The sequence below is a fragment of the Benincasa hispida genome, chromosome 7 (genome assembly GCF_027475165.1).
Source record: "Benincasa hispida cultivar pf3 chromosome 7, pf3_genome.v1.1, whole genome shotgun sequence".
In the NCBI taxonomy this organism is placed as follows: domain Eukaryota; kingdom Viridiplantae; phylum Streptophyta; class Magnoliopsida; order Cucurbitales; family Cucurbitaceae; genus Benincasa; species Benincasa hispida.
In genome coordinates, this window is record NC_143484.1 from 61,026,263 (window position 1) to 61,098,351 (window position 72,089).

Here is a 72,089-nt window from a genome sequence, read left to right on the forward strand (position 1 = left end):
TATATTTCTGTGTCCATCGGATATAATCAATAATCAGTACAATGACCCTTCACAGATGCTCGTAAATACAGTTGGGTCAAATTACCGTTTTGCCCCTGCAGTTACATCTCACTCCTTAAGTACCACTGATTCCTCTAATGAACAATACAACATAGTCCAACTATGTGTGAGCATCTCTCAAGCCAAGAGAAGGTGTGTGGGCCACATCTTTCAAGCCCTAGAATCAGCCCTTAAGGGAGCCATCTATCTACTTACCCCTGCTTCGAAGAAGAAGTGAATTCCATCTTGTGCAGCTGAGTTCCCATCTCCCAAATCAGATGAATCCCCAAAATGGTAGGTTTGAATCGGTGACCTGGCCACTCGCACCCATACAAATCAAAGAACCGCCCTCAATGGAAGGAGTTCCCAAGACCCTTAGGATTGAGGTCATGTTACCTATGGTCATCCTAGTGAAGTGAAGTCTCTGTCATGAACGGTGTTATATAACGTGACAATAACACTTTGTGGTTAGGTCTTATAGAAACTCTTTGTATAGGATGCCCTCGCTCGCATGTCCCCAACACGAATGATTAGAATCAGACCATCTGTGACAAGTCACAACACTTGTGACCATAATAAAGCGGGTCGCGTCCGTAGCGTTACCAGGATAAGGTTTCCCTACTTTATCCATATACTACAGACCATTTTGGTTATCACTCAAGATATGATCCACTTATATGTCACCACATACATGCTTGAGTCACATACAGATAACCAGGGATTTTATGTTTATTGGTTTGTGGTAAAGTAAATAAACAAGTAAATGAGCAAAAATTCAAAATGTGAAGTAAATATCATATATTAACAAACTATTTACAAACTATAGAACACGAGACTTTAGGGCATCAACCCAACATGTCCGTTACGAGCTAGTAGGGGGACCTTGCAGACCGACAGATCATGGGCTCCAACGATCCAAGATTAATTGGCTAAACTCATTAGACCAAATTAATATTCATTCATTAACTAATGGGTTACTCCGATAAAGCCCATAGTTGCACTCCCCTTACTGTAGATATATTATGTCCACATGATTTAACCATAATTAGCAAGTCGACCCTTCACAGGTTGTTCGTAATAACGGCTGGGTCAAATATCTATTTTATCCCCGAGATTACGTCTTATTCCTCAAGTCCCTACTGATCCTCTAATGAACGACTGGTTTGTGATCCAATCACTAAACCAAACTCTCTCAGTCCAGTGAGAGGGTGAGGCCCCCTTTTCAAGACCTGGATTTAGTACTTAAGAGAACAACCTTTCATCTATCCCTAAATCGAGTAGGCGTTAACTCCGTATTTCACCCTATGTCCTCAACTATCTAACCGGTCTTACTCTTGAAATGGGAGGTTTATTGAGTCGGTGCTGTTGAGCCAAACCTTAACTATGCAAATTTAAGGACAATCCCGAATAAACATGAGCTCATAGTTAGCTCAGAATTAAGATCGAGTTACCTAGGTCATTTAGGTGAAATAGTCAGTCTTAAACAGTAAACAACGTTATAAAGTAAGAGTGACTTATTTCTTGGTCCTGATCTTATGCAAACTCATTGCATAGGACGCCCACACTCCTCATGTCATAACATGTACGAATTAGGATCACATCGTATGTAGCACTTTACAACTCTTTGTAACAACTACAGAGTAGGTCGCATCCAATGGTGTTGCTAAAATAAGGTACTCAACCTCATTCATATACCATAGATCATTTTGACTATTAACTCGAATCTGATCTACTCTTATGTCTCCACATAAAGTTCAAGTACTCATACAAAAGTAATGAGTCTTAGTTTATTGGATTTAGACTTTTATACAACTTATGAGATCAATAACAAGTATATTGATTATAGAAAATGTTTATCATTTTACAAACTGCGAGTTTTTAGGACATAAACCCCAACAATACTCAAAGTGAAATTTCTTTTCCTACCCCTTATTGTATATTTCTGTTTAGTAATATATTATTTCTATTGTTATTTTGTCGATTGAACCACATATCTTTAGGTTGTTTTCATAGTCAAAATGACAATTATGCACTTTTTATATAGTTTTCACATTCAATTCTGGCTTTGGGAGCCAAACTGATGTTAATTCACACTTTATGTCGGTAGATGAAATGATACCTTTACATGAAAAAGATCAAAGATGGAAGCTCAATTCCATGATGCTATAATACTCAAAACTTAATGAATTTTGTATTTTGTGAATGTTGTATAGTTAAAATTACATTTGATGTATTTATTGTATTATTGGATAATTTCTTTAGTTTCTAATGTAAATTAATTACCTAAATTTCAATAATGAAAGGAAATCATTCTATTTCATGCATACATTGTGAATTATTTCATGCGTCTATTTAAACAATAATTCTTCTCTCATTTATTTAATATAAATCATATTTATATCAATTCCTCCAATTAATATATCTAATACATCAAATCAATTACATCACATATAATTGAACCAATTTAGTTATATCATATATAATCAAATTTCCTCTTGTTAATTTGAACACTTCAAACAAACCAAAAAAACTGATTCTCAACTTGAATCCATTGAGTTACCAAGGGGACCTTATGGACTTGTAGTTTGAATCTCCAACGTTACGTGAATAATTAACTAAACTCTTTAGTTACGAGATCCATCATCCGTTAATTGTTGGTCACTCCACTAAAGACCAATAGCTACACTCTTCGCACTACAAATATTTCTATGTCCATATAACCAATCAACAATGCGATGATCCTTCAAAAATCGCTTGTAAGTATAGTTGGGCCAATTTATCGTTTTGCCCTTGTAGTTACATCTAACTCCTTAAGTACCATTGATTCCTCTAATGAATAATAAGTCATAGTCCAACTATGAGTGAGTTCTCTCTTCCAAATAGAGGGTGTGACCATTATGTTCAAGACCCGCAATTAGCTCTTAAGGGAGCAATTTATCTATTTACCCTTGTTTCGGGGAAGGAGTGAATTCCATCTTGTGTAGCTGAGTTCCTAGCTCCCCAATCAGACGAATCCCCAAAAAGGTAGGTTGTTGAGTTGTCAATTTGGTTACTTAGGCAAGAGTTCCCAACTCACTCATGATTAAGGTCATGTCACCTATGGTAATTTTAGTGAAATGTAAGTCTTAATTATCAACAACGTTATATAAAGAAACTAATCATCTTGTGGGCTAGTCTTATACAAACTCTTTGTATAGGATAACCCCGCTCGCATGTTTCTACGTGAGTGGTCAGGATCAGACCCTTTGTAGCATTTCAGAACACTTGTAACATCTACAAAGCGGGTCATATCCGTAGTGTCACCAAGATAAGGTATCCCTCCTTGATCCTTACACTACAGACCATTTAGGTTATTACTTAAGATATCATCTACTTGTATGTCTCACATACATTTTTAAGTACATGAAATAACTAAGGATCTTAGTTTATTGGATTTGAGTAAATGCATATTAAATAACATTTATTTTATTAATAAAAATGTGTACAAAATGTTTACAAACTACGAGACCACCAGGAGAATTAGGACACCAATCCCAACAAATATATTTGTAGTGCAAAGAGTGCTTGGTCTTTGTTGGAATTATCCGACAGTTAACAAATGGTAGATAATGTAATTAAAAATTTAATTAATTATTCATGTACCGTTGGAGCTTTAAGCTACAGGTCGATAAAGTTCCCTTAGTAGCTCAAAAAGATTTAGTTGAGAATCAATTTTTGGGTTAATTTGAACTGTTCAAATTAATAAGAGGAATTTAATTATATATGAGAACCAAAGGCATTCAACTTTTAACATAACCTTTATATTAAAACTATTGAAACCCTATATATGCATACTATATATTATAACAATTTTATAACATACTTCAATGCATGTAACATGCTTCCTATGATGGGATTTTTAATTCTACATGGCATACGTTATACATATACAAAAATATCTAATTATAACATACATCAAATGCATAAATAATTAAACTTAAAATTGATATGGTTTTTGGTTTTTGCATTTTAAAGAAAATAAAAGCCTAACTATCACATAAATTAAGAAAACTAGCTTCAAAATCTTCTGGACCGCTCGAGCCACTTGAACCGAGCAAAACTCATCGAGTATCAAAAAGCAACCAATATCGAGTATGTTAGTATGCATCGAGTATGATATCGAGCATCATCGTACATCAAATATTTCACAAAAATACCATCGAATAGATGTCATCGACAATCGAGTAAGGCATCTAGCATCGAGTATTAAGTATTTCATGAAATATCATCGAGTAAAAGCAATGATTACCATCGAGTATAGCATCGAGCATCGAGTATTTCATGAAATATCAACGAGTAAATGCATCGAGTACCATCATGCATCGAGTATTTCATAAAATTTTATTGAGAATGCCATCGAGTATCCCATCGAGCATCGAGTATCTGGCAGAAATTCGAATTTCCAGTTCCTGCTGCCTCGACCTTCTTCACTTATTTCTTCAATTACATCCTAATTGCAACTTTAATCACTCCAAACGAATTATAGACTCTTAAACACATAATAAGGCCCATCAAACAAGGGTCAGTTACAAGAGTTACAACATAATTGAAAAGATTCAAATGCCAAAACTCTGAAAAACTATATCAGTTCACCGTTTTCATACAATTCATGAAGAACACCCACCAAACTAAAATTAACAACAATTGAGTGCTTAAAATCATGCACTGATACCAATTGTTAGAGTATATTAATGTGCAGCGGAGGAAAACATAATCAATCAGCACTCTAATCATACTTAATTTGAGTTTAAAACATGCTTCAAAGTAACTTTTATAGAAGAGAATCAATTTTTGAACACAATACCTTTGAAGTATCCTCTTCAAGTCAAACTGAGTTCCACATGAAAGATCTTCAATCTTTAAGTAGACAATCACCAAGATCTTCTCTACTATTCTCTTGTAAGGATTGTGTGGTGGAAACACTAAATTGAGTTGTATGTATATGAGATTTGGATAGGGAGGTTTCTACCGAGTTTCTTTTAAAGCTCTTGTAAGCATGAATCATTATTCAACTCAGCGCTCCAATTTATAGAGCTTTCACTATGCAAATTCATGACTTGCATGAAGGGCAGCTTCTACTTCATGGAGAAAATGGAGATGTGAATAAGGAAATTCAATACATAGTGCAAATTCATTGGAAATCTCCACTTTGAAAAACAATTTTCAAAATATTTTTTCAAAAATGATTTCTAAAACCATTTTTATATTAAACTTATTTAGTTTCATTTATTAGTTTTATAATAATTAATTTTTAAATAAAACTAATCAATTAAACCTTTTTAATTTAATATCTATATATTAAATAAATAATAAATTAATTTTATTCAATTAATATTTAAATCGTATTTTAAACATTAATCGTTTCTCCAATTTCGTTTAATTTCGATAAAATTAAACATTTTAATTGTATAAAATACAATAAATAGAAACCCTAATTTAATTTGAACATTTCAAATCTCATCAATATTACTCAATTTACAAATCTAAATTACGAGCTAGTAGAGGTTCCTTATGGACCTATAGATCATGAGCTCCAACAACTTGTAATCAACTGGTTAAACTATTTATACCGAATTAATCACTATTCGTTAACTACTAAGGTATTCCACTATTGCTTAATAGTTGCACTCTCCTCACTGTAAATATATTTATATCCATTTTAACCATAATCGGTAAGTCAGTTCTTCACAGGTCGCTCGTAATTACAACTGGGTCAAAGATTACCGTTTTACCCCTGTAAACACATCTTGCTCTTTAAGCTCTCACTGATCCTCCATTGAACAATTGATTTATAGTTCAACTTATAAATCATAACCCTCACTTCTATGAGAGTGTGGGGCCCCGTTGTTCAAGACAAGGCATCAGCGCTTAAGAGAACAATGCATCTGCGAACCCTAAATCGGGTGGGTATGAATTCCATATTGCAAAGCTTTGTCCCCAACTATCTATCTGGTCTTATCCCCAAAATGGGAGGCTTATTGAGCAGTGTTGTTGGACTACTCTTATCCATACAGATCAAAGGACAAGCCCAAATAAACAGGAGTTCATAGCTAGCTCGGGATTAAGATCGAGTTATCCTAGGTTACTTTTAATATGAAATAGTCAGTTTTAATAAAATACGGTCGTTCTAAAGAAAAATGACTATTTCGAGATCTAGTCTTTATGCAAACACATTGTATAGGATGTCCCCACTCACATGTCTCTACATGAATGATTTGTGGATCACATCATTACTTATACAAAATGGGCCGCATTCAAAAGTGTTACCAGGATGAGATACCCAAATTTCATCCATATACCTATAGATCATTTAGGCTATATACTATTAACTTGATCCTATTTATGCCACCACATAGAGTTAAAGTATTCATACTATAGCCATGGATATGTTTATTGGATTTTCATAATAGAATGCAATATCAACAACTTTATCGAATAAGATACTTGATAATATTTTATTGATAAATAGAATGTTTAACATGAAATTTACGAACTGTGAGTTTTAAGACATTCCCAACACAAATTTAATTGAAAATTTACCAAGAAGAGAATGGTTGTTGTATTCGTTTGACGCAACAAATATTATTCTAATATGCCAAATTTCTCTTAGACCTGTCTTTTTTCTGAGGAAAGTCAAATTTTTTAGTACAACTGCCAAGAAAGAATTTTGAGGTTAGTCTTTTTGAAGATTTGGACTGATTGATAAGTGATATTTCTATGCATTAAGTTGAGTTCTGTTATAAATACCAAACTATTTGGCTCTTGATGCAACAGTAGAGGATGGTTGTTGAGATGGGTCAATGCTATCTGAATGCAATTGATTAACATTTGCAAGTGAATCAATTTTGTATATATCATCCAATTGCAAAAAGTTGGTAAACAAAAGTTGCAAAAGATTGAGTACTTGAGTTCAGTTTTGTGAGTTGATATTCATTAGAAGTGTATTTATTGCACATATTTTCTTTGGTTGGTTAAAACCATTCTAACTCTATATAAGTTTAAGTTGTTTGTTCTCACATGGTACCATATTGAGATGCCTTATTGTTTGTTCTCACGAGGTACCGTTATAACTCTATTGAGATACTATATTGATATGCCTTAATCACCTTTTTTATTTTAGGATTTTTCGGTACTCGATCTGTTAGACATATTTAAATAATAATATGTTTAATTAAAGTGTGAGCTATGTATGTGGATTAATAATTTATGTTATTTTATTAGATTTGGCTGATCTAATTAATTAAGGCCCTATATTCCTAATTGAGTATGGACTTAATGGGTAGAAGCCTATTCCTAGTTAATCAGGGTTTAATGGGAACAACTAGTATATAAAAAGACCTTAGGGCTATGGTCCCCAATATACCAAAACAATAAGTACTAGTCTTTCTTGAATCCCATCTAGAGAGATCCCACTAAGGGCATTCGGAGTTTTGGTTGAGGAAGACAATAGTCATCCATCATCATCTCAAAGCTATCATCAATTTTGCAATGGAATCCGGTATGTTATTCTTGACAATTTGACATGAATGATCCTAGGGTTTATCTATTCACTATAGATATTAAGAATTTATGCTAACAAGTGGTATTAGAGCATGAATTTCATGTTACATTGTTGGTTTATTCATTTTTCATTGGTATTGTGATTCAATTTTCGTTTTGGTTAAAGAATTTAAAGATTATTTTTGTTGTGGTATGAACACCACCTAAAAGCGAAATCCACAAATTGAATCATGTTATAAATTGTTTATATTTTGTCTTTTTTTTTTTTTTTTGTTCTTTTAGCAATTTGTTGTGATTAATAGTAAGCATGAACACAGATTGTGATTAAAAGAATTAAAAATAAAATAAAATATGCACAGATTGTGCATATTGTTGTATCGCCGGCAATTGCCAATTCTTTTTTTTTCTTTTTCCATGGCGACTAGTTTCTTTTAATGGAATTCGTTTCTTTCAATGGTGGCGGAAGCAAGGCTTCAACGCTAGTGGTCAACAAGCTAAGAAACTGGATGTCGATTGGAGAATCAAATCGGTCAATTGTCGATTGAAATTTTGCTAATATTGCTTATTTGATTTTGCCGGTGATTCTTGATCTTGATTATTGATAATTGAGTGAATGTAAATATAGCTTTTAAATTAATAAGGTTTGTGAATTTGAATCTAAAGTTTCACTAGTGATTTAAGTCAAGATTTGAATAATCATGTTGTAGATTCAAGACTAATTGATCATGCTATGATTTAAATTAAAATATGATTGATAATGTGGTAAATTTAAATTTAAATTTGATTGATATTTTGGTGAATTTAAATTTAAATTTGATTGATGATATTTAGCGATATTCACATGTTTTGTTGCTTTAATTGTATTATGTGTATGCAATTATTCAGTGAATATTGGTAAAGCCTATTTGACGTTCTTCCTCTTTTATTTTTGTACAATAATATTATTATATTATTGTGTCTTATATTTTAGATTGAGTTGGTCAAAATAATATATTACCAAAGTAGCCTCTGTTATCTAGATTAATTTAATTCTAAAATATAAGATATGCATATTCATGAATTTATGCGGATAATTATCGGTCCAAAGGAAGATAATTATTTGGTCAAATTGTGGATATGCATGTAGCAATGAGTGTGTGGCAATTATAAGGATTGCTCGTGTGAAAAATAGTCGGTCCAAAGAAAGATTATATTTTGACAGAGTTAATTGTTAGTACTTTGATTACTCCGTTGAGAGTACCATTTATAGTTGGTATTTTTGCCCAAAGGATGGACATCAATGTTGTGTTAGGTATCTTGTTAAAGGGGCCTACCACATATGTGAAATTATTTTGTTATGTTTTAATTGTGAGCATATGTTTTGTTGTTTATTGTTTCAGTTGGTCTTACTCAAATATCTAGAAATCTAAGTTCAATCCCTAAGTTGAATGGATCGAACTTCAAGATGTGGAAAGAAAGCCTAGAGATACTTCTTGGGTATATAGAGTTGGACCTTGCATTAAGGACCGATAAACCTACTTCTACTGAGGAACAGCCAAATACGGCTAATATAGAGAAGTGGGAACGGTCAAATCGCATGTGTCTGATGATCATTAGGCACTCCATTCCGGAGTCTTTTCGGGGCTCTATCACGGAAAGTGAAAATGTCAATAAATTCCTTGCTCAAATTAAGAAATATTTGTCTAAAAATGAGAAAGAGGAAGCAAGTAGTCTTTTAACTTCTTTAACTTCTATAAGGTATAAGGCAATGTTAACATAAGGGAGTACATTATGGAAATATCCAATCTCACAGATAAATTAAAGGCACTTGATATCGAGATAAATGAAAATTTACTTGTGCATCTGGTATTTATCTCTCTTCCTGTACAATTCACTCAGTTTAAGATAAGCTATAATACTCAGAAGGATAAATGAAGTATTCATGAGCTTATCTCACAATGTGTGCAAGAAGAAGATGGGATTAAAAAAGAAAGGACAGAAAGTGCTCATTTGGCAATACGCTTTCGTGATAAGAAGAAAAGGAGAATTGTGGATGCTGCAGAAGGGACATCTCACCAGAATAAAAACAAGAAACAAGCTACTGAACATCCTTGTTTTTTCTGCAAAAAGAAAGACCACTTCAAGAAAGATTATCTCAAATACGCCAAGTGGCGTGTAAAAAAGGGTAACCTTCTTACTTTGGTTTGTTTTGAAGTTAATTTAACTTCTGTACCTACAGATACTTGGCAGGTAGATTTTGGTGCTAGTACCCACATAAGTATATCAATGCAGGGTTGCCTGTGGAGCTGGTCGCCAAGTGATGCTGAAAGATTCATCTATGTGGGCGATGGCAAAGCAGTTCCAGTTGAAGTTATTGGAAATTTTAAATTACTTTTAAAAACTGGTTGTTATTTGGATCTGAATGAGACTCTTGTCGTACCGTCATTTAGACGAAATTTAGTTTCTATTTCCAGTTTGGACAAATTTGTTTTTTTTTTTGTTCTTTTGAAAATAATAAAATTAGTCTTTTTCAAGATTCTAAGCTTATTGGTACCGGTTCTTTAATTGATAATCTATATATGCTTGATTCTTTTGCTTCATTTAACAAGATTTTGTTATCTAATTCATGTGGTACAAAACATAAATTAAATGAGAATTCCGCTATGTTATGGCATAAGCGTTTAGGTCACATCTCTAAACAGAGAATTCAGAGACTTGTGTCAGATGGAATTCTTGATTCCCTTGATTTAAGTAACTTCAACGTTTGTGTGGAATGTATTAAGGAAAAACAGACAAACATAAGAAAATTAGGTGTCAATAGATGTTCAGACGCCGTATAACTAATACATACAGACATTTGTGGTCCATTCCCTACGGCCTCTTGGAATGGACAACAATATTTTATTACGTTCATAGATGACTATTCAAGATATGGGTACCTATATTTAATTCATGAGAAGTCTCAATCCTTGGACATTTTCAAATCTTTCAAAGCTAAAGTCGAACTTCATCTTGGAAAGAAAATTAAGGTTGTCAAATCTGATCGTGGTGGTGAATATTATGGTAGATATGATGGATCAAGTGAACAACGTCCAGGGCCCTTTGCCAAATACCTAAAGAAATGTAGAATCATCCCGCAATACACTATGTCGAGCAAACCCAGCATGAATAGTGTAGTGGAGAGGCGAAATAGAACACTTAAGGATATGATAAGAAGTAAGATTAGTCATTCTTCTCTACCAGAATCCCTCTAAGGTAAGGCACTATAGACTGCAGTATATATCCTTAATAGGGTACCTAGTAAAGCGGTAGTTAAAACCCCTTATGAGCTGTGGACAGGAAATAAGCCTAGTATTAGGCATCTTCACATCTAGGGTTGTCCAGCTGGGGCTAGGCCTTATAGGCCTAATGAAAGAAAATTGGACTCAAGAACTATTAGCTGCTATTTTGTTGGGTATTCTGAGCACTCTCGGGCTTTCAAGTTTTATGATCCCACTTTTAGATCATTGTTTGAAACAGGAAATGCTAGATTCCTTCAGGATATTGAGTTTGGGGGGGAAGATAACATAAGAAAAGTTGTCTTTGAAGAGGAATTGGTTTCTTTTCCTCATGTGATTATAAATGATGTTCAGGCTTCAATTCTTGACTTAATTATTGAACCAATTGAAGTCCCAGTTGTTGAACCTGAAGTTCAAACTCAACAACCTCAAGAAGTGCCATTAAGAAGATCTACTAGAGAGAGAAGAAGTGCAATTCCAAATGATTATATTGTGTTTCTTCAAGAACATCAGGATGATGTAGACGTAATGGAAGATGATCCAATCAACTTCCAACAAGCTTTACAAAGATTTAACTCTCAAAAGTGGATAAGTGCTATGGAAGAGGAAATAAAATCCATGAAAGACAATGATGTTTGGTACTTGTCGAGCTGCCATCAGGAGTGAAACCCATAGGTTGTAAATGGATATTTAAAACCAAAAGGGATTCACATGGCAATATCGAAAGATATAAGACTTCTCTTGTTGCAAAGGGTTTTACTCAAAAGGAAGGCATTGATTACAAAGAAACTTTCTCTCTGGTTTCCTCGAAAGACTCTTTTAGGGTAATCATGGCACTGTTAGCTCACTTTGATTTAGAGCTACACTAGATGGATGTAAAAACTGTGTTTCTTAATGGGAACATTGATGAGACGATTTATATGGTACAACAAGAAAACTTAGTGTCTGGTAATTCAAAGTCTACGGTGTGCAAATTAAAGAAATCCATCTACGGTCTCAAGCAAGCTTCTCGTCAATGGTATCACAAATTCCACGAAGTGATAACCTCATTTGGTTTTGAGGTGAACATTGTGGAAGATTGTGTATATCACAAGTTCAGTGGGAGTAAATCAATCTTTTTGCTGTTACATGTCAATGACATACTCATAACTAGTAAAGATTTAGGTTTATTGCATGATACTAAGAGATTTCTCAAAAGAAATTTTGAGATGAAGGATCTTGGTGATGCTTCTTTTGTATTAGAAATTGAAATACTGTGAGATCGTTCTCAAGGTATTTTGAGATTGTCACAACAGAACTACATTGAAAAGATCTTGAGTAGATTTGGCATGAAAGATTGTGCGCTGGGAGATACCTCGATTGCTAAAGGTGATAAATTTCATTTAGGTCAATGCCCCAAGACCACACTCGACTAAGGAGATGCAGAAGGTTCCCTATGCATCGGCCATTGGAAGTCTAATGTATGCCCAAGTATGTACGCGTCCAGATATTGCGTTCATAGTTGGAATGTTAGGCAGATATTTGAGTAACCCAGGGATGGATCATTGGAAAGCAGCCAAACGGGTTATGAGGTATTTACAGAAAACAAAAGATTATATGCTCACTTATCGAAGATCAAAATTTTTGGAGATCATTGGATATTCTGATTCTGATTATGCTGGATGTCAAGACATTTTGTGATCCACTTCAGGCTATATCTTCATGTTGGCTGGAGGAGCTGTATCCTGGAAAAGTGTTAAACAAACACTTATGGCTTCGTTTACCATGGCTGCGGAGTTTATAGCATGTTATGAGGCATTTTATCATGGAATATAGTTGCGAAATTTTGTCATTGGGCTACGGATAGTGGTTGGTATAGAAAGACCACTAAAATTATTTTGTGATAATAAGTCGGCAGTGATGTATTCCAACATCAATAGAAGCAATACGAAGTCAAAGCATGTAGACGTGAAGTTTCTGATTGTTAAAGAAAGAGTTCAAAATGGTCAAATTTCGATAGAACACATAGGAACAAACTCTATGGTGACAGATCCATTGACTAAAGGTTTACCACCTAAAGTTTTTCATGAGCATGTTGCTCACATGGGTGTTAGTCACTTTTCTGATTCCATGGTTTAGTGGGAGTTTGTTATTGAGAATGTTCCTCGACATTATTTTGTTTATTTTCTATATAGAATAAAGTTTATTGTTTATGTTCTATTATCTGAACTCGTTTATCATGCATGCAGTTTAGCATAAAGTTTTTTAGCATGATCTCATTAAGAAATTTGGACCAGTTGGGAACAGGCATGATTTAGATCACTTTGCATGTAGTTTCTATGCTATTCATCCATACTTGATCTATGTCATTGAATGTATTAGAATTGGTGATCAAGGAAGGTTTAGTTACAAGAGTAGTGACGAAAGTCGCATTGATTCCGTGCTAATACAGGAGATGGACCAGATTGAACTAAAGGGAAATTCTATTATTAAAATAACCTGTTTATGCACGCTTAAGGTTTATGTGATTTAATTATATCAGGTACACAAACATAACCCAAGTGGGAGATTGTTAAACATATTTAAATAATAATGTGTTTAATTAAAGTATGAGCTATGTATGTGGATTAATAATTTATCACATTGGGTTATTTTATTAGATTGGGCCCTATTATGTGATCTAATAATTAAGGCCCTAGATTCCTAATTGAGTATGAACTTAATGGGTAAAAGCCTATTCCTAGTTGATTAAGGTTTAATGGGAACCCTAATTGAACTAGTATATAAAGAGACCTTAGGGCTATAATCCCCAATATACCAAAACAATAAGCACTCGGTCTTTCTTGAATCCCATCTAGAGAGAGATCCCACTAAGGGCATTCGGAGTTTTGGTTGAGGAAGACCATATTCATCCATTATCATCTCGAAGCTATCATCAAATTTGCAATGGAATCCGGTATGTTATTCTTGACAATTTGACATGAATGATCCTAGAGTTTATCTATTCAATATAGATATTAAAAATTTATGCTAACATGATCATCCATGTTGGTTAAACCTACAATTGATGTTGAATATGGATTATTCTTGCAATAGAACTATTCTCACTAGTAAGGTATTTCTACCTTTGAGTTCTTTGGCTTCCTTATGAGTTGTCTTCTAATTCTGAGATGTTGATTTCTTATTCCCTTTGTAATTTTGGTTATGTCTTGATGTAAATTTGTGTGTGTGCGCGCGCGCGCGTGCGTGCGTGTGTAATATGTTTGTTGCTCATGGTAAGATGTTTGTCTTTAAATTGTATTCGTTTATGAGTTGGCTTCTTGATTGTTTTTTGTTATGTCTATTATATATGTTAGGTTCATCATGATTTTTATTATTGAAAAGGGTTGGTTTCTTTCAAGTTGAAGTAATTCTTAAAGTTCATGCTCAATTTGCCTCTAATACAACACACACAATTACGGTTCTGATGCCATTGTCAACTCATTTATTTAAGTTCACTTGAATAATTATTACTATTTGTTGCTTTATTACTATTCTAAATTTATCTAGTGTTTATGACATATTCTAAGTTAAATTTCTTTTCCTACCTCTTATTGTACATTTTTGTTTGGTAATATATTGCTTCTATTGTAATTTTATCAATTGAACCACATATCTTTAGATTGTTTTGAGGGTTAAAATGACAATTATGCACTTTTTATATAGTTTTGACATTCAATTTTGGCTTTGGGAGCCAAACTGATGTTAATTCACAGTTTATGTAGGTAGATGAAATGATACCTTTACATGGAAAAAATCAAAGATGGAAGCTCAATTTCATGATGCTATTATCCTCAAAACTTGATTAATTTTGTATTTTGTGAATGTTGTATGGTTAAAATTACATTTGATGTATTTAGTATATTATTGGATAATTTCTTTAGTTTCTAATGTAAATTGATTACTAAATTTCAATATGAAAGGAAGTCATTCTATTTAATGCATACATTGTGAATTATTTCACGTATCTATTTAACTTAAAACAAGTGCTTGTAATGTAAATGGACATATTTTCAATGTTGTTTGTTATAATATAAGATTAAAACTATATATATATGATATAATAGTCTTAAAAAAAGGTTTTCATATGTTAGATAAAGCATTAAGAAAGGACTATCATATAATAAATTAGATAACATCAAGAGCAAACTATTATATTAAAGATAGCTTTAATGACTAATGATATTGAATTTTCTCATAGCCATGTATACATGCTATATCTTCATACTCTATTATTACATTTATTATAGCTCTACAAAAAAGTTATAAAAAGTCCTAAACGTTTAATAACACAGGCTGTCAAAACATTCGAAAAAGACTATGACAGGTCTTTTATATCTTTTTCGTTAGCTATTGTATCCATTATTTCTTGTGGTGATCAATTTATTCATTTTTTTTTTACAGAAGATTATGCATTTATTAGATATGAAACTGAAACTTTAATGATCTATTATATTTTTTTAAAAATAATAAAATAAAATTACATTATAGAGTCATTATCAAAATATTGAATGATTAAAGATAAATTTGATCCAATTTAATATAAATATTACGAATTTAAACATAACTCTTCACGTAAAATTATGGTTTTGTTACTATTTATTGATGTACTATTATTGATAAATAAAAGTTGACTAATAATACTTGTAATATCACCTTATATAACTTAGGTTACGTTACGTCACTATAATGAAAAATGATGTAAATATAATACATTTTCGTTGATGAATCAATTATAATGGACTTTAATCGTAAAGATAATTAAATTACTTTTGAAAATACGTTACTAAATCATGTTGTAAACATAATTTGATTCCTATTGATGTTGTTTACTTAACCTTGTCATAAACATTTTGTTAGAAGAGTAATTTGATTCCTATTGATATTGTTTACTTAATCATTTTCCAACAAAATTATAGATTTTTTTGGATTTTTTTATCAACACCAACAAATACCATCCCAAATTTTGGATTTTATGTAGAAAATAAAATCCCCGTTTTTTTTTAAACTTTTTTTTATTGATACCAAAAAAAAAAATCCAAAAATTTAGATTTTTTTTGTTTTTAATTTTGTTTTTATCGATCTTGTTATCGAATAAATGCCATCCTAAAATTTTGGGTAATAAAATCTCATTTTTAAAAAAAAAAAAAAAAATTATCAAAAAATAACATCCTAAGATTTTGAATTTTTATTTATCGAGCAAATATCCTCTCAAAATATTGGATTTTTTTTTTTAATTTTAATTTTTATAGATATTGTTATAGGCCAAATAACATCTATATACATCGATAACATATTTTTTTGGGTTTTTTTTAATTGATACCGTATCGTTTTATCTAAAATAGTTTGAAGTTAACGTAGCCAATAAAATTCCAAAATTTTGGGTTTTATAATTTTCTTTTATCGACACTGTTAGCAATAAAATATCGATAACATGTTACCGTCTTACCGATAAAATGACTTTAATGGAAGTCTTGATCAAATATCGATAGTCATAACCCATAATGAATCTATTAAATAGTTAAAAAAATATATTTTTAAAATTGTAGTGGGTCCCACCTAGTTTTTAAATGTAGTCCGATTGATCACCTTTAAATCTTCAATCAAATTATAGTATTGATTATAAATTTTATGATAAGGCCCACATTTCATTACGATTACAAAATTTTAGTAAACAACTATAAACGTAACAAAATGAAACCCACTTTTTAAGTTAGAATCGACGAATTATGTTACAAGTACGGTGGACGTGGCCTTATTCTGTAAATGAAAATATATACAAAATATTTGTTAATTTATTTGCATGCAAGAGAGTACAGATTACAGAAGGGCGAGGAAGAGAGTTATAGGTGGGGCCGGGGAGACGTTGATATAACAACCATGACTTGATTGCACGTGACATGCGAACTGAGTTTTTGACTGATACCTTTGACTGGGAGGGTATTGGTCACGTGATCTTGACCAACGAGTGAAAATCTGAAAATAGACACGCCACCTCCCTCTCTCTCACACGCTTACAAACCAAAGCACCACCTCTTTTTTTTTTTTTTTTATTAATAATTATTTGTTTTTAAAACAAAAAATCATTTTACTAGTATTAGGTTTGAGGTCTAGTTTCAGTTGATCATCAGAATTTAAAATATTACACTTTCGATCAAAATATTTTGAGTTTAATTTCAATTAACCCACCAAATTTCAAAATGTTACAATTTTATATTTTATATCTGAGTTTTGTTCAATCTTATTTCTAGGATTTCAAAGTTTACACTTTTTATTAAATAATTTAAAATAATTATGAAGTTTATAAAAAAAAATCTTTTATTTTTTAAAAAATTAATTAATAGACATTAAAAATATTAAAAGTAAATATTTAATTAAAAATCGATGTTAAAAGTGATTAAAAAAAATTCAAAATACAAGAATAAAACTGCAACATTTTCAAACTTAAAAGAATAAATAGAAATCACATTAAAACTCAGAGATTGAATGAAAGTTATACTTAAGATACTAAAAACATATTTTTTACATTTTTTTTTTCTTTTTTAATAAATTCATTCGTGTTTCAAAACTACCTAAATCGAATCGTTTGACCTCAATATTGTAGTGGCCTCATCAAATATATATATATAAATATATATTTAAAAAAAAAAGAAAGTTGAAATGACATAAATATCCCTAAGTTAAGATGGGAAGTGACCAGTTGGGCGTGCAAGCAAGGGAGAAAACTGAAGGGTTGCTTGATGCTTCCCAGTTCATAGACAACAACGAGTCTGGCCTTTACGTGCATGGTAAGTCAACCCATTTCAATTTCATTCTTCCCCTCTTTACCCTCACCCAATTATATTCACCCACGTGTCTACAATATGGACACGCACACCCAATCATATCGTGACACGTAGGAGGAGGGAAAAAAAAAACAACAAAAATGGGTCTAAAGTGGAGATAAGGTTGAGGATGTGAAGTGGGTGGATTACAAAATACATTCATTTTCTCACACATAATTTTCCCTAACTATGCCTTTATATTGTATATTCTAAAGTTCATGAACTAGTTTAGTTAAAGTTCCAAAAAAACACCATCTACGAAACAATTAACAATTTATATTTTTTTTAAAAATCGAGACCCATTTTTTAACCTTAGAATTTTAATTATATTGGAGTAAATTTCACTTAATGGACAAAACTAATAAAATATAAAAAATATTTCAATGTGTATATTTTTTTTCCTTTGAAAATGAACGAGATGCATGAAGATGGGTGTAGCCTAAAATTATACATAAAATATTAAAAGTAAAATTTGGGTTATAAAAGTAAATGGATGAATTACTCGGATTTAGTATGGGTCCAAGTAGGCTCAAGCCTTTCTCAACTTTATGCTCTTTGTATATATAACTGACATAGTATTAAAACTATTAGATAGCCTAGTGGTAAACCTACCTTTTAGTTCCCTCTAGACCTAGGTTGAAATCCTATGTATTACATTATAAATATTTAATATTCCTATTTGTTTCATAGAATTCCACTTTTTAAAACTTATGATATTATTATACCAAGAACTTTAAAATCCAAGTGACATGAGTTTTTTAATACCCTTTGTAAAAGTGTTATTTTTATGTTTGGGAGATGAATAGTAAAAATACAACATAATTAATTAATAAATTAATATCAAGTATTCCTTACTATCAACTTTATTTAATTATTAAATATAAATATATTATCTAGACTTAATAAATTTCAATTAATATATTTACCGTTAATATTTATGCTATCTTAACTATTTAATATAAATTATTATGATTAATTATCAATATTCTAATTAATTAATAAATTAAATTATATTTAGTAATTAGTTTAATAAAAGCGTATTAATTAATTTTTTTATCTTATTAATTGATCTCTTGCATTTAATTAAATAATTATTTACTTTTAGTTTCTATATACAAATTATTGAACTTAACATCCATATATTAATTATGATGCACATCCAAACACAGACATTAATTATCCTACAATATTGAGATCCAAATGATCCCAAAGAGTCATCATATTGAACTAACATGTTGAAGGTATTACATCGAAAAAAATGAAAAGACGACTTTATAATCTTCCCAAGTGACTTGAGTTATACTTAGCAGCTATTTAATATAGTACCGTAATAAATAAGGTATAGTAGATAAGACAGAATAAAAGGTAGAAAAGAGATTATTAAAAAAAAGAAAAGAAAAAAAAAAAAAGGAAGGAAAGAAGAAGAAGCAATTAAGAAATTGGGATTAGTGAGAATTTAGCGTAAGGAATGGCATAAACATAAATGGGAATGAATGAGAGAATTGAGTGGGGAGTATAAGTTTTGTTGCTTAACGCATTTGGCAGCTTGGGAATTGGAGTTTGTATTTGATATTTGAGAGACGGCCAATGAGGGCAATGCCAAACGGCTTCGCCCTCGTAAGCTGTGCACCAATCTCAAATATAATGCCTTTCACTGCCCCATCCATCACTCTTTCTTGGCCCACGTTTGAGTCATTTTTAAGTCTTCATTTTAACTCTCTCTCTTCCATATTTATCTCCCTTCTTTCTTTCTATTCTTATTACTTTTTACCTTTAAATACTATTTTTATTCTTACATAACTTCCATTTTAGTTCCTACTCTTCACTTTCATCTCATATTCATATTTCATTTTCATTTTTACTTCATCTTTAAGGGACCAAAATTTTAACTTTTTTAAAATATAAACACTAAAATAAACCAAACTTAAAACTAAATGAGCCAAACTAGTATTTAAACCTTTATTTTACTTCAATATCAACATCCATTACAAATATAACAATCGGACCCAAAATATTAATAAATTTATAAATAAAGAAACACTTAAATCAAACTCTTGGCAAATATAATCATCAAACCTAAAGTATCAGCATATATTACATATTGCAAAAAAATTGTAGATATTAGCAAAATTTAAATCGAACTCTCGAAGTTTATCGGTGGTAGACTATCTCGCTATTAAGAGTTTATCACTGATAGATTTTGCTATATTTATATAATTCTTTAAAAATATTGTCATACATGTAAGTATTAGTTTTAAAAATACTACCAATTGCAATTAAAAAAATGATGCTATATACTTAATTATTAATTATAAATATTCTTAGACGGGAATTACCTTAATTATTAACTCCCTCTCTCACACATGCTGCCTTTATACTTTCCACGTACATTTTTGTTTTTTTTTTTATCTACGAAGATCTCTTCCTTCATTATTTTATTTATTATTTAACTTAGTACAGAGGTCAGGTCGGGTCAAAGTCAGCAGACAACTTTAAAAAAATCGAGAATTATTTTTTAAATTTAATTTTTCTTTTTTTGGATTTATGGGTTATTTGTTAGGCTAAATTTACGGGGGGGTCTATGGAGTTGTAATTGTCAGATCATACAAAAGTAGAAAGATTTAGAGAGGAGAAATTGCATCACTTCAGCTTAAAGAATGCAGCTAATTGGAGCAAACATACGTAAATAACAAGAAACTCCATGTTTTATAAACCAATTTAGCTCTATTTTATATATTACCACTACACACCTCTACCTTTTAAATTCTATTTCTATTCATTTTTGTCTTTTCCATGTCTATAGTTTCAAACTTTTTTTTTTTTTTTTAAATGTTTTGTATAGTTTATAGTTAATTAGCCACTTAATTTGTGGCCAAATTATTTCATCCTATGCCCTCTCTCGATATAAAATTATTTGAGAGAGGTTCTATCTATCTTAGTGTATTCCTTTAAATCGTAAAATAAAAAATATAAAAATATAATTTTTTTAAAAAAAAAAATTTATCGTATGACAACTTGTGATTGAACACACGATTAGACTGCATAAAAATGAGTACAACTAAAATACACTCAAGTATTTTTCAAATTGTTTCAAAAGAGTATTTGTTTTTTTATTTATTTACGTGGTTTATATTCTAACCACTCATGATTTTATAATTATTTTAAGTTTATTTATAAAAGTTTTTAGAGATATGAAAGTAATGTGTATAATTATATTTAATATACTTCAGTTATTGTTAAATCATCATGCTACTAATCTGAGAAATTTTAAGTTCATAAATTATGAATAAATTCGATCTTATACCAATAACTTAATCGATAAAAGTACATGCACTAAATAGTGTCAATCTATACATTGAATGTAGCTATATATATAATAGATCTCTTTGAATTTTTTCGACCATACTTATGACATCAAATGTTTTAAACATACACAAAAAGATAAATCATGTGATACCATGTTTTAGACATACATGTCTTTCAAAGTTCCCATCATATTGTAATTTGAATTTGGGTCTCAAATATTTATGTGTGACAGTGTCATACTAATACCAAACCCTCTTAAAGTCCTACCTACCCATAATCTAATATATACCAATGCAAATATGTCAAATGTGTTACGGTATATTGATTTTGCCAAGTTATTAAATAAACTCTTATAATGTCATTTTTTTTCTTCAATTAATTGATTATTTTCTTTCCAATTAATATTGAGTTTCACTTTTTGGGTATTCTACAAATTTTAAAACTCATAAGTGAGAGAGGATGTTAAAATGTTGATATAATTATATAAAGATTTAAATGTTATTTTGGTCTTGTACTTTTGGTTTTTTGTTCATCTTGGTCACTGTACTTTCAAAACATTCATCTTGGTCCCAATATTTTCAACTTTGGTTCATTTTAGTCCATGTACTTTTGAAATGTTCATGTTACTCCTTAAACATTAAACTTTTGTTCATTTTGGTCTCTATACTTTTAAAAATCAACAATTTTGGTCCATTCATTTTATTTTATATTTCATTTTTAAGGGATCAAAATGATTATTTTTTTAAAGTTCAAATATCAAAATGAACAAAAGCTAAAAGTCAATGAACAAAATGAATATTTTAAAAGTATATGGATAAAAATGAACAAAAAAAAGTAAAGTTGAAAGTATAAGAACCAAAACAAAAAGTATAGAGATCAAAGTAGTATTTAAATATTGTATTTATCATATTCTATTAGCTTAAGCTTTTGAATTGATGGGTAATTTAACACATATAGCTATTTGATAATTAACATGTATTCATTCCCTTGAAGACGGAGGAGTTTAAATACAGTTCATAAAAGTAATAGCTAGTTTTAATTAGATTTCTATGGGTTAAATATAGATGATAAAAGGAAATGAAAAAGAAAAATGAGTAGTGATGATCCAAAGCTATGATGAAGATTACAATGTGTGTTCACTTAGACAAAGAAGGAACCCATTATTTGTATTCCAATAATGCAAAGTTTTGATAAAAATTCTTCCAACTTACTCATACACAACTTTAGAACTTGGTTTCATTAATAATTGGGAAAAGATTTCTCAAATTGTCCCACATTATTTGGAACCAACAACATAAATAAACATAGGGAAAATCTAGTGGTAGTGGCATGTGGAAACATTATGAGTGTGTTGTGTGAACTAAATCAAATTTTGCTCTAACCAAAACGCACCGTTTTTCTTACATTATTTCAATTTCTGGGACTCCAATCCAATTCCAACCTCACAAATAAATAAAATAAACAAAATCCGACAATATAATATCTACTTTTTACCAGTACTTGCCCAAAGTCCAACCATGTAATCATTATCTTCATTTTCCCCAAATTTTCCGAAAAGAAAAATAATAATAATAATAATAAGAAAAAACCTAAAATCAAAACGCAGCCGTATCGTCGGTAATTGATGGGAGTTCAGTGAATGATGCTGGCCACTGCCTTTTCTTCGCTTGTTGACTCCGCAACTACTCGAAAAATATTAAATAAAAAAATTACAACCATATAATTCAAACTACTTACTATTTTTTCACACTAATAATTTGTCTGTAGATAGAGATAAAATTACTATAAATTCGTTCTACACGAACTTTCTTTTAAATCGTTCCTTTTCCTTCTATTTTATTTCTTGACCGTGTAAATAAATTTAAATGTGGGGAATTTTTTTTAAAAAAAACAATTATATGTATTATGAATTACAATTTAATGGTGTATATATTGAAAAAAAAAACAATTTACAAAAGATCCATAAATAGATTACATTCATAGATTTAGAAAAGATGATGTTTATCCAACCCTTGTAAAAGCTAATTTGAAAACCGAACCTTCCTTCACATTTACAAACAAAACATCCCAACAAGTTCATAGGTGTAAATTCTATGAAGTGTTTACATTACATCTAACAAAAACTTATTAAAAAACACAATGATTTTTCCGACATGTCATATACATACAAGAAAGCATCATTGAAAATTCGTACATCGTGGTAGATAAAATCGTACAATATTAAATTCCCTTTCACAAAAGAGAGCAACGAAATTAAAGAAAAAAATGTCTAAATTTGTATGAAAAAGTGAAAAATATCCATCTATACCTCTTAACGTTAAGGGTTGTATCAATCTAAATCTTATACTTTGTTAAGTTTATCATTTTACACTCTCTATTGTGATCCATTTGGAAAAACCTCATTTGAAACTTATAAAAATATCAATTGAACCTTTAAACTTTTATAAATGAATCAATATAGACTCTAAGACAAATTTCCCTTTAAAAATCGTTCATGTATGTATTTTAATCCTCCATTGTGTAAACCGACGTTTGAAGAAGTCTATACACCTTTGAGAATCAATGCATTGATGATTTTTAAAGGCCCCAATCATAATGAACAGTCTAAATTGACTAGTTTATGAAAATTTAGAAGTTTATTTGACTTAAATCATCAGTTTCGCACGATATTCATCAAATGAACTTTAGAAAATGGTGTAAATTGATACATTTATGAAATTTCATCGTTTATATTGATACAACTATACATTAGTTTAGGGTTTCGATTGATACAATCCTAAAATTTAGAAGTATAAATTGATATTTGTCCAAAAAAAAAAAAAAAAAAGATGGGAAACAAAGAATCACATGCATGCCTTTGCATTGCATGAAAAGAAGAGGAGTGGAAGTTCATGTGAATGCATACTTTTGAAGCAAAAGAAAAGAGGGAAAAAAAAACATAAAGGACATAAAAATGATGATGTCCTTTATAACAAATTACAACATTTTGGTTTTAGTAGAAAGTAATTAATTAAGAAGAATTTGGTTCCTTAAAAAGGACATAATTTCAGTGATCTGATCTACCTAACTTCATATTTTTGTTTGTTTGGTCGGTGATTTCTTGTGATTTTGGATTCAATTAACTCCAAAAATCTAATCATGCAATGCAATAGAATTTAAGTAAAAGATTTTGTGCTGATTAAGCCTTAAGATAGTTCATGTGGGTGTTATCATTTTGCCTTCAATTCTGAGATTACCACACAAGCATTATTTACTTGTTCCATCCCACTCTCTTTCATTATGATTTTCAATTGTTGATGGGCTGAGCTAGGATAATAAATAGGGCTGGCTAAATGGGGTTCCTAAAGCCCATTCCTTTTTGGGCTTACAATTCTAAATGGGCCTTGACCACAAAGTCTTGAAAATTTTCACAAGTACCCAAGTCCCAAACATTGCAACCGCTTTACCTCCCATCTATTTATCATTATTATTATTTTCTACAATGAGGGGAGGATGATTTGAGATTCCGTTTGGGATTGTTGTAGTTTTTAAATAATTATTGACAACGATATTTTTAGAAAAATCAGTTATGAAAGAAAGTAAAATAGTGTTTGATAAATTCTAATTTTAAATTAAAAAGTTAATTGCCATGTTTTTGTAAATTAATACTAAATTGATGTACTTTAGTCATATGAACCAAATTAGGGTTATTATTTCAATTGTTTTCCTGTGTATATTTAATTTATAATTTATTAAAGCTGAATATGATTTAAATTTAAATTTGTTTTATTTTATCTAAATTATTTGATAAAATTAAAAAAAAAACAATGGTTATAAAAAGTGAATCCCCCCCCCCCCCCCCTTTTTTTTATTTCTCCCTTTTATGTACATCAGCTTGTTGTTTCGTGAGTATAATACAAATTTCCTCATTAAATTTTGTGTGTTATATATCAAAAGTTTATGAGAATCAAATAAATAGTTCACCATATACCATATATCAAGGTTATTTTTGGAAAAAGAAAATACTGAACGAGTACCTAGCTAATAGAATACTCGGAAAACTCTGCATACTCTCAACACATTATAATTTTGTCAACATTAGTGTAGCTCAATTGGCATCATGTTTGTACTATCAACCTCAAGGTTAGAGATTCTGTTGGAACCGATTACCCTCCGACGATCAAGGTTTGTGTGCAGCGAACAGTCACGAATGGTAGTCGTCAGGAAAAAGTGGAATTTGCAAAACAATAACTTATTACAGGCTGAGTCGTGGATCTCGCTCTCTTTAAGACATTTCGCGATTTTACCTAAATGCGCAAGCAGTTCTACAAATGTGTCACGTCGTCTCCAGATAAAACAATCTATAATTTACAAAACTGTCTCGATCGGAGCTGCACTGGACCCGATCGGAAAACGACACCCTTCAGGATTGAGATGCATGAAAAACGGGAAAGGAAAATGGAAAGGAAGAAGTGCTTGAGAGAGAAAATCTGTGAAAAATGAAAATGAGAGTGAAGGCTAATGAAAGGACTCGCGCCTTTTATAGGCCTCGAAGATCTGTTGTGCGAAACTCACAAGGAGAGAATTGCGTAGAGCCATAGAACGTGCACACAAGACGCGGACGAAAGACTGGATTGTTGACGCGAGCGAAAGACTGAGACATTTTCTTTATTTTAAAATAATAAATGAAAAACTAAATAAATAATATAGTAATAATTTTTTTAATAAAAAAATAATCTCACACACATATGGGATGTCCACCATACCCACTCCTTCTAAAATATGGGTACCCTCGGGACCCAAACCCATAGCCCAAAGTAGGAATATAAGAAGGAGCTTCCTATTTAAAAAATAAGCAATCTAGGATTCTCAACCAAAGTTTTTTTTTTCTTCTTTTTCCTTAAAAACTTGAATTATCACTAATAAATTTGACTTTCCCATCCTTTCTTTAACACAATACCTTTGATAAAAAAATTTAAAAAAATATATATAACTAGAATAGTAAATTTGAAAGTACAAAATTGAGCATGTAGTTGATAAATTCTATCGACAAATTTGTAATCCGTATAAGTTGTTGGCAGTGGCACTTATTTGAAATGCCATATAAAAAACATGGCCAAAAAGAAAATTAAATTTTTTTAAAAAAAGCTATCAAATTGACAATAAGAACACAAAAACAAAAGTTTAAATCTTTGGAAGAATTCGAGCAGAAGATAGAGGCCCTTTTGGTTTTAAGGGTAGCATTTTAAAAACATGGCAAAAAGGTAGCTATCAAAACCATTTACTCCATATTGTGCTGAACACTCAATAGAAAGAACACTAAAAATAAGACTACATGAAATTTGAAACTCTTGGTTGGAATCAAATTATAGATTAAATTGTAAATTTAACCTCTAAAGTTTGGAAAAAAATTTAGAACATAGTTCCTTTAATTTTAAAACTTAGAATTTGATCTATATGATTTGATAAATTGATAACTTGTATTTATACAAGTTGTTGTCTCTTAAAGTTAGAATATTTAGAAGTAATGAATGATAAAAGCGTTAAGATCATAAGAAAATAGGGCAAAATTCATTTCCATGTGTTTAGTGAATTCAAACGAAGACCTTAAGTAATTTACATTATTAATGAGCTAAATGAAGGAATTGAATTCCTCAAGGAAGCGAGTGATTGCTTTAGGCCAATGAATTTCGTTTTGAAAAAACTCAAAACAGAGAAATAAAATAGAACTAAGATAAACGTTAAATGAACAATATGCTTAATAGATTCAAGGGAGAAATCAACAAACCTTTTAAGACCGTCTTCTATAGGTTCTTCTCTGCCGTATAAACTGTCACGAACTTCACGAACACTTGGTTTCCTCCTCAAACTGAACATACAGAGAACACCACCATTTGATCTTCCTCGCTATTCTTTGAATAAGAATCAAAGGAGGTGTGAGCTCTTCAATTTTGATAAGGATATAACATAATTTTGAGAGAGAGTTTTAGAGTTTTGCAGAGAATTTTTTAGTTCCAAAAAGTTATGTGTATTCTATTCTTACTCTCAAAACACTTTTTACGTTAAATGTGAGAGAGAAGGGGAAGTTATTTCTATATTACTTCTTACTCATACGTAAAGGGGGTTATTCTTAATATTATTAATTTAATAATATTATATCTACTTTAATATAATTAAATTAATAATATTAATTTATTTAAAATATATATTAAATCGTATTTAATATATGATTAAATAAATAAGATTAATTAATAATTAATTAATTAATTAACAAATTAAATACCACATATTTAATTTATTTTCAATCATATTCAAATAATATTCTCTCACATAGCCTATAATTTAATATGAATCTTATTCATATTAATTTTATCCTATAGTTATATATGAATCTTATTCATATAAATAATATTTGAATCTTAATCAAATATACATTTCGAAGGAACTTGTGAAGGCCTTGAGTGGAAATGTGGATCATCCCAATTTTTTGTTTTCACAAGATCGAACAAATACAAGAATAAAAATTATCCAAAAAAACTAAATTTACAGTATGCCAACACAGAAAAATGAAATAGGAAATTAGGGTTTAGAAAACTTTACCTTTGAAGATCAAGTTTCTTCACGAATTTCCCCTTCCAAATTGTCATGAACAAAAACGATCTCCCATGGTCACGTACTGTCACGAACTCAAAACCCTCGAATTATGGACACCACCACAAAGAAGCCTTCTGTATTCTCTTGGGATGAGAATCACAGGAGTGGTGAGCTCTGTTAATTTTGGTAGAGGGAAAGATTGAGAGGAGATGGAGAGTTTTTTTTTTTTTTTTTTTTTTTTTTTTTTTTTTTTTTTTTTTGGATTTTCTCAGAGAATCCTTGTGGATTCAATCTCTGTAATTTCTTCTGTGAAAAAAAAAAAGAAAGAAAATCACCAAAATCTCACGTTGCCTCTCACTCGTTATGTTAGTTGAGAGAGATCAGGGGAGGGAAATTTCCCTCCCTAAAATTCCAAATTGAAATTAATAAATTAATTTTAATTTAAAAATAAAACCATTATATACACACACATATATATATATAATAACTAACTTATATATATATATATATATAATTATATGTTATATCATCTATAGCATATAACTTATGGTTTAATATTGCATCATATACAATATAAACTATAGTTTTAATTCTCTCATCAATGGTATTTAATATAAATCTTATTTATATTAAATTCAATTATATGAATCCAATTCACATAATTGATATTTGAATCATATTCAAATATTTATTTCCTCTCAACTAACATTTATATTATAATGTATCAAATATATTGTAGTAATCATATCATATATAATTAAATTAAATTCATTATATCACATATAATTAAATCCCTCATTTAATTTAAACAATTCAAATTAATCCAAAATTAATTCTCATTAAATCTTTGTTGTGCTACAAAGGGACCTCATGGACCTGTAGATTAAAGCTCCGATAGTACTTGAATAATTAATTAAAATCTTTTAATTAAATCATTCAACATTCATTAACTGTCAGGCACTCCACTAAAAACCGACAATTGCACTCTTCACACTACAAATATACTTTTGTGTCCATTGGATATAACCAGTCAAAAGTGTGATGGCCTTTCACCAATTGCTCGTAAGTACAGCTAGGCCAAAATTACCGTTTTGCCCCTATAGTTACATCTAACTCCTTAAGTAACACCGATCCCTCTAATGAATAATAAGTCATAGTCTAACTATGGTTAAATCTCTATCTGGCCAAGAGAGGGTGTGGCGCCACATTGTTCAAGCTCCGAAATTAGTTCTTAATGAAGCAAATTATTTACTTACCCTGACATTGGGTAAGGAGTGAATTCCGTCTTGTGTAGCTGTGTTCCCAGCTCCCTAATCAGACAAATCCCCAAAATGGTAGGTTTATTGAGTCGACGATCTAGCCACTCTCACCCGTACAAATCAAAGGACCGTCTTCATAAGCACGAGTTCACAACTCACTCAGGATTCAGGTCATGTCACATATGGTCATCCTGGTGAAGTCTCTATTATAAACGGTGTTATATAATGAGACTAATCATTTTGTGGTCTTATCTTATACAAACCCCTTTGTATAAAATACCCCTGCTCACATGTCTTTATATGAATGATCAGGATCAGATCATCTATAGCACTTTACAACAATTGTTACATCTAAAAAGCTAGTCACACTCGTAATGTCACCAGGATAAGGTATCCAGCCTTATCCATCTACTATAGACCATTTAGATTATCACTTAAACATGATCCACCAATATGTCTCTACATACATGTTTAAGCTGTTGGGGATGATGTCCTAAAGTCTCGCGTCCTGTAGTTTGTAAACATAGTTTGTACGAATGCTTGTGATGTATATGATATTTACTTCACTTCTTGACTTTGCACATTGGATGTTTTATTTGCTTTACCACAAACCAATAAACTAAAATTCATGGTTTTCATTATGTAACTTAAGCAATTATATGGTGACATACAAGTGGATCATGTCTTAAGTGATAACCAAAATGGTCTCCAGTAAATGGATATAGGAGGGAAACCTTATCCTCGTAACGCTACGGATGCGGCCCGATTTGTGGAATAGTTACAAGTTACCACAGATGATCTGATCCTGATAACTCGTATGGGGATATGCGAGAGCGGGCGTCCTATATAGAGAGTTTGTAAGACCTGACCATGAAGTGTTAACGTTTCATTATATAACGTCGTTCATGACAGAAACTTCACTGATAACATGACCTCAATCCTGAGTGAGTTGGGAACTCCTGCCATTGAGGGCGATTCTTTGATTTGCATGGATGTGAGTGGACAGGTCAAAGATTCAAACCTACCACTTTGGGGATTCATCTGATTTGGAAACTAGGAACTTAGCTACACAAGATGGAATTCACTTCTTCCCCGAAATAAGGGTAAGTAAATAGATTGCTCCCTTAAAGACTGATCCCGAAGCTTGAACAATGTGATGCCACACACCTTCTCATGACTCGAGAGATGTTCATACATAGTAGGACTATGTTGTATTGTTCATTAGAGAGATCAGTGGTATTTAAGGAGTAAGATGTAACTACAGGGGGAAAACGGTAAATTAACCCAGCTTACGAGCATCTGTGAATGGTGATCATATTGATGATTGGTTATATTCGATGGACACGGAAATATATCTGTGGTAAGGAAAGTTCGGCCATCAGTTTTTAGTGGAATACCTGGCAGTTAATGGATGGTGGATCTCGTGACTAAAGAGTTTAGTCAACTATTCATGTATCGTTGGAGCTTCGAGCCATAGGTTCATAAGGTTCCCCTTGGTAGCTTGCATACAAGTTGAGAATCAGTTTTTGGGCCAGTTTAAAATGTTCAAATTGACAAAAGGGAATACGATTATATACGATATAATTGAGCTGGTTAATTATATATAATATGATTGACTAAATGTTTGAGATACATTAATTTGGAGGAAATTGGATATAAATATGATTTATATCAAATAGATGAGAAAATACTATAGTTAATATATGATATCAAACTATAGGTTGTGAATATAATGTGATTATATTTATTATTTTATTAATTGAACAGTTATGGGATAATTGTCCGGTGCTTTCTCTATAACCATACGTTAGTAGGAAGTTCAATTTGATTTTCGTAACTAAAGAATAAATTGAAAATTGTTATTATTTTTCAAAGATATCGAAAAGACACACTAAAATTTCTCACGGAGTGTTTTTCATTTGATCGCTTAGTATTTCAGAGCCTATATAATAGCGCCAGTTTACTAGACGATAGCTTACACTCGCGCACGCATATTCTAAACGATCGCTTAGCGCCTGAGCTTTACTAAACGATCGTATAAACTAGCTTTTCCTACACGATCGTGTACCTCGTCTAAACGATCAAGCATCTTGACTATATGATAGTCGTTGCCTTCTTCCACTTGCTTGATCATTGTATACGATCTGTTTTCCTCCTCCCCTCTACCAAATCCGATCAAAGCCTACTCTTTGGATTCTCACTTCGAGAATACTAAGGGCTCCAAGTGGTGGTGTCGTCCCCATCCTCCTACTGTACGAGTGAAGCCGTTCATGGTAGATGACCGGAGTGGTGCTTAACGATAGCCTACTGTTCTAGCAAGAGCGCAAGAAGGCCGTTCGTGGACAGAGCAAGATTTGATGTGAAGAGTGTCTTCAACTGGTAAGTTCCTCGTTCTCTTGTTTATTTATCTTAAAGCATGCCGGTGATTTAGTTGTTTAATGCATATTTGTATGTGTGAATGTAAATGTGGAAATTCTGTCACAATGTATTGGAAAGATCCACTTCTGCTCATAGGTATTCTTGTATAATAGTTCCTTCATAAGCTACAAAAGATAACCTTGGATGTTAGTTTATTGATTTGTGGGTTTAATGCTACTAAATGCCAAATAAAACATCTCATATTTTATTAAATAAACAAAATATTTGTACAATACAATTACAAAGTACAAGACCTTATGACATTTAGGGAATCAACCACAACAATATTCCACTTTTCCTAAAGCTAGTGGGGTGTACAATATAAAAGTCATACTAATATACAAGTACACAAAGCAATAAACTAAGGCATAACACGCGCATAGTACAAAATCTCCCATTTGCCCTAGATTAAATGTGGCCAGTTCCCTAGACCCAAATCTGTAGGTGACCCTCAAACACCTTAGACGTGAGGGCCTTTATAAATGAATCAATAACATTATGCTCCAAAGCGATCTATGAGTTTAAGTAAAGAACCAATCATTATTATTTTCTTATTATTATTTGCTTAAGTTTATGCTTGAAAATACCAATCATTCCATTTATCAAAAACCATCTATGAGTTTAAGTAAAGAACCATTATTGATTTTTTTTAATTTAATAAATCCACGTGTTCGACCTCAATCCATATCAAGACTACCTCTTATTAAGTTTATACTTGGGTTTCTCAAACTTGTGATTTTATCCCCAAATATTTGAACACAATTGAGCATACAACAAGTTTTTGGCGCCATAGTTGGGGATTGAATTAAATTTGAGTAATTTTATTTTGGTTTTTGGCTTTAATTTCACAGGAACACTTGATTTAAGGAGTAATGCAAGTTTTCATCGAAAATTAGCAAATAGTATATGAGCAACAGTACATCACTAGAGTTCGATATTGACCCTAAAATTGAACGGGCTTTTTGACATAGAGCTAGAGCTAACTGGCATAGGAGACGAAGAAATAGAAACATGGCTGACTAGAAAAACAACCCTGAAGCACCAAACCTAGCCAACAATGCCGATACATAGGCCAATCCCAATTACTAGTGCATGACCATAATAGACCAACAGAGAAGCATGTGTCACCGAACCTGTATGACTTCTCTAAAAAAATTATGCATCTAGATTTTGATGGGACTAGGTTTGAAATGAAGCCTGTGATGATTCACATGATCCAAGTTGTTGGTCAATTGGGTGGTGCAATAGGCGAAGACCCACACGCACACCTGAAGAGTTTCATGGAGATTTGCAACACCTTTCTGATTCCTGGAATCACAGTTGAAGGGATCAAGTTGTCACTTTTTCCATTTTCTCTTAGAGACAAGGCAAGATAGTGGGCTTATTCCCTTCAACAAGAGAACGCATGATAGAAAAGTTTATGAAAAAATATTTCCTGTCTACCGTGAATGCTAAACGTAGATGTGATATAGCCAACTTTGAACAAAAGGATATTGAGACGTTGAGTGACGCATGGGCTAGATTCAAGAGGCTTGTTAGGAATTATCCCTATAATGGCCAACCGGATTGTGTTCAAATGGAAATTTTTTACAGATGACAAAACAAGTCGTCACAATCAGCAGGTGACTTTGCAGGTGCGAGAGGTTTATTGGACACAATTTATATGGAAGATAAAACCATTTTGAATCAAGTATCAAGAAACAATGATGAATGGGTAGACGATGGATACATAACCAAATCTATTGAAAACTGAACAACAAATGTTGGAACAATAAAAATTGATGTCATTACTACCTTGTTAGCACAGATGGCTACTGTGACCAACGTGTTAAAAACCATAGCATTAAACCAAGTAAACACTAACAATATCAATCAAGTCAACACATTAAATCAAGTTGGAGAAGTTGGATATGTAGGATGCAGCGAGCCACATACCTATAATTTGTGTCCACATAACCCTCAATCAGTCTGCTTTATTCACAATAACCTTAAGCAAAACCTACAATTCGATATGGCAAAACATCTAAACTTTTTGTGAGGAGGAAATCAACATACAGACCCAACAGGAGGACAACGACAAGCAAATAAGGGCACTTCGCCAGGTTTTCATCAGTACATCATGGAAACCAGTAGACATAAAGTCTATCTTAGCAAGCGTCCAGTTCATCATATCTGTTGGAGGTTCTATTAAGTGAATATATACAGAAAAATGATGCATTGCTTCAAAGTCAAGCATCGTCAATTCAAAATTTAGAACTCCAAGTACGTAAAATTACAAAAGAACTGAAAAGAGTGCCCCATGGCACGTTACCAAGTAACACTAGGGTCCTCAGGCACTCTGGAAACAATGGCAAGAAGCGATGTTAGGCAGTGATGCTGCAAAATAGGAAAACGTTGTCCGCTAATGCATCAGAATTTGGAAACAAGAAAAATCAGTCAACATCACCTCGACCTAATCTTACTTCAGCTGATCATACAGCCAACCTTTTATCTAAAAATGACACGGATACATCGGCAAATAAAAGAGAATCATCGATGCAAAAGGAAAAAGAATGCCCAACAAAAAATGACGATGCAACAGGAGCACATGCGTCTAAGAATGAGGATAAGCAACCTTCATAAGAAGTTGAGCCAATAGTGCATCAATCACCACCATTCTCTTAGTTGTTGGAAAGAAAAAATGATGTAGGGCAGTTTCTCTGGTACAATCGTTAAAACAATTGCACATTAACATTCCCTTGGTGGAAACGTTAGAACAGATGTCGAGCTATATGAAGCTTTTGAAGGATATACTTTCAAGAAAGAGGTGACTAGGAAACTTGAGATAGTTGCCTTAACGCAGGAATGCAATGCGTTCTTCTAGGAAAACATCTCTGCTAAGATGAAAGATCTAGGAAGCTTCACATTGCCTTGTTGGATTGGAGGAATAGAAGTAGGTCAGCCTTATGCGACTTATGGCGAGCTAATGCCTCTTTTAGTATTCAAAAAGTTGGGAATTGGGGAAGCGAGGCCCACCACAGTCACCTTGAAGCTTGTGATCGATCCATAACACATCCAGAAGGAAAAATAGAGAATGTGTTGGTCCAAGTGGACAGATTCATATTTCCAGTCGATTTTATAATTTTGGACTATGAAGCTGATCAAGAAATACCAATAATTTTGGGTCGACCTTTCTTATCTATTGGACGAGCCTTGATTTATGTGCATGAAGGCAAACTAACTATCCGCGCAGATGATCAACAACTAAATTCAATGTGTTCGACGCATAGAAGTATTCAGACGAATTAGGATTTTGCTAGATGATTGAGGAAGTTGCATTTAATTGTGATTATGATGAAGATGACTCAGAAAGCTTAGCAATCGAGGAAGCCAGATGATTAAGGAAGTTGCGTTTAAATGATTTTTGTTCACTAATGAGTCAAATCTTATTGATTAGGTTCCATGAATGATATGTACATGTGTTTAACTATGCCAACAAAACATAGATAAAAAGAAAATTAATGATATCTTAAAGATGGGAATGACCATTAGTAATGAGAAGATAGATGCTCACCATTTTTGGACTTGTGTTTTTCGTCATTGTCGGCGTCAAGTTAATTCATGAAGCAGCTTAGTGGGTATTGCAAAAAGAAAGTTTTCTTAGCGAAGGAGATTTGGGCGGTCTATGCAAGCAAACAACCGTTGATGTGAGATGGGATTGTTGTTGACCAATTGAATGGTGACTTTTGAGTAGGTGACTTTCTTTATTCCTTTACCTTTTCTTGTTGGTTGTTTTTTTTGTTCTTCATTATAAAAAAAATGGTCAATAAAACGATAATCTTTTACAATTAATCAATAATTTTCAAAACTAAGAACCGAATGGAAAATTGACTTATAATTGAGGACGATGTTGTATGCTTTAGCTATTTACTTTTAACATATCAAAATTCCTAATAAACTGTAGACTTACTCCAATCAACTTCATCATAGATATTACTCTTAATATTATTTTTTGGTCCTGAACGTTTGTTTTTGTTCCATTGTAGTTCATACACTTTTAAATATTCAATCTTAAGTCCATACATTTTCAATAAATATGAAAATAAGTCATTGGAATTAATTTATTGTTGATTTTTCTAAAAAATGGTATAAATTAGCTCTCATTTCATGAATTGTGAAAATATATTTATATACAGCCTATTTTCTTACATGAAAAACATTATTGTTGTTATTATTTCACTACTACAAATTTGGTTTTTCTTGACACACAAAATTTTTGTTTTTTTGATGGTCATGGCAAAAGACCATCAAGAAAAATACTTTTCTCCACCCAATAAATTTTGATATTTAATTTTATGTGCATGCACGTCAAGAAAAATATATTTTTTGACACAAAAATATGTAAATTTCGTTAAAATGGTGAATTCTTTATTTTTAGATTTGTTGATGGTCAAAAACCGTCAAGAAAATGGACCATCAATAAATCTACCTGCGAAAACAAATATTTAATTCGTGCGCGCTTTGAATTTTTGGTACACGAATGTGGCCTTTTTTGATGGGTAATGTCTATCAAGAAACTTTTTTTCATTGACTGACTTTGACGATCAAGAATGGATTAAAAAAAGTCGTCAAAATGACGTTATTTTCATTTAGATTTTTCTTTATGGGCAATGCCCATCAAGATATAGGTATTCATTGATGGTCTTTGACCATCAAGGAAAACCAAAAAAGACTTTGTTTTGAGCTTTTATTTTTTCTTTCTTTTCCTGTTTTGAAGATCAACCATAAGTCCTCCCCATCGAAGTCCTACCTCTTTCAGTCGTCAGTCATGTTCTTTTTCATCACAGTCAATGTACCATCTTCTTCTCCACAATCGGTCGAACGATTTCAATAACTACTGTCGCACCACCGTTGTCTTTTCAATCAGATGCTACCGTGTTCTTCTTCCAATGCCTCGCGTTATAGTATTAAGGCTAATTTGGAATGAATTATTTCTTTAAATCTTTTTTGGTCCGTTAAATTTAAATTTAATAGGACTCCTTACGTGCCAATTCTAATTAAGAGAATTAGAATTTCAGTTATGACATCCCAAATTTTTACATTATTTTCATAAAATTATTTAGAATTATTTGGGTGCTATTTCATTAATTTGAGGCTAAAATCTAATGTAGGAGGTAAGATAATTAATTTAGGTGATATTTGAAGGGATTTGAAATTTTTTTACTTCAGTTTAAAATAGTTGGATAATTTATTTTGGAAAATTAATTTGTGATTTGAAATAAAAGATTTGAGAATTTGGAAAGTCGATGAGCTCCATCGTCGTCCGTCACAACCGTCCGGCCGGTAGGTGATTGCTGTCGGTCTGTCTCTCTTTTCCCACTATCTCTCGTCATTTTCGTCTCGCACGTACAGTCGCTGTGCGCGGCGCCTTGTAATCGCACGTCCGGCGCCCAGCCTATCACTGGTCGTTGTAGCTTCGTTCGCCGCCATGGGTTATCGCCGCCAGCAGTAGATGTCACCGGAATTTTAAAATTTGGGTAAGTTTTTCCTTGAGTTCTTCAAGATTTTGGTTGACAAGTTAAGAATGCGTTTAATGGTTGTCGGAATTTTAATCTTTGGATGGTAGATTGGAGGTTTGGAGGAATTTTGAGGTTTAAAGTAAGCTGCCCAGCGACCTGGAAGGTTATTATTGGTGGTTTAAGGTGAGTTTTATTTGTTTATTGTGTTATTTTTGTCTTCCCTGTTTTGAAAGGAGTTGAAAGTTTATTTGTTTAAATGTAAATTGTCAAAGTGTTTTTAAACTCTTGTTTCAAACTTATTTATATGCTTGAAATTAGTATATAGCAAAGACTTTATAAGTTGAAGCTTTAGATAGATAAGATTTAGATTGCATATTTATATGTCTCAGATTCTTAATTATATTTATATGTTATGTTAATTTGTGGTTGAATATTGATGTTAATTTTGTGATTTAAAGTGCATTTCATTTTGCCATATTGATGTTTTGATGTTAAGCTAATTAGTGTTCACATTAAGTTTTATTTTTCATTCCAATATTCCCAAGTTTAAATTTTTGTTAAGTTATGGATTTATTTTAATGTCTCCCATTGGAATTAATCATCTTACTATACCCATCTTTTTAATGTAAACCTTCCTCATTCATAGCTTATTTGAAGTTGTTTATGTTCTTAGGTTGAATTTAAAGTTGTATATTGAGTTTGAAATAGATATAGAGGTAAATGCATGGTTGTGTTTAAGTTTGAGTTGAACTGTAATACCTTTGATGTTTAGTTTCTAAACTTTAAGTTTGAGATGAAAGTATGGGAGGGAGGTGTTTAAAGTATAGTTTCTAAATTTAAGCTTGAGTTTGAAATTGGTTCGAGTTGAATTTTAAGGTTTGATGTTGAGTTTTGACATATTTATAACTCATAGTTTCTAAATTTAAGTTTGAATATAAAATGTGTCTTGAGAGGGGTAGGGAGTAAGTGAGGGTGAGTATTCTTATTTTATTTGAAGTTATTGAATATTACTATGTTTAGGTTTTATACTGGGTTTAAGATTGATATATAGATAAATACATAGTTATGTTTAAGTTTTGTATTAATTATTTAGTAGCACTAAAAGTATTTAAATTTGTATTTTGTAGGTATTTCGGGGTTTATATTCAATAAAGAAGTAGAGAAATAATCAAGTATATTGTGGATATTATGTAATTATAGAATTGTATTTTGTAGGTATATTTTGGAGTTTACGTTTTGCAGATATAATGTTATTGTAATTAACTTTGTGAAACTAAATTGTACGTTATGTAAGAAAATTAATTAAAAGTAAAAGTTGTTGATTTGGCCGATGTTGAGTGAAGTTGTGTAAAGTTGTTGTTTGGCAGGAGTTGTTGGTTTGTAGTTGTGCTACAAACTTCATGTAAGTGATTTGGTGTATTTTCTTATTTGTGTATAAAGTACAGGTTAGGTACCATGAGTGCAAATGTCAGATTAAAAACTTGTTTGGAATTGATTACACATTGCATATGAGGGGTCCCAATGACCCCGGTTTTTTTTTTTTTTCAGATTGGTATAGTTAACCGGTAAAAACGTCAATAAAAGTATAAAGTTGATGCTTAAAAACCATCAATAAAAATATTAAAACGTTTATAAAAAGGATTTTCTTGGTATTCTTAAAAAATAGTTGATGGACAAAAAATTGTGAATATTACCTACTTTGACGTTCGAAACATATAAAAAAAAATTGTTATTCTTGACATTTTTTTTCCATATAGTCGATGGGCAAAAAACATCAAAGTACCCTTTCTTGATGGCCAAAAACATTAAGAAAGGGTTTTGGTTGACGTTTTCTTGATGGTCAGGCTTTCTTGACGTTTTTTGGCTATCGAAGTAGATATTTTTTTGACATCTTTTTATATTTGTGTCCATTAACAAAGGTCAAATTTGTAGCAGTGTTTAACTAATTCAATAAAACTTAACTCAATGAATGACTAAATTTTAAGATTTATTGAAAACAAATGAACTAAACTTGTAAATTTGAAAGTATATAGACTAAAATAGAACGAAAAAATTAAACATTAGAAAATACGTGAACTATAATAATATTAAACTGAAAGTATATGGACCAAATTGATCTCATACACATGCATAACCTATAGAGGTTTGTTGAGATTAGTTATTTATTTGAACTTTGTTAAACTAAAACAATAAAGTAAATATATTAGGTCGAAAAACACGTTTGATCCATGTGATTTAGTTGGTAACTATTTAATTACCAACATAGCTACCAATTGAACTTTCATGAAAGTAACCATTTGTTTTCCGAGCTTTAGTTAGTGACTAATTAGTCTCTATACTTTCAAATTGGTAACAATTTCTTCTTTAAACTTTAATAAGTAATGATTTAATCTTTGTACTTTGTAAGAATTTAGTTCATGTCGTGAAGAATTTCATCAAAATGAAGTGTCGAACTTTTTTTAGACAATAACTTGGTCTTTATTGTTTATAAATAAATTTGCTTCTTGATCAATTTATCAATCTACACATGTAAAAAAATTCATTAAATCATACAAATATTTTTCACAATAAACACTAAATTATTGTTTACTAAAGTTAGAGATTAGATTGTTACAAATGTAAAGGTATAAGGAGTAAATCTTTATTGACTAAACTCAATATAAATGGTTACTTTCTCGAAAATTCAAGAACTAACGATGTATTTTAATCCGGATATTAATATGTGATAAAATTTTCAATGTTTTGCCATTGAGGAAGAGAATGGGTTATATCCCCGTACTACCCGGATCATTGAAGGAGCCATAGAGGGAGTGCCAGGTGGCATGAAATCTGAATCTAGATACCGGTTGGAGCCGATATTTAAGGATATGATTGAGAGACACGCTCTTGAAAGGAGAGCCACAGGTTCAGATTATTCCAGGTAAGCATAATGACGTGGCAGATATGAGATTCTCTAAGACACGTGGCAGTGAATCGGCCAATTACATATTCCCTCTCCTATCCATTGAGATAAGGCCATGCATACATTAACAAAGTGAGAGATTCAATTCAAACAATCCACACGACCATCTCCGTCACCCCAATTTTAGAAGAATTTAATCTCACCCAAAAATGGCTTCCGCTTGTGCTTCTTCCGCCATTGCCGCTGTGGCAATTTCTTCATCCAGGCAATTTTTTTTTCCCTCTTATTCATTCTTTAATTTAATTTCCCATCCAATTCAATTAATTATTTTTGAATTTCTTCGTTTTTTTTTTTTTTTTCCAGTTCCCAGAAGAATGGGTGCCCCAAGGCTTCTAATTTCCTTACCGGCAAGAAGCTGAGGCTGAGAAACTTAACTGCCGCCACTGCCGTTGCTCCTCGATCAGTTCCGGTATGCGCTGCAGCCGACCCCGACAGACCTCTCTGGTTCCCTGGTAGCACCCCTCCTCCATGGCTCGATGGCAGTCTCCCCGGCGACTTTGGCTTTGACCCTCTTGGTCTCGGTTAGTATTATACTCTCGAAGAGATTATAATCCTTTTATTTATTTATGTTCTTAGAGTGATTAATTAGAGATTGATATTGAAGTAAAAATCATTGATCTTTTATTTACAATTTTTTAATTCTTTCTACTAGTTTGAAAATTAGTAAAAGGCCTTAATAAAAATCAAAATACATTTTAGTCCTCATGTACTTTTTTTAGTTTGTACAATTGGAACATGGGTTTGAATCTACATCCATATATTAATTGAGATATGTCATAATTTAACGGTTATGTACTTCTTACATGTAAGATTTAATCTATATTATTTTAATAAATCTTAAAATTAAGAAATTAAATTTTATTGAATTGGGTTAAATTATAATAGAAAGAAAAATACCTAATGTTGCTTGTGTTGTATTTACTTTTATGTATCCTACTTAACTAGGTGATTAAAATAAACTCATGGGATGGATATAGTTTAGGTTATACTTAATCATTACTCTAATAGTAATAATAATACTAACGAACAGACATGAAAACACTAACTATAAATAACAATCTGGGGATATGACCTTGATATAGAATTAAGAAAGTATCATATCAATCCATTGTGACCACTTACTTGGAATTTAATATCTTATGAGTTTTCTTAACATCTAGATATTGTAGGATCAGGTGGATTGTTGCATGAGATCAGTTGAGGTGTGCGTTTGAGCTAACAATTACAAAGACCAGAAAAAACTTTAGTATAATGTAAAAAATTTGACCATAGATATTAAATAATAAGCAAATACATTATAGAGAAAATTTGAGAGTAATTGTAAAAATTATAATAATAACTGTGTTTGTTGGGTGTAGCGTCTGATCCGGAGAGCTTGAGATGGAACCAGCAAGCGGAGCTAGTGCATTGCCGATGGGCAATGTTGGGGGCAGCCGGAATCTTCATCCCGGAATTCTTAACAAAGATCGGAATATTGAACACTCCGTCGTGGTACTCCGCCGGTGAATTGGAATACTTCACCGACACCACCACTCTGTTCATAGTGGAACTGATTTTCATCGGTTGGGCCGAGGGTAGACGGTGGGCCGACATTCTAAAACCCGGCTGCGTCAACACCGACCCGATTTTCCCAAACAACAAGCTGACCGGAACCGATGTCGGGTACCCGGGCGGGCTTTGGTTCGACCCGCTCGGATGGGGCAGTGGGTCACCGGAAAAGATAAAGGAATTGAGAACGAAAGAGATAAAGAACGGACGATTGGCTATGTTGGCAGTGATGGGAGCTTGGTTCCAACACATTTACACTGGCACCGGTCCCATTGACAACCTTTTCGCTCACCTTGCTGATCCCGGGCACGCCACCGTCTTCGCCGTGAGTTTTTGATCTTTTCTAAATATATATTTTCTCGATAAGTATGTTTTGGATACCAAAGTTAGATTGCAAAATCTACACTTTTAGCTGTTAATTTATAAGTTTCAAAATTTTAAATTTTTGCCATTAAAATTTGAGTTTGATTTCAAAATTTTTCATTTAAAAAAAAAAAAAAAACAATTAAAAATAATTTCAAACAAATTTTTTTAATAGATGGTTTATTTTTGTTTTGACAGGCTTTCACACCCAAGTGAAGAAATCGAGGAGCATATAGGAGATTTAGCGCTGTGTTTGTGACTGAGGAAAATTTATGTATTAAATCTCTGTGTTTATGTCATCTGTGTATGATGGACATCTTTATCAATTTAATGTACAAAATGAGATCACAAATTAAGCAAATTTAGACCCACTTTGACTTCTATGAACTATTTTTAAGAATATTTCATTCTATATTATTCTACTAATTAAATGTTATATAGACTAATTCATCAAATAAATCTAAATAATTAATCTCAACAATTATAAATAAGAAGCAAAATTTATGGTCTTTAATAGACAACACTTTAGATTTTCTTTTAATCTTTTTCATCTGACAGAGGCCAATTTAGTTTAGTTCAACAGAGTTTATAGATCAAACTTCAATCGTTATGCTTAAGTTCAAACAATGAAATGTGTATAATTTTGGTATTACATTTAGATTTTATGAAATTTTAATTATTAGTATATGTTGTACACAATTTTAAGTTAATAAAAAAGAAAAATAAATAAATAATCCGGCAACCCAACCTAACGCAATCTGAATTTTAAGCATTAAGTTGGGTTAGAGACCTTATTCGAATCATTCGGATAGCAACCTGACCAACCCGAATTTTTAGGTTGATCCAGAAAATCCCCCAATCCATATATACACGTATTTTATCTCACTTGATTACTTTTGATTTTTCTTTATTTGTAACATTTAAATGTTCAATATATATTTTAGCATTAATTAGACGTAGTTCTAATTCACCTTAGGTCTATTATACTTTCCATTCATAATGGTTGTTAAAGAAAAAAAAAATGTCAACTCTTTCCATCTATATCTACATGATTTGTTGAATGAACATATTTTGAAGTTGGAACTTAGATCTCAGTTATAATTAAGGGCAATGATTACATGCAACCTAATCTCATGCTCTCATCTTTTTTAGAACTTAAAAATAAAATAAAATAATTAAAATTTTCAAAAAAATACATATTTAATTGGATGTTACCAAGGATGTACAAAATATGGGTGGTCATCCAAGTTTCTTTTATCTATAACTAATCATCTGGTGTCAACAAAAATTATAACTAAACATTCATTTTAAAATTTTCTATAAAAAAAATCTAAAATTAAAAATATAAGTTGGCAAAAAGGAAAAGCAAGTTGAAGTGAATTTCCTACCTTTTTTTTCGATGAATTTTCTATTGAAAAATTGATACTTTTAACAAAAATTAATTTCGACTTACAAAACTAATATCTTTTTAAAATATTATTTTTTTTAACATCTTTCCTATTTTATTTGGAGTTTAAATGGAAGGCTCTATGTGGTGAAAATATTATTTTATCCTTTTTCTATTTTACTTTTATTTATTATAACTTTTCAAATTCAACCTCAATTTTAGGCTTAGGCTTTACTAAGAAAAAAGATTATTGGGATTTGTCGTTGGGATTTGAAAAAATTTTGATAAAAAATAGTTTTTACGTAAAATTTTTCTTAAGAGTTGAAAATGTTAGGGAAATTCACTACATTTCAATTTTAACGAAAAATTTGTGAGATTTTTTTTCAACCCAAAATTAAGAATGGTAAATTAAAAAAATATATATAAGGTTTTTTAAAAATAAACTATCCTCTTACAAAAAATTTCACTACATTTGAGTTTAAAATAACTAATTTAAACTTATCCGAAAAAATTGAATTTGGAATTGGTAAAAAAGAAAAGATTAAATTCAAACTTAGGAAAATTGTAAAAAAAAAATTAATATTAATTATTATTTAGAGAAACAAAACAAAACGTTTCTTACTTATCTGAAAGTCTTAATTATAAAAATAGAAAAAAATTTAAAAACAAATTTTTTTAAAAAAAAAAAAACCTTTAAATGGTTTCGGTCCATTTTCCCTGTAAGACATACCGAGAAAATGAATAGAAGTCTGAAAGTTTTTCTTTTTCTTTTTTTAATTTTAATTATTAGAATCAATAGTTAAATATTAAATATTAAAATTAATAATCAATAATTAATTATTAAATTAAATTTATTATTATTTTAAAAAACACACACACATAAAATGGTTTCTGCCCATTTTTTTCTCGGTACCGGGAAAATGGACAAAAATGTGAAGTTTCTTTTTTAAAATAAAAAAAAAATTATTTGTAATTATTAATATTAATTTTAAATTTTAAAAATTAAATTTTTTTTTTAAAAAAAAAAAACTTAAAATGGTTTTTGCCCCGAGAAAATGGACAGAAATGTGAAGGTTTTTTTTATTTAAAAAAAAATGTTTTTAAAAGTCATTATTAATTATTAATTGGTTTCTGCCCATTTTCTCGGTGGACAGAAATGTGAAGTTATTATTTTCTTTAAATTTCATTTTAAATATTAAAATCAACATAATTAATTATTAAAATATTTTTTAGATTTTTTTGAATGAGCAGAACGTTTTTTCGTTTAATATAAATTACAATTAATATTAAAGAAAACCTTTGTCATTTTCTTTCCAATAAATAAGAAAGGTTGTATTTTTTAAAATAACAATTAATACTAAAAAAAACTTTACATTCCTTGAGTTTTTTACCGGAAAATGAATGTGTGTTAATTTATTTCTTTTTACTAATTCCAATGTCATTTTTTTCCAATAAATTTAAGTTAGTTATTTAAACCTAAAATTCACGAAATTTTTTTTGTAAAAGGATAGCTTTTTTATCTTTAATGTTTTTTATTTACCATTCTTTGAGTTGGAAAAAAAAATCTCACAAAATTCTCATAAGAATTAGGATTTAACGAATTTCGCCTAATTTTTCAATTATTAAGGAAAATTTCACATGAGAACTTTTTTCTTTACCAGAAAATTCAAATCCTTACAAAAAAAAAATTTCAACATTTTTTTTCACAAGTCTAAAATTGAAGTTGGATTTGAAAAGTTGTAATAGAAAAAGGTAAAATGAAAAACACTCGAATGAGCGACAAAATGGTACTTAGCTTGGCTAAATAAAGATTTAGGTTGACCTAATTCAACCTGAACTTTATATATATATATATATATGTATAATTTGATTACTTTATATTGATTAATTTGCAAATTTTTAATACTTTTCTTTTAAAATTGTTCTGATATATATTTTTGTTTAAAGTTTACAATAAAGATTATAGATATTTAGTATTTAACATTTGAATTTTATGATATCTTAATTATTAGTATGTGTTGTAGATAAATTTACATATATTTAATTAAAAAGAAAAAAAGTTATAACTCGATAATACAACCCAACCCAATTCGAATTTGGTTGGGTTGAATTGGGTTAGAGACTTTATTTGGGTCGTTTGGTTGCCAACCCGACTACCCGATTGTAATGACCCGACCTTTTGAGTACTCTGATAAGGGTCGATACTCATAATTACACACTTACATTCAAAATATTTTGACCATTGAGGAAAATAAATTTCATTAAAATAATAAAGATAGTTTTCCAAAATAAATAACAAATAAGTAAAACCTTTGTTCGGGGCCCATAAATAATGAAGAAAAAAAATAACTTAAACAAATAAAATTTTGACCAACATTGAGTTTCAAATCAAAATTTTTAAATAACTTGAAAATGTAAACTGAGCGGAAGCGATTTACATGTCCCATATGGCACGATCACAGGTCTCTCTCATCACCCGCCGGTCCGTTCCTATCATTACTTGAAAAACATAAATTAAGAAAGGTTGAGTATAAAATACTCAGTAAGTGATTCCATTACCGGGATCAGGCTATGCATCCACGAGCAAAGAAAGATACCCCGTGGCTCATACAGTTATATCGATTTTTTAATGATGAAAGGAAAACCAAAAGACGTACTATCTTGCCTTGAAACGCATGTCTAGTGGCCCGTAGGCACACCATCAAACATGATAATAACATAAACGTGAACCCGTCGACCCACGCATATCTAGCGGCCCATAGGCACACCATCAAACATAATAATAACATGAATGTGAACCAATCGACTCATGCATGTCTAGCGGCTCGTAGGCACACCGTCAAACATGATAATAACATGAACGTTAACTTGTCGGTTCACGCATGTCTAGCGGCCCGTAGCCACACCGTCAAAACATGAAACATGAAAATAAAAGTAAGATGAACATAAACCTATCGGCTCACGCATGTCTAGTGGCCCATAGGCACACCGTCAAACATGATAATAACATGAACGTTAACCTGTCGGTTCACGCATGTCTAGCGGCCTGTAGGCACACCGTCAAACATAATAATAACATGTGTCAAGGCGAGACAATAAACCGCTCTACTGATCTATTCATGCATCATATACATAATATCAGTACTGATTTGAAATTTTAACATGCTCATAATACTTGTAACTACCATGCAACTAACAAAACATAATGTCAAACAAAATCATGCTCCAGAGTCCACCAAGTAATTTGATAGGTCTAATCTAGGTCGCCTGGCACGAAGGCACCAGTAATAGTATCACTTATCTCAACTTGGTAAAAAACGCAAAACAAAATCTCATTAGAACTTCTTTAGCACACTTGAATCAACCTAGAGTTATGGTTTGGTCCAAGACAAATTCCAATACTCGATTTAATTAGCCTGGTCAAGAATTAAATCCACAATCAATAACTTAATTTTTCCACTATTACTCTCAATCCAAAAGAATAACCAACCAACAACTTACCGATCTTTACTAATTTTCTGCAAAACAAAATGGTCTCTAGTTTGATGGTCAATGCCTCAAAACTTCCAAATATTGAATCTTAAGTTTCACACCAAAGATAGGTTACTAATTTAACCCAAAATCAAATGGGTGAATTTCACCTCCCAGGAAAATAAGTCTTACCAAGGTTTTTCTCAAGATTCCGGCAAAGATCGGGCAAGTGGCGGCTGATGGCGCATCGGCTCGTGGATACTATAGATAGGCAGCGGATGTTGCCGTCGGATGGCATAAATTATTTAGGCTAGCGGCTGGTAGCGAGGGTTTTGCATGAGGAGGGTTTGCGAGAATGGTAGAGAAGGAGAATTTCTAGTTTTACAGATTTTATTTAACAGCCATTACGAATAAACCATAGCTTCAAACAACGATCCAACCATTCAAAATAAAATTCTATATGTCTCGAACATACTGACCAAATTTGAGCACGATCCAACGGTTAAAACTTAAGAAATCGACAATTTTATGGAAGCTGTCGCTGAAAAATCGAATTGTTTTCTCCCCAATTTTTGACCTCTTTTCACTCTCATTTGATTTAGAAAAAAAAATCTCAATTCTTTTTTTTTTTTCAATTTTAAAAATATAAATAAAATATTTTATCACAATATCTCCAAGGATTTTATTAAATTTATAAATCAATTAACTTTTCAAATTATCTTAATTTAGGCTTCAAAAATCAAAATTAAAGGACATAAAAATTTGATACAAATTAAATCATTCCAAATATTTAAATCAATTAAACTACATGAAATTAATTATCTCTTAATTTTTTTTTAAGTTGGCCCTAAAATCAAAAATCAAAGGGAAGCAAAATTCAATATTTTCAAAATAATCCGTTCGAATATATAATGAATTAAATTCAATTTAATCAATAAAAGTTTTTCAATTATTTCAATTTGACCCCAATTTTCCAAATGAAAGAGAAATTTGAACTCAATGATTTTAGATAATTAACTTAAATTTTTCTGAAATTCGGGATGTTACACCGATTTTTCAGGTTAGCCCAAAAAATATTCTCAATCCAACCTATGTACACTCCTAATTGAGTCCTCAAACTTATACAATAGTAAAATCGAACAACTTTCATAATTATAGAAATTGTAATAATTGTATAAGCTTGAATTCAATTTTTATAATTTGAAGATTAAATATTACAACTATTATAAATTTGATAGTCCAATTTTAACGCTCGTTTAAATTTGAGTACTCAATTCTTATCATTAAAAATTTGAGTTTATAATTTGCAACTACTACCATATTGATGGTTTCTTTCTTTTTTTTTTTTTGCAATTTGTCCCCAAATAAATTATTTTATCTATGTCTATACACCTGTTTTCCATTTTCATCAATATTTTGAAATAATTTTTTTTTTCTTTTCAATTTAGTTAACTGAACGTACACTCATTAGCCATTATAGTTTTTTTAATCAATTAGTTCATTATTACATAACATAGAATCAATGTGTGGTAGTAATTTTTAAGAGTAATTGTAGTGGATACCATTTTTAGAAATAATAACTAAATATGTATAATAGCATTTAAAAAATCAAATATAACTATTTATATTTTTTTTATTATATTACATAGGTTAATATTTTAGCCCGATTGCCATATTTGAGACTGTCTCAATTTTTAATATTTATGTCAAAAAGAATAACCGTTCTTAATTATGCAATATAATAAAATTTATCTACATTAATAATAACTTAATTAGTATAACCTAATCGTGGAGGAAAAATGATACTTTCATTTCTATTCATAATTTAAAAATCTTAAAGCCTTTTTTCTGTTGTTAAGTATAAAATGTAATGAAAGTTAAATAACAACATTATTGTATTTTTAGAAGTATTAAGAGTCTTCATCCATCTTTTTGCATTTCAATTGAAAAAAGATTTAGGTATTGTCGAGATATATTTATCTTTGTGTCACTCAAATAATTATTTAAAAAAAATATAGGAAATTTTTTTAAAAAATATAATATATATTCTTGTGTGGGGGAAAAAAGAAGCATGTGGTTAGGTTATTACTGTTACAACCCAGATTTAAAATCAGGAAATCTGTGATCAAACAAAAATAATTTAACATAAAAATAGAATCAAACAGAGTCAATGATATGGTATCACAGCCAAGTGATTATATACATAAAAATAGTAATAAAAAAATATGTAATTGGAAATTTTCATACACACAAAAACAAAAGAATTGACTCATAATTTTTTATCTGCAACTTGTTCAACACTTCCTTCCTCCAATTCTTTTATTTCATTATTATTATTATTATTGCAGAAAAAAAATCGCAGCATAATCTCCTCTCCACAAACCACAGATTCATTGGATTCGATAATTAAAACTCTAATTCAATTCATAGCACCAAATATTACACTAAACAGCTTCACTTAATCCGACTTATATATGAACTCGCTTATCTGAATCGGCCGAAATGCAGCTTGCAATTAAAACCACAATCGACAAATCAAATGAAGTAAAAGAAAAAATCAGAATCAGAGAAAAGGATAATAAACAAAGAATTATAAAAATTAGTATAAAGAGAAGTATCGATTTCTATACGAATCTGAATTGAGTGAAACGCCTCAATTTCAAGAACTCCCAATTACAGAGTTTTTTTTTTTTTTTCCCTTTTTTGTGCCCTATTAATTAATGATGGAGATAAGGAAATATTAGAGTAGTGAGAACGCGAATCAGGAAGAAGATGAAGGATAATTGGATCGGCGGACGGAGATTTGAGCGGGGATAGGGCGGCCAGTGCCGGAGCCGCCACAGCTGCTGCAGAACATACGGCCAGAGCCAGAGCAGGTACGGCAGCCGATGTCGCCGTCGGACCAGCGGGAGCAGAGGCAGGGGACGCGGCCGGTGCCGTTGCAGGAAGGGCAGCGGGGGAAGGAGCCGGCCATGGGCTTGTGGTCCATGACGGACTTGACGAGGACGGCGCCGGCGAGGACGCTGAGGCCGGTGGCGAGTTGGGTGAGGACGATGGGAACCATGGTTGAGGGAGTGATTGAAGAGAGAGAGGGGGGGGAATGAGAGATGGGAGGAAGGAAGAGGAAAGTGGGAAATGGAAGGGAGATCTTTTTCGATTTTTTCAATTTTATTTTTATTTATTTTTAGGGGTGGGGGAGATTTTTTTTTATTATTATTGATTTAATTATAAGAAGAAAAAAGAAAAAAGAAGAAAGTGGTGAGAAGGAGGAACACGTAGACGAAGGTGGCAGTTGGTGGCTTTGAGTGAAGAAGAAATTGGAGTTTAGTGAAGGTGGTTTTTGCGTGGGTGCCTTCTCCTTTTGCTTCAATTCTTCCCCTTTCCTCTGTGGATGTGGATTTTGGTTTTTAAATTACTTTCTTTTTTTTTTTTCCTATTGACCAAACTAATATTTTAGATTTGTTAATGACAAAATTTTGACCGTGACAACAAAAGTATATTTATAAGTTTGGAAAGAGGACCTATAAAATAATGAAAAAAATACTTTGATGTTAAAGTCAACTCTTTAATGGAGAATGAACCAGAAGTTTTAGTTATCTTACATGGAGCTATAATAATAGGGGATTTGATCTAAAGTTTATAATTGATTAATATGTGAATTTTTCTTGATCCCAAACAAACTAGAGTAAAACTTATCTTATCTTATATTTATTTTATTTTATTTATTTTTTTGACTTATTTCGTATAATTTATATTTTAAGTATAAACAAAAGCAAGTTTTAAAAACTATTTTTTATTAGATCCCGTTTGCTAACCATTTGGGTTTTTTTGTTCTTGTTTCTTAAAGTTAAGCATATTTCATGCACATTTTTTACAATGATTTGCATCTTTCTTAATTACAATGATTGAATTCTTAGCAAGATTCAAAAAAACAAAAACAATTTTTTGAAATGTTTTTTTTTAGTTCTCAAAATTTAGTTTGGTTTTTTAAACAATTGGTGAAAAGTAGATAACAACTAAAGAAATTTGGAGGTGAAAATAGTATCCATAAGCTTGATTTTCGAAAACAAAACAAAAAAAAAACAAAAAAACAAAATAGTTACCAAACAGGACCTTAGTTTTTTAAATTTTTGCTTCACTTTTGAAAATATTGATAAAAATAGATAACAAAGCAGGAGATTTAGAGATAGAAGAGTGTTTATAGGCCGAAATGTCAAAAATAAAAATCCAAATGGTTACCAAATAAGGTCTTAGTCTTCCAGTTTCCATATTAAATTGTACTTTGGAATTTGTAACTAGTAGGTGTTTTCCAAAGAGTTGGAGAGTAGAAATTGGGGGAGTGCAACTCCACTACACTTTCTGTTTGGTTCAAGGAGTTTGTGGATCTCATGACTAAAACATCGGTTTTATGTTTTAATAACTCTTTTATATCGTGAAGTAAGGAGTTCACAATTTCACTCTTTGCCCCAAACATCTACTTAATCTATACCATGATTTTTATAATCAAAATTAACTATCGATTTGTATCATGCAATGATGATTTTGTTGTTTATAAACTGTCTAGTCTTGATCAGTTTATCGATATTTATGAAGATAAGACATTTCATTAAATCTTAATAATTTTTTTCATAATAGAGTTTTAATTTTTACAAATTTTAGAGTGGATTAAAAACCGCTTTCAGTCCCTTAACTCTCATGGAAGTATTAATTTAGTCATTAAATTTTAGTTTGTAACGATTTAGTTCTTGTAATTTAAAATCTATAACAATTTAGTCTTTGAACTTTAATATAATCAATCTAGTCTTTCTAATGTATGATTACTACTAATTTAGGGTGTGTCTGAATACATTTTGAAGTGTTTAATTCAAAAAATAAATCATTTTGAAAGAAAATTGGAGTATATGACAACTATTCAAAATAACTTTTTAAGTGTATTTTAATCGATTTTTATCAAAAGTGTTTAAATAAAAATGAGTTTTTGAAAAACATTTTTTTCTCAAGTCAATCTAAACAGACTCTTAATTTATTTCGTGAAAATTACTATTAAGATTTAATGAATTCATTCACTTGTACATTGATAATTTGCTTTATTTAATGTCAAGTTTGTTGATAAATTATAAAGATTAAGTCAATTTAGTACTCGAACTTTAACAAAATTGACAATTAAGTTTGATGAGATTTTTCACAATAGTTGATGAGATTTTTCACAATAGACTAAATTGTTATAATTTTGAAAATATATGAGTAAACTGATACAAATTTGAAAGTATATGAACTAAATTATTGTATGTCAAAATTAAAAAACTTACAAATTTGAAAGTATATGAACTAAATCGTTACAAATCAAAGTTCATTAACTAAATTACTATTTCTATGAAAGTTCAAGGACAAAAACTGTTTTTAACCTTTAAAATATTCAAACTATATTGTTACAAACTAAAATTCAATAAATAAAGTATCGTTTAATGGTTATTTGATTTTGTTGTGAATTTGAGGAGTACAACGAAAATGCGGATAGTAATAAAATATAATATTAAAATAAATATAATATAACAATCAAATAAATAAATATTAAAATATATAAAACATGTTATATGAATAAATAAAATAAAACAAAATATCAAAATAAAAAATGAGAAAATTCTCAAATTTCTCCATTTTCTTCAATTTGTATGAAAGTATGTGATTTGTAAGATATGGACTTACATTGATACCAGCATGAATAATTACAAGGTACATGGACAACATGAAGGGTGACACATGTCTTTTGGGACACTAAGCAATGAACATCTATTTATTATTATAATATTCATAATAATTTTTAGTTCTTAAATATTTTGCTTCTTTTCTTACCATTTCTTTACAATAAGTTTTCAGTTTTTAGTCTTTGTTTATATTGGTTCTTCTCAACGGACCTTTAATATTAATATTGTTATTTTCAAAACTTATTAGAGAAATATTGTTGTTTTGAAACTTATTAGAGAAATATTGTTGTTTTGGGAATTCGAGGCTAGAGGTCGAACGTTGAGAACTCGACTAATGTGGAGGTCGAACGTTGAGAACTCGACGAACAAAGAAAAACTTGGAAAACAATACATAAGCCGAAACTTCAACCCTCGACAAGGGAAATCTCACGAATCTCGCTTAGGTTATCAAAGGTTGAAGTTTCGACACACATCCACCCTCGAGATTGCAGGTTTATTACTTTTCTTTTTCCCTCATAGAGGAAATAAAGTAATGAGATGGTATACTATACGTATCTGTGTACTCGACCTGCTTCTAACAACCTATGCATTTTGTTATCATTTCGAATTAGACGGAGGCTTGTGGGATTGACGTGAGGGGGTGGGGATGGCTATATTTTTGGGAGCGAACTCCAGGCGAATATGAAGCGCATACAAGTTATGCCTTAGAATGAAAGACAATTCCGAATTAGCTTTGTCTACGAACAAAAAAGTAGATCCATAATCAAAAAAGTGTTTGTGATTGTTCCAGAAGAAAATGAAAGCTGGTAATCATTAATGGAAAAATAACAACAATAACAGAGAAAGCGAGAGAGCGAGAGCTTAGGAGAGAGCGATTCTGAGAGAGCGAGAGTGAGAGAGCAGGATCTTAGGAGAGAGCGAGATCTTAGGAGAGAGCGAGAGTTTTCACTTTATTTGAACTTTCCATAGAAATATATATAAAAGAAGAGAAAAAATAGCTAATAATCATACTATAATTGAATAATCATTAGACAATAAATTGAATATATTAGATTATTATACTATAACTGAATAATCATTAGCAATAAATTGAATGTATTAGATTATTATACTATAATTGAATAATCATTAGACAACAAATTGAATATATTAGATTATTATACTATAATTGAATAATCATTAGACAACAAATTGAATAAATTAGATTATTATATTATAATTGAATAATCATTAGACAATAAATTGAATAAATTGAACATATTAGATTATTATACTATAAATTGAATATATTAGATTATTATAATGTAAAACTTTATTGATTATAAAAAAAAATTGAATATACAGTAGATTATTATAAAAAATTGAATATACGATAAATTATAATAAAAAAATTGAATATACAATAGAATGAATATATAATAAAAAAATTATTTATTATTCAATCCCTAACTATCTGGAGTCCGTCTTAGTAACGAATGACACTTCATTCGATTATGTCCTAATTGGTTACAAAATCCACATCGTTGTCGAGTAGCTGGTTCTGTCAAATCCATCTCGTTGTGATAATGTGAACTTTTCGGGTGTCAGTTTATGTTTATTGTGTCGAGTGTCAGTTTCAAATTCAAAAGTTCAACAAAGCAATTGAAGATATCAAAGGAATAAATCGGAGCTGACTAAGTCTGTTTGACAACATTAGTTTAGAGCAATGGACTTGCACATGATGAGGGATTCAGATATGGGTGGATGATGACAAATCTATCAAAGTGCATAAATGGAGTCCTCAAAGGAGCTCGAATGTTGCCTATAAATGCTCTTGCTCAGATAACATTCTTCAAATGCGTGAACTATTTCGAGAAAAGAAGAGCATAAATAAGGAATGCATTGGAGCTCAAGATAAACCCAGGACCTGTTGATCCCGATGTTTTGTACGATAAGTCCATTCATCGATCATACGTTATATGGCGAGATCGTACTACTGGAGAAATATCTTGCAGACGTCGAGAGGCAGGATTTATTCAGTTGGACTGGCATCTGATCACAGCCTTGGTCGAGAGATGGAGGCCCGAGACGCATACATTCTATATGTCTGTTGGAGAGTGCACTATCACTCTACAATACATAGAAGTGTTGTTGGGGTTACCTGTTAATGGTGAGCCGGTCACCGGAGTGATATACGATGACTAGTTAGAAGTTTGTCAACTGTACCTCAGTGCGATCCCACCTGCCGACAAGATTAAAGGATTGAGGTTAAGTTTAATATGGTTAGGAACACAATTTCATGAGTTCACAAATGATGCAGACGAGGAAACCATCATAAGATATGCGCGAGCATATATACTACAAATAATGGGTGGAAGTCTGTTTTCAAATAAATCAAGTCATTTTGTTCACTTGATGTTTCTGCCACTGTTAGCTAACCTCCATGATGCGGGGCGGTATTCATGGGGTGGAGCATGCTTGGTATGGTTGTATAGACAACTATGCAAAGCAACAAGACCTGAGGTTCGAGAGATAGCTGGGCCTCTCATACTTTTGCAACTATGGGCTTGGGAGCGATTTCCAACAATGGCTCCACAGCTACATCATGTTAATGACGCTCAGTTAGTTGGACAAGTCTACGGTTCTCGGTATGTTGTTTTAATTTAATTTAATTTTTATATCACTGGTCTAGTTAATTTAAATTCTAAATTATCAATTTAAAAATTTAGGTAGAGAGACAAAATTTGTGTGACTAGGATAGCCACACATATAGTCAACCAGTATAGATACATGTTTGATCTACTTCAACCTGAACAGGTAGATTACACTAAACCTAATTGATTATTTTATTCACATTTTTATTGTATTTTTCTTTAATATTCTCTAATATAATATTTTATGTTTCAGGTTATTTGGGAGTCGTACAAAATTATTGTGCATACTTTGCCTAATTTTTGTACGAATGGTCAAAACATATGGCGGGCGATGAGTCCTCTCATATTTTTTCAATTGGTGAGTGATATCTTCCTGACAGGGTGATGAGACAATTCGGTTTTCAGCAGGATATCCCATCGCCTTGTAATACTAAACCGTACTGCATATATTGACCTAAGGACTGGAGATTAGTCCGAAAAAGTTGCACATTTGGTAGTGCAATGGCACTATCGTGCAAGGTTTATTGCAGTAGGGGTTTCTCTTGAACATTTGACACAGATGTCACTCCAGAATATATTCATTGGTATAATAATATCACAAGGCGCTACGTCACTCGTCCGAGAGCAGCTGTGGGTCATCTGGTAAATGAATGGATATTATCTAATTTTTTTAATTTAAATTTATTTTAAATATTGTCTAATTGTTTTATAATTCACAGAGATCGAACAACAGTAGACTCCGTGAGGTTGCGAATGATCCGAACCAGGTTCTTGCTATATGTAGTGACAACCAAAGCTATATGGAGGAAATTCATTATATGTACGATATACCTATTGTTCCTCCATCAGCTCCCAAACGTAGAGGACCTGTTCGGGAAGAGAATGAGTTTGATGAGGTTGCACATAATGTGAAAGAGTTGCCCCCTATGACGCAGACGCAGAGTCAAACTGATTATGTTAGTCCGATGATGATATTGCCAGCATTTGGTTGAAGACATTATGACTCAGAGGCTGGTCCTTCGTCTTCATATGTGCATGGACATGGTCGGGGTCGTGGAGAGCATAATGAATATTTATATCATGAAGCGCCTGCAAAGGTACTAGGGCAACATCAAGAAGAACCCGAGCAACCTCAAGTTCGAAGTCGACGACGACAACTAGCTTGAAATTGACGACGTCCGCCTTGCGGGACACATTGATTTTTGTAATTATTTTTATATAAATGAGATATTTAATTTACATTTTTTTAAATTTTTATGAGTTATTATTTTTTTAATTTATTCTTTTTAGAGTTTAAATAAAATAATAAATATTTTTAGATTTTTTTTTTTTATAAAATTGAAAATTAAAAAAGAAGAAGAAAGGATTAGAAAGAAGAAGGTGGAATGTGTAATAATTAAAAAAGAAAAAAAAAGGGAAATTTGTATGGTATTCTCGTTCTCTATCAAAATCTCGCTCTTACTCTCACTCTTGCTCACGCTCATGTTCATGCTCACGCTCTCTCTCAAACTCTCGCTGTCTCCCATAATCTTGCTCTCGAATTTGATTGGGAAGTTCAGTGGCAAAAAGAAGGAGATTTATTAGCTCGTTATTTAGTCAGACTTGCTGAGATGACAGAATCCATTTGAAAACAATATTTTCCTAAAAAAAAAAAAGGAAGGTCGAGGGTTCAAAATTCGACCTATCTAGGTCGAATTTTCAACCCTCGACTTATTTAAAACAACAATATTTTTACAAATAGTTTGAAAACAACAATATTTTCCTAAATAGTTTCTAAAAGTATAATATCCTTTTAATTTTCCTCTTCTCAACGTTTTTTTTTATTTTTTAAAGTAATGTAAAGAATATATTTTCTCTTGAAGTTTGTCGTCAAAGGTTGAGATAGTCAGAATAAGGTGCTTTCATTTGGATGAATTTTTTTTTAATAATTAAAATAATATGTGTCATTCTAAATTTTTTTTGAGATGGCCGAGTTGGTTTAAGGCACCAGATTAAGGTTCTGGTTCGAAAGGTTGTGGGTGGGTTCAAATCTCACTCTCAATTTCAGTTTGCATATTTTTCTTTTTTAAACAATAGAACAGAATATAAAGTTCTCCGAGATGGCTGTCCGAAAGGGCGTGGGTTCAAATCCCATTCTCAACACTATCTTGTTATTTTATTTTCTTCTCTATTCTAAAAAAAAGGAGAATGTTTGTCATCAAATGATAAGATGGTCGTATTATTCTAAAGCTAGATAAAGTTCTATCCATGTTCGAGTTGGTTCAATCCATCACTACTTATTTTCAAAAGGAATCTCTATTGTTTCACTAGTTATCTTTAAAAGGAATCTCTCTATTTTTTTTTTTCAAGAAAGGATAAAAAGTTAAATAAACGCCTGACGAGAAAATAGCCAAACAAATTTATATAATAAAAAATATTAATTAGCAAATGACAAAACTACCCTAAAATAACAAAATTATGACGATGTGACCATTGGAAGTATGATTGCTTTTGATATCAAACTAGTTATAGGAAGTCTCATTATCTTCATTCCATGTGAACATTTTACTTATTGGATCTTGAAAGCCAACTTTAAACACTATCAATCATAGAACGTCATTGTTGAAAATGATGTTCACAGTACGGTAGAAACAAAAGCAGAAAACATATGTGCAAGCGAAAAAAGGTCGATAACCTGGTGAGGGTGAGGGTGGTTGTTAAAAGCTAGCCAAGATGATGGAATTCAAGAAAGAGTTGCCGAACCAACAATCAAGACATGAGATTGCAAAGGAGAAAATGAGATTTTGGATGACTAAGTGAAGAAGATGAAGAATATGAGATTTATGATTTTTTGTTATCTTCTTTTAATAAATAATAAGAATAAGAGTACTAATAATAATAATATTAATAATAATAATAAACTAAAAATTTGTATACACACTCACATGTTTCAAACATTTAAAATTTAATTCTCATTTATATGTTTCTTTTAGGTTTAACAAGCCATTTTTACATGTTTGTATATGAAAAATTGAAAACATGAAAAATATAAAGAAAAAAAATCAAATTATTTTGATAACAATATATATAAAATAATAATAAAATATATTTAGATACAATTGAATTTGTAACAAACATATAAACAAATCAAAAGTTAATTGGATAAAATCAAATTTGATAATAACAAATAAATTCAAATATAAATTAGAGAGATTAAAAAAAACGATAAGTAGTTAGATAAAATCTAATTTGATAATAAAATATAAATTCGAATATAATTTAGGAAGAAAAATTAGAAATGGAGTTTGTATTTATAACTTCCAAAGCCTAACTCGTTATAGAGGATAGCAAAAACAGTAAGATTGCAAAAGTGAATGCTTATTTGTTTGTCAAAAAGACAAATGAATGATATAATAATATAATAAGATAATAACAAGTAAAAGGTAATTAAAAAAATACAAAAAATGATCAAATTTAAATGAAATATACAATTTATTAGATGATAATTTGTATAAAATATTCCGTAAAACCTAATTAAATTTAAAAAAAAATAATCCAAATTTAGAATAATAAAAAATGAATAAAATAATATAAAATCTAAAGATGTATTATAATTTAAAATCTAAATGGTGATAAACAAATTAAATATTGATTAATTCTGAATATTTTCGAATAAATCAAATAAAAACAAATAGCTAATTTGAATTTTAAATCAATTCGTGAAGTAGTTATCAAAATCTAATTTTTTATATTAAAAATAAATTTAAATTTCAAAGAAGGAAAAATGAGGAAGAGATTGGTGTATTATAAACCAAATCCTAATGGTAAAGTTATAGCAAAATGAAACATACAAAAGTTATGGCAATGTATGGAGCACATGACCATTTTTTAGGAAGTGATATTTCTTTTTCTAAAAGGTTAAAATAATATAAAAAATAACATATACAACTAATATATTAAAAATGTGAGAAATATACACATTAAAAATGTGAGAAATATACAGCTAATTCATTAAAGAAGTTTTAATAATATATGAATATTTCAAATATAAATTTGATAGAAAAGTCTAGATGTTTTATTGAAGTGAGTTAAATTCAAAAAGTAGTTAAATAAAATCTAAAATAGTAATAAAAATATAGAGATTAGGTTAACCAACAACAACATTTACGAACAAGGCAAGAACAAATCAAAGATTTAGAAATTTGTGATCATATACATGTCACACGAGTTGCCATATTTCTTATTTCTTTCTGAAAAATCAAATTCCGCCCTACACTCCAATTTCCCTCAAATAAATGGCTGACAAGACAAACAACAAATTTTAAATTTTCATTTAGAAAAATGACAAAAAAAGGTCGAACACCATTAGCTTAGAAGAATCGTTGAGCATTTTTTGCTAACCCTTTAGTTTTAAGTTTTTAAAAATCAAACTTATAAATATATATTCCGTCTCTAAATTCTTACTTCGTTATATACTTTCTAATTTCTATTAATATTTTAGAAAATCAACCAAAATTTTGAAAATTAAAGAAAAAAATTAGTTTTTAAAAAACTATTGTTTTAGAAAGTCTCTAAAAATTCAACTTTTTTTACTTAAGAAATAAGAAATATGAAAACCATGGTAAAAAATTGGAAAAAAAAATAGAGGAGAATACAATTGTCGTTTTTAATTTAAATCATATGATCTTGGATTCTTTTCATAAATAAACTTGTATACTCTTGATCAAAAGAGGTTCAAACAAAAAGAACTTGCACGCCATAATCCTTTATTTGTGCCCGTTCTGCAGTATCCCCATCCAACGCCAACCAAAAACATAACTTGAATCGATGCTTCATAGATCTTCTGTCTGCAATCGGATTGTCATCTATCTCTGCTCGCATCTGTCTACGAATTTGCAGAGCCACTCCCTTCGCCATTCATCCCGGCAAAAATTTCTAGCAACCCGAAAACCATCTTGAAGCTTGAAAGATGACAACAGTTCCAATCAATCAGAAAACCTGTCTAATGTTGATGTTTATTCTTGAATTTTTTATGTATTCCAGAAAGTGCAAATCATCTTGATTTGAGAAATGCCTTTCAAGAAGGGAAATTTCTTCACTTTCTTCATCGATGAAGATCCGTGGTACACCTACAAGACACCAACAGCATGTGTTGGGGAGTTAACAATCTATCTACATACGAATCACTCGGCATTATTTTGATTCAGATGTCCAAGATGATAACAAAACAAAAGGACAATGCAAGTGCAGGTATCTGGTATAGAAATACATTTCAAGATGATGTAAGAGTAAGCATTAAGGAGACATTACCGTGGAAACATTCCCTTGCTTCTCCAGCCATTAGCACAACATCTCCGCTTCGAAGAAACATGGCTATGGGTGGATCCTGTCTCGACTTACCACCCAAAAGAAAAATAGCTTTGCAACCCAAACTGGACGAAGTGGAGGCGAGCAGATATAATAGATAGCAGAATCAGTACCAGCCCATGTCCTTATAATGTATCAGAAAGAAATGCAATTGAAAGAGGATAAGTTAGCACTTAGCAGGATACCTCATGCTAACAATTGGCTTGCTCCAGTCAGCTTCCATGTCATCTAGGTGACCACCAAGCGTGTCGCCTGGAAATATCGATAACGTGTCAGTGTCATGGGTATTAGATAACATGAGTTTCATCTAAAAAACAATTGGTCATGAGAAGATTAACCTATGTATCTTATTAAGATTGTGAGTTCCTTAACTTTTCCAATGTGGGATCTTTTAACAATGGCAAGATTATGTTAACTTTCCATGAACAATTTTTTGTTTGGTTACCTGAAGCAAAATAATTCACTATTGCAGCTTCAGGCTTGAATTCTTCCCCAGTTGGCATTGCAGCAGCCGCCATTCTTTTTGCAAGTTGACATAGCGCAGAGGGTATCTTATTATGGGGCAGAGATATGTCATAGCTTCGCTATGCCATAACAAGGTGATTAATTCAGAAAATAACATATCGAACATAGCAACAGAGACAATCTGACAGTTTTAGCGTTTTGGAATAGTCCCCTAAAATACAACTTCCAAGTAGAAACCATTCAAAACATTCAAAACAGAGTTTAAATTGGTATAATACGGGAAAAATGTGGAGTTTTATAGTTAAACTCACCTTGGACCAATCGAATTGTAGGCCAAGTGTACTCCAACGCAACTTTCGAAGTAATACTGAAGCAGGAATTGATTTACAGGCCGTCCCTCTTTTGGATGAAACAGTATTCTCCTCCACAAACTTCCAATTATGAGTATTTCCATTGCTGACGGAACGTTCAACATCAGAATCAACGTTGAAATCAGAGATTTCATCATCTTCAACTAAAACTTTCTTTCCCTTTGCTGCGATGAACAGGTCTTGAATTGATCCATAAATAGCATTGTGGTTGGTTCTGTTGGAAGGCTGCGGAAAATTCGTTAAACTCTCCCTGATCCATTGGCATTGTTCTTGTAAGCTCAACGCTCCAGGAATAAAATAAAACCCTACATGTTAAACACATAAAGAGCAACTGAATTTGGGGATATTTTACATCGAAACAGAGCCGAAAATGGAGAATCGGCAATACCAGGACGATTCTCCAAGCAGAAAACTGGCCTATCGAGATCGCACTTAATCGCATTCACGCCCAGCGGAAGTGCACCATCTTGTTTGTAACATCCGAGGATGCACTTGAAATCGATAACCTCAGACAAATCGACTTGTTTCGGTAGTTTTTTCCTGAGAGCAATCGCAAAACAGAGTTCGAAACATCGTCTCTTGCAAGGAATTCAATGGCAATAGAATGAAATAGAACCTGAAAGATCAATTGTGAAGGAATACTTTTTCGAAGATTTGTAGGTATCGTCGTAGTACAGTTTGTATTTCTTTTCTGCTCTTCTGAAAGCGGTGCGCTCGGAATCGTCGGTCACTTTGTCGGATCCGTACATCTTATCCACCAGGATCCGCTGTCACCGGTAAGATGCTGGATCGGCGTAAGATTGAGCTTCTGAATTCTGACGACGGACGGGAGAGGGATAATCAGCTTAGGGTTTTGACTGGTCCGTGATCGTTACCATTATTATTATTATTGGATCGTTGTTGTTATTATTGTTAAGAATGGGATATTAGATAGTATAAAAAGAAAACTATGCCGCCTGAGTTAGACCTTTTTTTCTTTTTTTTTAAAAAAAATTAATTCTATTAAGATATATTCATTTTGGCGAAAAATCAAACAAATAAAGGGGTAAGGAGTAAACTATTATAGTCTCGAGTTATTATTCTTTTTGTTCGGATATAATAATATGTGTTTGAGGTGTAAAATATTTTTGTTTGAGAAGGAAATAGTAAACATGATAGCAAATAGTGTTGATAGCTAATTGGGGGTTTTGAAATAGTATGTATTGCTAGCAAGAGGTGGTTATTATTCTTAAGACAGTCCTTGTCCCAAACATCTCCCTAAATATTTATTTTTTTTATTATCATTATTTTGAAAGACATAATGTTATTCCTATAGCTTATTATGCTTTGACATCATTTTAGGTTGTTTTTTGGTTGAAAAGATAATTTTCTATATTCTATTTTCCCTCTTATTCGTATTAATGAGATTTAGGAGTACTACGTTTTGGTTGTTTGTTGTTGGCTTAAAAAAACTTATTATTCTTTTTTTCCCAGATGCTTATAAGTTGGTAAACATCATGTCTGATGATAATTTGGTTTTTTACTGTTTTTTTTCTTTTCATAAGTCTATGATTTTTGCTATTTTTAGTCTAATCTTTTGAAAAATATCACTACAAAAAGGTAGAAAATACCCCCCCCAAAAAAAAATAATAATAATAATGGTGGGGAAATTGATTTGACCCATATGGATATAATGAAAGAATGACATAAATTGTTGAGTAAAATAAATTAGCATGTGTCATATACTAATTTCTTATGATCATCTCAATCTATGAGGTTTTTAAAAACTCAAAAGTCATCGAATTTATATTGCTTTTAGAAGTTGTTGAGTGGTTAGATCCTAGTGAATTTCATATATATGACATTAATTATACTTTTATTTGGAAATAGCAATATATGAAATTATTTTAAATAAATTGCATCAATTACACGTGATCAAATTTTCTCGAAATTCTAAAATCCCTCCATAATTCGTAAATACTTTGTAATTAATTTTGATGGTTATAGATTTCATATAAACATAATTTGACTTTACAAAAAAAAAAAAAAGAAAAAAAAAAGAAAGATATAAGTTGGCTTGAATCTTGTTTTTTGATCAAATATTTATTTCCAAATTGATTACCATATTTTTATTATTTTTCTAATCGATTTCAAATAAGCATTCATAACTTTATTGTTTTTAATCGATTATAATATTTGTTGTTTTCTCAAATCGTTTCCAAATAAGCATCCATACATTTTTCTTGTCCTCACTGTATCTTTTCAACAACAAGTTTTTTTTTTAAAAAAATCATAAGTGGGATATACTTATTTCTCTTTAACGACTTCTCGAAGAATAATGAAGCTCGATTGAAGAAGAATTTACTTGAGAATGGATGTCTACGGGTTAATCGAGGATCCTAACTTCAGGTTTGATTTATTTTTTTCTAACTTTATAAATGTCGTTGTCGGTGCCAATACCACCTTTAGGTTCAAAAATTCGTTCAGATTACCTATAACCCACGAATCTGTTCAAAATTTGTAATGTCGCATCTTTGTGTCGTACGATTGTACCTCCTTAAGTTTATTTATGACATCAATGCTTTTGATTATGGAAAATGGGGACTTATGGAAAGGAATTACAATGTAATTAATTATTTTATGCCTACCAACGACACTTTGCAATTGAGGGTTTCTTTAAATTTGGAGTTTCAATGGGGTTTTTATGTTTGAATCTTAAAGAACTATAATGTAATGAGTTCTCATTATCTCAATCACCGGATATTTTTGGTGTTATTAGATCGGTCATTTTATTTTGAAATGTTTACGTCACATTTTAGTTTGTTAGGAGGTTAGATATTTTATTTTAATTAAATCTATTTTAAATACCAAAAAAATCTAAGTTATTATGATTTAAAAAAACAATGTTATCTTTAGAATAAATTAATTGTAGATATTATTTGGGGTGTTTTTGTAATCTAATAATTAGTAATGAATTAAATTCAAAGTAGTTTTGCTATTTTTCATAACCTAAAACATAATGCTATTTTTCAAAATGAATATTTAGAGAATGCTATTTCTCTTATTAGCCCAAAATTGAATGGTTTGATGGGGTATTTGGAAGGGGTGAAACCCACCATTTCAACTCTCCAACATCAAATTATTGACCACATTCCTAGAGTAGGAGCAACACGATGAAGTATAATACCACAACTTTTCAATCAAGTGACTACAAAAAGAAATAAATAAATAAATAAATAAATAATACACATTACTAGGAATGAAATTACTCTTAGATATTTAAAAAATGCATCGTGTTTTTTTGTGCAAACTCTAAAAAAATAATAATATTTCGTTAATTGTTGATCCCATTTTATCAACCTGGAGGTGAAAGGACAACTCTCCTAATATTTTATTATTAATGTTCACATTTTTTTTAATCATCACATTATGAAAATACAGAATATAAAAACAACAGTATTTGACTAATAACTTTCAAATCTATAATATAATCATAATAAGTTAAAAAAGCATTATTAAGATATATATATATATTAAAAAGAAAAAGAAAAGGAAAAAGAAAAAGAAAAAGAAAACCTCTTCGATTCTCCCCACAGGACAGGCCACACCATATATTAAAAGGAGAAAAAGAATTATATACGATAATTTGATAATTTATGAAGAAACGAAAAATAAATAAATTTACCGCCATTTCGTTCCTTGTCCTAAGCAACCACAAATATAAATCCAATCGTCCCCAAATTGCTTCTTGTTAGGGCGGTGGAAAGAACAAATATCTCTCTATTTCTGATTTCGCATACTGCAAGCATTTCCCAGAACTCAATTCAAGCTAGAGAACAACAAATGGCCGCAACCAGGTCTATGATGCGTTCTGCATCCATTTTCTTAACGGAGCCATCGCGACCCCTTCACTTCACTCCTCCTTCTTCCTCCTTCTCCCTCCGAACCAGGCGATCCTTCACCCATAGATTGTATTGCAATGTCAGGAGAATTACCGCTCGAGGTTTTCACTTTCCTAAACCAATTGTTCTCAATTGCTCCCACGATGAGACCCAATCGACGTCGTCCTCTAATCAGGATGGCCAGGACCCTCCTCAGGAGGCTGTTTTGAAGGCAATTTCAGGTTTCCACCTGACCTTTATGCTATCAAGGCTTCCGAATTGTAAGCCGTAAATCAATTTGTTCTGTATCATTCCTCGTGTGTGCTTGTGCCTGTTCGTGTTTCTATTTCACGACTAGTTCTTAATTTACGCGATGTAACTGATAGTCAGTTCCGTTTGATTGCTTGATACAGAGGTATCTAAGACAGAAGGGAGGGTTGGGCATACCACGAATATGGTACTTGGAGGAACAGTGACTAGTGATTCTACTAACGAGTGGCTCGCTTTGGATCAAAAGGTACGGAATAGTTGCCCCATTACCTAATTTATGTATGGAATGGCTGCTTCATATCTTTCGATGTTTGAGTGAAAGGTCAATTATTATTGGTTAAAAAAGTGGTTGCTTCTCTCTATCTTTGCTGCAGTGAGTTATAAGTAGAAGAGTCAGGGTGGATTTACCTGTAAAAATCACATTATCTAGCTAATTGCTTTGTCGTTTTACCATCACCTTTAATTTTGTATGATTATTGGATAGGTGAACTCGTACCCGGGTGTTAGAGGCTTTACAGCGATTGGAACTGGAGGAGATGATTTTGTGCAATCTATGGTTGTTGCTGTGGAGTCTGTCCTCCAACAACCAATTCCTGAGGTGATTGTTTTCAGTTTCCACAGAGTATATCTTTCACTTCATTCTGCAGATGTCTCGTTATATATTGTGCATGTGTGTGGAATTTCTTAGAAATTGAAATTTATGCTTGCAGTTAGTGATAAAATTAGGCCAGATAATATTATTTCCTTTTTTTTTTTAAAAAAAAAGTGGGAGACGTATTATTTCTGATTAATATCAGTTAGAAACTATTATACCAAGTGACTTGATAGTAAAAATTGGAAGAAGTAGCCCAAGTCCAATAGGTCTTATCAATTAAAAAAATCTAGGTTCAAAATAGGACGAGATTGTCTTATAACAATTTCCAACAAAGTTGAACTACAGCAAATGTCCGAATATAAAATGCTAGAAGTGTTATTTAAACTCTTTTCAACTTCCATGGACTGGCAAAGTCTATCATTTTCCTCACCCCTCACACATGATAGCTAACAAAAACTATTGTGAAAGTTTTTGTGTTTGTGGACAATGATGGTCACTGCATTAAACTCCTAATTTCCTAACGATAAGGTGGATGCTCATTATTTGAGCTTCAAAAAAGTTGCAAAAGTTCTTATTCTCCGAGCTTAATATGTCATATGGTATAGAGGAATGGCTGGTCTTTCTCATGAATAGCGTGGGCATAGAAAAGAAATTTCTAGAGAGTTATAGGATGGATCTGCACAGCCTGAAGGAAGATATATTTTGGAGAAAAATATGCTAAAGTGACTTGAAAGAAGAGGATCAAAATTCTACCTTTTCCCATCTTTTGGTTGATGGATGAAAGAAAAGTATACTCGTTTCCCACATGCCATCTTTTCTAGTGAGTTTGATTAATGGCTTAAAGGTGATAAGTAAGTTCGTCGAGTTTTTTGTCAAAAGCCTTTCATGTATTAATTTCTTCCCTGGAGGCATGTGTTTGGATTTGGTTAAGGTAGATGTCAAAGTGGAGCTGGAAATTCCTTCCCAATAAGGAGGAGCATTGAGAGAAGAATTTGGAACATCATCAAGGTTGATGTAATAAACGTGTTACAGTGAATGCTTGTGTAAATGCAACCTACATCTGTGGATTCTTGTAGAAATCTAACCTTGTTTACAACCTTAGATTCTTGACCTACTAGGCTCCCTGTCCCTCAGTTTCCATTTTTGTTGGCTTGTGAAATAGTATATGTCTTCTTTATTTTTCTTCTCTTTTAATTTTTTTTGAGGAAACAATCTTATGGGTCTATAAAATTTCAAAAATAGAGGAAAGCCAAGCCCTGTGTGAAGGGTAATAGAAAAAGCTCTGTGAAAGGAGTATCAATGCTACAATCGTTGTAAGGGGTAACAAGTTTACATCAAGAAAGCTCGTCTTTAATTTTGTAAGAGCTTGGTTTGGCTCCTGGCTCTCGAAAGAAATAGTAGGTTCTTCAGAAGTCAACAACAAAAGATCCTTTAGGAGCTTTATGGACCATTATTTTTTGTGGCTCTTCTTAGAGTAAATTGTATGCTCCTTCAACATAAACGGTTTTACTTCTTTTTCTGACAATTTGAAGCCATGGAGCCTGGCTTTCCTCCCCATTCATCTTATCCATGAAACCGTTGCTTACACACACACAGAATGACATTTATGCCAATAAAGGGCTACAAAAAGAGGGAATCAAACTAGTGATCGAGACTTTTTTCTTTGGTTATGAAAACCCTACTGTTCCTTTCAAGCCAAAGATTCAGGGATTACTTGCTGATATTGCAGATAGGAAATCTTTTATATTTGCGGTAATGTAAGAGGCTAAGAGCCATGTCCCTATTGAAGTAACACGTAATTCCAGAACTTACAGCATAGGAGGTTGTAGGCAATCATTAAAAGGACCAAAAAGAAGGGCCTACGAAAAGACTTGTTATTGAGAAGGCTTATGTCAAGGTGGTGCTTGGTGGCTTAGGCAAAAAAAAAAAAAAAAAAAAAAAAAAAAAAATGGAGATCTTGAATTTTTTGGGGTGCTAGTATCTACTACCAATTTCTCAGCCGGGCCCAATAGAAGATTGGATTTTGTTGGTCCCTATCTACCCTACCTGGGGTGGGGTGGGGTGTGGGGTTGGTTGAATTGGTGCCTGGTGGTCGATTATTTTAGTTGGGTTATTTGTAAAAGGGATTGTTGATGGCTTTGTGATTAGGATATCTTATTAGATTTTTCTCTATGATAGACCATCGCCAATTTGTTCAAGGCTATCAAATTCTTTCAACATCCATTTGGGTTTACAATCAATTTAGCAAGATGGGTCGTCATAGGGTGAACTGCTCACCTTTGGGGTTAAGTACACCGAGTCTAAAGTGCTTACATACCAGCTATACCTTGGATAGAGAAATTGTAGGTTTTCTAATAAGCCAGAAGGATTATGTCCTTTGATTGAAAGAGTTTGCACTGGTGACTCATTTATTACTGTATACTATTCTTTTAATTAAATTTAGATCATTGGATATGGTGGCCTCATGCTGCATCATATGCTGCTCAAACTTAATTGATTTTCATATCCTTCTTCAAAACTTCATCATTGTAGCTTTAGTTTACACACTTCCTAACTGTTGTATCCTTTGTTTTAAGCTTCACAACCACACTACTCAAGTCTCAAGTACTAAGTGAAATTAAGGCACAACAAATTGCCATTTCTTTTGAATTTCAAATGTTCAAAGATTTGAGGGACCTCGTACCTTTGTGCGAGCTTCTTCAATCCCCTTATAAAACCATTTCTAAGTGCGGGAATGACATTCTAGAGATTGGAATTTAAGTTTGGAAAGAAGAAGCTGTAAGGCTCTTCGATCCCTGCACAAAAACAGCTAACAAAACACAGAGCAAAAGAAGAAGAGAACAGAGAATAATAGGGAAAAAACAGTAGTCGTTCTTTTATTTATATGCTCCCTCTTCAATACTCAATACACACGTAAGGAAACTTCCCTTTAGACCTTTCCCAAAATACACCAGCACTCCTCCTTCTAAAACTCTCGAGACTAACAACCCAAAATGGAAAATATCACTCCCAGCACCTTTGAGAAGCCGGGCATTCCTCTTCTACAAAAAAGCCTGCTCAGCTTTTTACCAAATTCTTCTTTGACGTCCTCCTCCCTTGCCATTGTTGTCCTTTACAACCGTCTTGTGGTCCCCTACTCAATATTCCCTTCTTTTGCTCCCATAGTTGTTTGTTCAATTCCTTTTTTACCCTTCGTTTATAGGTATATATAATTTGTGGTCTTACAATACCTCCCTTCTCGAAGTGAACCTTGTCCTCAAGGTGGAAATGAAGAAACTGTTGGTTCATGATACAGACAACTTCCCACGTAGCTTCATTCTCAGTCAGCTCCTTCCATTTGACAAGCCACTCGTTGGTAGCTAAGTCTCCATTCCATCTTACTCCCAAGACTGTCTCAGGTATCGTTTGCAGCTCAAATTCTTCTGTCAGGATGGGTGAATGCTGTTGGATTTGATGGCCCTGTCCTAGCTTCTTCTTCAATTGAGATATGTGGAACACATTGTGGATTGCAGCCTCAGCCGGTAAGGCTAACTTATAAGCAACTTCTCCCACCCGTTCGACCACTTGGTAAGGACCATAGAATCTTGGTGCCAACTTCTCACTCCTCTTCTTTGCTAAGGATTTCTGTCTGTAGGGTCGTAGTTTCAAGTAAACCTCTTCCCCAATTTCAAAAGTCAACTCTCTTCAGTGTTTGTCTGCATGTTTCTTCATTCGATTTTGCGCAATGACTAAGTTTTCCTTCAGGGCATTGAGGGCTAGATCTCGTTCTTGTAGTTGTTGTTCTATCGAGTTGTTGGAGGTTTTCCTATCTCCATATGTGACTAGGGGTGGAGAGGCCTTCCATAGACTGCTTCATACGGAGTTGTCTTAATAAAGATGTGAAAGGTCGTGTTATACCATAGTTCAGCTTGAGCTATCCATTTGTTCCATTTCGTCGGTTGTTCATTACAAAAACAGCGGAGATAGGTCTCAAGGTAGCGGTTCACCCTCTCGGTTTGCCCATCGGTTTGGGGATGGAACGAAGTACTTCTTTCAGCTGAGTTCCCATAGTCGTGAACATTTCCCTCCAAAAGTTACTCAAGAATATTTTATCTCTTTGTGTTAAAATTGATAAAGGGACTCCATGGTGTCGTACCACTTCTTGGATAAATATTTCATCTACTTGCTTGGCCGAGACTGGGTGTTTGAGTGGTATGAAGTGTGCATACTTACTTAAACAGTCCACCACCACCATTATGGAGTCATAACCCCTTGCTTTCGGTAAGCCTTCCACAAAGTCCATACTCCAATCTTCCAAAACTAGACAAGGAATGGGGAGGGGTTGTAATAAACCAGCGGGAGATAAAGCTTCACATTTGTTTCTTCGGCAGATTTCACATCCTTCTACGTATTTCTTCACGTCTGTCTTCATCCCTTGCCAATACAATTCTTCGCTCATCCTTTTATAGATCCTTTAGAACCCGGAGTGACCACCTAACACTGAATCGTGGAATGTATGAAGTAATGATGGAATCAAACTAGACCTTCGAGAGAGTACCAACATATTTTTATATGTCAATCGGTCATGTTGCCATTTGTATTTCGGTTTTTCCTCTGGATTTTCCTTCAATATGGCAATGATCTTTTGGAGTTCTTTGTCCTCCTCAACCTCTTAGCGCTACCTCAATATCGATTATAGTCGGGGCCGTCATTACACACAATTCCACGGAAGCCGGCATCCTAGACAATGCATCCACCGCTTTGTTTTGCAGGCCTGGTTGATATAGGATCTCAAAGTCGTACCCGAGTAGCTTTGTCAACTATCGTTGGAACTGGGGTTGTACTTCTAGTTGTTCAATTAGAAACTTTAAAGCTTTTTGGTCCGATATCACCAACAGGTAGTGTCTCCATTTCTATACGGCTAGGACTACAACCATCAATTCCTTCTCATATATGAACTTGGCTTGAGCCCTTACTGATAGTTTCTGACTGAAGTAGGCTATAAGTTTCGATTCTTGCGATAGCACAACTCCTAACCCAAATCCAGAAGCATCGGTCTCTATCACAAAGGTCTTGGAGAAGTCAGGGAGGGCTAATACCGAAGCTGTCACCATGGCTTGCTTCAGTTTTTCAAATGCCCGAGTGGCTTCCTCATCCCACCTGAATGAATTCTTCTGAAGGAGCTTGGTAAGGGGGGCTACGATGCTTCCATATCCTTATACAAACCTCCTATAATACCTTGTAAGCCCTAAGAATCCCCTCAGTTCGGACACATTCTGTGGTTGGGGCCATTCTCTCATCACTTTAATCTTTCCATCATCCACTTCCACCCCTCGGGCTGAAATCCAATGGCCTAAATATTGGACCCTGGTTTGACAGAATGTGCACTTCTTTCGATTGGCAAACAACCGATGATCACGAAGGATGTTGAATACAACTCCCAAATGCGTCTCATGAGTCGAGATGTTTGGACTGTACACTAGAATGTCGTCAAAGAAAACTAGGACAAATCTACGAAGGAATGGTCGAAATACCTGGTTCATGAGTGATTGGAAGGTGGCCGGGTTTGTGAGACCAAAAGGCATCACTAGGAACTCGTAGTGGCCTTCATGAGTCCTGAAAGCTGTCTTTTCAATGTCCCCCTCACTCATTCTGATCTGGTGATAACCCGATCTTAGATCGAGTTTGGAATAAACCGCTGCTCTGTGCAACTCATCTAGTAGCTCTTTGATTACTGGTATGGGGAATTTATCAGCCACAGTTGCTTGGTTTAGCTTCCGGTAGTCAACACAAAATCTCCACCAACCATCTTTCTTTTTCACCAAGAGAACAGGGTTGGAGTAGGGGCTATGGCTTGGTCGTATGATTCCGGCCTTAAGCATCTCTTCCAATAACTTTTCAATCTCTTCTTTCTGGTTATGGCCGTATTTGTAGGGTCTCACATTAATTGGCTTTTGGTCTGCACTCATCAAGATGCGGTGGTCAACTGCTCTCCTAGGGGGAAGTGTTGTGAGTTCTTCAAATATGTCCATGTTTTGTTCAAGTAAGGCTTTGATCATGACTGGTAGTCCCTCATCTTCATTTGGTTCGTTTAGCTCCTCATCCCCTTCCTCATTCTTGAACTCGAAATTCTGGAATTCTACCAAAAATCCTTGATCCTCTGCTTGCCAGGTCTTTGTTAATGCTTTGAAGGACACTTCTGCCTTGGTCAAGGATGGAACACCTCGTAGCATGACTTGTGATTCCCCTACCAAGAAAGACATGGTTAGTGACGGCCAATGAACTCCCATAAACCCTGTTGTGCATAACCACTTCCCCAACACCAGATCCATTTGTCCTAGATCGATCACCAAGAAATCTGCCTTCACAGTCAAGTCGGGAAGCTTCAACTCTACCGCTCTGC

The 72,089-nt window shown here is 32.0% G+C and overlaps 4 protein-coding genes and 1 long non-coding RNA gene across 5 annotated transcripts in view; 3 read left to right on the top strand and 2 right to left on the bottom strand.

The window, feature by feature from the left end:
• The first annotated feature begins 35,902 nt into the window (after positions 1-35,902).
• Positions 35,903-38,060, top strand: LOC120081824 (uncharacterized). The gene is made up of 3 exons (XR_005482954.2): positions 35,903-36,749; positions 36,839-36,914; positions 37,859-38,060. It is a non-coding gene; the product is annotated as an uncharacterized LOC120081824 (long non-coding RNA).
• Positions 38,061-39,785: 1,725 nt separating this feature from the next.
• LHCA2 (photosystem I light harvesting complex protein) lies at positions 39,786-41,965 on the top strand. Its single transcript, XM_039036995.2, has 4 exons — positions 39,786-39,898; positions 39,997-40,214; positions 41,052-41,566; positions 41,803-41,965. The coding sequence occupies exons 1-4, from the start codon at positions 39,843-39,845 to the stop codon at positions 41,818-41,820; spliced, it is 807 nt and encodes a 268-aa protein (XP_038892923.2). The 5' UTR covers positions 39,786-39,842; the 3' UTR covers positions 41,821-41,965.
• Positions 41,966-49,061: 7,096 nt separating this feature from the next.
• LOC120081711 (chaperone protein dnaJ-like protein) lies at positions 49,062-49,714 on the bottom strand. The gene has a single exon (XM_039036802.2). The coding sequence runs from the start codon at positions 49,524-49,526 to the stop codon at positions 49,224-49,226; it is 303 nt and encodes a 100-aa protein (XP_038892730.1). The 5' UTR covers positions 49,527-49,714; the 3' UTR covers positions 49,062-49,223.
• Positions 49,715-59,421: 9,707 nt separating this feature from the next.
• Positions 59,422-61,893, bottom strand: LOC120080794 (oxidoreductase, 2OG-Fe(II) oxygenase family protein). The gene is made up of 7 exons (XM_039035436.2): positions 61,625-61,893; positions 61,371-61,522; positions 60,923-61,287; positions 60,592-60,730; positions 60,332-60,398; positions 60,090-60,211; positions 59,422-59,908 (listed from the first exon to the last, which is right to left on the bottom strand). Exons 1-7 carry the CDS (start codon positions 61,729-61,731, stop codon positions 59,769-59,771), a joined length of 1,092 nt encoding a protein of 363 aa, XP_038891364.1. The 5' UTR covers positions 61,732-61,893; the 3' UTR covers positions 59,422-59,768.
• Positions 61,894-64,604: 2,711 nt separating this feature from the next.
• LOC120080787 (phosphoribosylformylglycinamidine synthase) overlaps positions 64,605-72,089 on the top strand; it is an 11,096-nt gene continuing 3,611 nt past the window's right edge. The window contains 3 exon segments of the mRNA XM_039035415.2: positions 64,605-65,084; positions 65,256-65,359; positions 65,597-65,710. Coding sequence (XP_038891343.2) covers positions 64,805-65,084; positions 65,256-65,359; positions 65,597-65,710 — 498 coding nt within the window. The 5' untranslated portion in view covers positions 64,605-64,804.

Bases quoted from the DNA above. Each gene is read 5' to 3' on its own strand.
- LHCA2 (XM_039036995.2), top strand. From the start codon at position 39,843: ATGGCTTCCGCTTGTGCTTCTTCCGCCATTGCCGCTGTGGCAATTTCT. The intron at 39,899-39,996 runs GCAATTTTTTTT...TTTTTTTTCCAG, and splicing joins GTGGCAATTTCTTCATCCAG to TTCCCAGAAGAATGGGTGCC. The intron at 40,215-41,051 runs GTTAGTATTATA...TGTTGGGTGTAG, and splicing joins CTTTGACCCTCTTGGTCTCG to CGTCTGATCCGGAGAGCTTG.
- LOC120081711 (XM_039036802.2), bottom strand. From the start codon at position 49,526: ATGGTTCCCATCGTCCTCACCCAACTCGCCACCGGCCTCAGCGTCCTC.
- LOC120080794 (XM_039035436.2), bottom strand. From the start codon at position 61,731: ATGTACGGATCCGACAAAGTGACCGACGATTCCGAGCGCACCGCTTTC. The intron at 61,523-61,624 runs GTATTCCTTCAC...GATTGCTCTCAG, and splicing joins ACCTACAAATCTTCGAAAAA to GAAAAAACTACCGAAACAAG. The intron at 61,288-61,370 runs GTATTGCCGATT...TTTAACATGTAG, and splicing joins CTGCTTGGAGAATCGTCCTG to GGTTTTATTTTATTCCTGGA.